General features: G+C 36.0%; 2 long non-coding RNA genes across 3 annotated transcripts; both read left to right on the top strand.

Annotated features, from left to right (window-relative positions):
• The first annotated feature begins 13,212 nt into the window (after positions 1 to 13,212).
• On the top strand, positions 13,213 to 15,382 carry LOC138107239 (uncharacterized). The gene is made up of 3 exons (XR_011149341.1): positions 13,213 to 13,306; positions 13,978 to 14,031; positions 15,316 to 15,382. It is a non-coding gene; the product is annotated as an uncharacterized lncRNA (long non-coding RNA).
• A 14,437-nt stretch (positions 15,383 to 29,819) lies between these two features.
• On the top strand, positions 29,820 to 45,741 carry LOC138107238 (uncharacterized). Of its 2 annotated transcripts, none has more exons than XR_011149340.1 (3): positions 29,820 to 30,282; positions 41,606 to 41,928; positions 44,998 to 45,741. It is a non-coding gene; the product is annotated as an uncharacterized lncRNA (long non-coding RNA). The 2 variants fall into 2 exon arrangements; XR_011149339.1 differs by having other exon boundaries at positions 29,820 to 30,028.
• Positions 45,742 to 72,089: the final 26,348 nt, after the last annotated feature.

Genomic DNA, 72,089 nt, shown 5'->3' on the forward strand with positions numbered 1-72,089 from the left:
GACAAGGCCTAGGGGTATATTCCATTAACATACCGGTTCAGTTGTGAGACATATTATTAGCTAACAATTACAATCTTGTTAATGCATAGTAATCAAAATCTAAATTTTATACTTAATAATTGGAGCACAAAGGTTAAAAATAGGTGAAGCGTCCTTCTTCTGGTGTAATTGTGCTAACCCAAACATGCATATGATTATCCTTGGTAAGTTTATAAAATGTGAACTTCATTAAAAGTAATCTGATTAAATTGTGAAATTAATTATACCCAACTCCAAAATTGGGATTTTCCATGCATGTTAATGAGTGATACATCCTGTACTCTTGCTCATTGTTGTTAAACAAGATGAAAATTCTGTACCTTAGGATTGCAGTACAGTCTTGGTTTGCTGGACATTTAAAGGTTCAGTTGGAACCATTTGACTATCTATACTTATCCTGTAAAATAAAATATGAGCTACAAAGCTCTAGTGAAAATATCTTCGAAACTGAAATAATCAGTCCAATATAGGTAGATCAGATTATATGTTTTCTTTCGTTGTTAGGGATTAACCTTAATTTTTCATTCACCTAAAGGACTAATACACTTGATTTAATACTTAATTAATTTCTAGTGCTGAAAGAAACTCACTGAAATAAGAATGAGCTGGCACAGACAATGAATCTGCTTTGGATCTTCTTGTGGCTGGGGGGTCTGTCCTACATAATTACTTTAGTAGAAGAACTTGAAATAGCAAAGTAGTAACTCTTGAAAACTCTCCTGTGTCGATAGATATGGTTAAAAGCTGTCTTTCCTTATTTAATTGAAAGAATGGAGTATGGAATTTATTGAGGATCTTTTCAGGAAAAAAAGAGTAATGAGTATTCTCTGATGATTTCATATTATTAAAGGAGTCCTTTCTTTTGGGAAGATTTCTGAAGCACTCTTTGGATTACTGTAGAAGAACAAAAAAGGACAAAGTGAGCCAAGAGAATCTCATTTCATGTTGCTTTCTCAGGGATATCCTTCAATTTTGAGACACCTGGCAACTAGGACCTAAGCCAAAGCCCAGGAAAGATGCTATGGCACATACCTGCTGGGAGAAACTTTTCTGTCAGTAAGAATAGAAAGGACACTTGAATTCTTTACTAGGAGACTAAAGTGGAAATTGTGTTCTGTCTCCATTTCTCAAAGAAAAGCGGCCTCATTGACCTCCTGCCTTGTAAATCCTTAGAAGGAAATTCTTTATTTCTTGCATTCACTGACCTCCCTCCTAGCACACGACACATCTGTGCATGTTCCTGCTGTTTCAGCATCATACAACTGCATCATGTTATCTTTTAGTCCTGTTCAACAATTCTCCTTACAGCTTAACAAGACCTTTTTTGAATTTTTTTAGCATTTAGATTTTAAATTTTATTCTGGGAATAAGAGGCCATTGTAATCAAAATTGGGAGATCCTTATCCCACCCACAGATGGAGTCAGGATTCACTGCTGTTGAATTTGGTTTGGCTGTAATAAAATGTATATCGATATGTAGGAAAGTGGGGGTTCTCAAGAACAGTTTAGAGAAATGCCTATTAGTAATCATCCAACAGCACTTTCTCCAGAGGTGTGATGGAGACCAGTGCAAAGGATGATCTGTATGATCTCAGATTTCCTCTCACCCTACACTTCTGTAGGTTATGTGCTCTCTTGAAGCCAATTACTTTATAGACTCAATAATTATTTGTCCAGTACAGCAAATCTCATGTCTTTTTGGCCAATGTTCAATCAGGCAAATTCTGTTATGGATTAAAATCACACATCTGGACTACTTCTACTACATTCTCAGCTTTCACTCAGCATTCCATATCTGCAATGCTAGTTGTTGGGATACGTGCACACACATGTCCACAGAACTGTGTTCTAATGTAAACATACTATCCTTACAAGAAAACTGCTAAGAAAACATTAGCCACTTATTTCTGATATATTTTAAATTACCATGCCCATTTCAAGCACTCTTGCTCTTAGAGGCAGCTAAACCCAACAGAGTAGGAAAAATCTCTCCTTCTGCCTTTCAATTTAAATGAAGTAAAGCAGAAGATAAATCATTTTGTACTATACATGCAGCCATCCCAGACATCAGAAAAGGGGAAAGCAGTTTTCTGGACAATGTGATTTTTTACCAGGGTGCTCGGTTTAGAGGTGTACTTTTCTTTCTTTGTCAGAGATCTGCCAGTTTATTCCAGAGAAAGGCTGAGAAATGATAAGAGAAGAAAGATTGCATGTCAAATACGGAACCCATTGTAAGTGCAGTACATTTCATAAACAGGACACTTTGACGTGGGAGATGTGTGTTTGTACAAGTTCATATATCACCTAGCAAAATTGGCTTTTCACGTTCAGTGAGGACTATGAGCTATTAGGTCATAATTATTTTAAAATCTTTTAGTTGTGTCTTCATCTCTGTATACTTTTTCTTTATACCTCTGGGGAATGCTGCTGTTTATCACACCCAGCATCCACTTAATGTTGATGTCAGAGTGGGCTGCAGGGCAGGAGACTTATTCTGCCTCCCCTCATGGATAATCTACTGCTGTGTTTTCTCATTCAGCCCTTCTCTTACCAGAAAAGGGGGCACAAGGGGAATTTCTTCATCTGTAAAGAATGAATTTGTTTTGTCTGCATGATAGCACTGTCTCAGAAGGCTAAGAAGTCCTGTTTAAATAGCAGAGGAGTATTCACACCCTCAAATCAGGTGTCTGGATGTTGAGCACAGGTTTCTGCTATAATGAGCATAGTTCAGTAGGGTTTAAAAAATATGAGTGCTTTGGATTTATGGTGTACTGAGGATTTCCACTCTAAAAATTACATGTGCATGCTGTCTCTCTCTCTCATTGTCCTTTTTCTTGCTACCACTTTCCTCTTGCTGATGGTTTTGGATGATTCTCAATCATGTTTGTAACAGCTACACAAAAAGATGCCCAGTGAGCCTGCTGCACCAGGCAGACTTTGGGCTTTTGGCACACAAGCATAGCCGTGGTAGAGTTAAAACATTACAGAAGGGCTGAGGTGGGAAGGCACCTGTGGAGATTGTTTGTGTCAGACCCTTTGCTTACCCAGAGAAGGATATCCCATCAGGTTTTGAGTATCTCCAAGAAGAGACTCCACAACCTCTCTGGGCAACCTGTGCCAGTGCTCATTTACAAGTGAAATTATTGAATCTATATATCATGCAACTATTAAATCTACCCAAAATAGATAGAACATGTAACATATGCCTATATTGCACGTCTTACAAGCTGTATTAAAAAAAAAAAAAGGAAAATAAGAAAAAGCACATTAGTTCTTGCAGAAAACCAGCAATATTAAGAGTACTGCTTTATACAATGCAACAAAGCAGTACCCACAAGTAGTCAAATGAAATGCTAGGTTTGAAGAAATCAAAAGAGGAAATCCAAGTCCTTTGCTGGAGATTAATTTGAAATGTACTTTAAATGATAAGCTGATGCGGCAGTACTGGCATAAAAATAATTTCATATAAAACTCATACAAGCTTCTTTTGTCACAAAATTAACTGCCTTCAAAATAATGTTTGCTATATTTCCCACAGGTAGAGTAATGCTTGAAGCTATTACTTGGACATAATTTCAGTGATCAAATAAGGCTTTTTTTTTAATTTAAAAAAAAATTGAATTCTCATTTCCATTATTTGTTACCCCTTGGTAGTTTTTTGTAGACTTTGAAAGGAAACATTCTATATTTAAAATAAATTTTTAATCAGTGCATATTACTTAAGGGTCATAGTGAAGGGTCTTTCAGAAAAAGAATGAAAGTTTAAGTGTGTGTGGCAAAGTTTTTTCTCTGGAAAAATTTTTTAGCAGTGCACAGGAAATAGAGGAACACAATTGACACAGCATATCCATGCACTGGAGACCTGGACTTGGCAAATGATCCAGGGTTTTGTTGGTTGTATGACTAACAGTCAGCACAACCTTTACATCTGGATGTAAGATGGAGAAAAATGTAAAATGGAGAGAAAGAAAGCAAAATTCACTTATAAGGCCTTGGACTCTGAGGGAGAATATAGAGATTATATATAGAGATTATATAATAGAGATTATGTATTGTCATTGAATGTTTTTTACTTTTATGTATCATTTATTGTATGTGTGCCTGCTACAAAGGCTGTACATGCAGTACGTATTGCAAATTCCCTACAGGCTTCATTAAATGGCTCCGTTGTTTTGAGCTATGATCCTGTTAATCTGAGATGTTTAAATCAAGCCTAATTGTAACATTCTGAATTTTTCTCCTTTCTTCCAATCCATTTGCTGTGGGATCTGCTTTATACCAAAATTATGAGCATAGCACTGATTGGATATGTTCTATCAAAGCAAGGAGGATGAGATATCTGGGAAATGATGATCATGCATATTATGTGTTTAAGATTTCCAGGGTTATTCATACATTGTGTACTTGTCCATGTATCTATACACATGTATATATAATGTTGTTGTAAAATGGTAGAAGATTTCTGTCTGGTCTTTGTAGTCCAGGGGCAGATTATTCAGTCACACTTCAGCAGTGCATTTACAGTGTTAGCTACAGCCACTGTTAATTCCCATGAGCCATTTGAAAACAGAAAATTGTGTCTGCAAAGCCCTCCAATTACACATCTATAGGTATTATGGATACTGTATATGCATATATGTGCCAAATATATCTCCATATACACATATTCTATATATATGTGTTCACATATATGTGTAGGAGTACAGTGTGATGAGAACAGTGTTGCCTCAGCTGCTATATTCTCTATTAAAATAAACTTTTGCAACCACTCTTTTAGTTGATTACAGAATTTGCAGTTTTAATAGATGATAAAATTGATAGACTATATGTAAATTAGAGAATTTCTAGACATTTTTCAGTTTAATTTACATGTGCTTCTTGTTACCTATGTTGAAGTGGCCTTGAATACTAGAATGGAACTAGACCAAATGAAATAAAACCACATTTAATTTTATAAGAATAAAAATATGTACACTCTTTGTACCACAAATAATTAGTCAGTGAAACTGCTTGTCAGAAAATACTGTGCATAATTGCCTAATAGTATGAAAACAATTGGATATGTGACTAATATTGTGCATAATTGCATTAGCTAAGCTGGAAATGTAGAATGGATACCAATAGTCATGATGTGCGATAAAATATAAGCTTACCCATTTAACAGAGTAGGAAGAAATATTCCCCAAAGATACGTGATTGCATGATTATCAGTTATATATTTGGACAGGCGTAGATTTTAAGGCCAGGAGGACTCATTCTAATTATGTCATTGGATTAGATGATGATTACATGTTACGAATGAAATACTGATCAATGGACTAATCTTGGGATCTATTTGTTTACATTTATACATTCCTTTAATTTTTTCCCAAAGCATTTCACAGGTATACATTTCAATTCCTTTTTGATATGAGGCATCAGTGTTTGAAAATAAAGCACTTGCATTTTATTTCTGCAGCCCAAATGGGTATTTTTTTTAAAAGATAAATGTTTCCATTTTAATTTACACCAAAGCAAATCAGACTTACAAGATTTAATGATTAGGAAAGAAATAATTCATACAGTAGGTCTATGTTTCTACTCCAGTAGTCTAGATTTTGCTGTTGTTTTAAAGACAAAATACAAAGATACTTTGATGTAAAATTAAAATAAATTGTATGCAAAATGTTTCACAATGGACAGTAGATGATACAGAGAAATAGTTACCATAAAGGCATAAAACCTGAATTTATGCAAGTCATATACATATTTTTGTGATTTATCATCTTCAGGGGATTATATCGTTTGATAGCCTCATGCTGTATAAAACTTAATTAAAGATGTTCTTTAGCACTTGGGGTTTATCTGTGTCTGTTGGTTGATTTGAGCCCCATTTTTCTTTTAATTTCCTTCTTTTACCAGCTTAGCTTTTAATTTTCATTTTGCTTATTTATCCTTTTCTGTATGCTTTATATCCTATTCTGTTATTTTCTTTCTGCATAATTGCTTTTACCTATTCATCTATTCCTTATTCTATGACTCAAGAAATATTTTACTGCCAAAATTTTTCTTTCCTATAGTTTTTAAGAGCACTCTTTGATCCTCTTGTCCTTGAGCTTCACCCTGTGCCTCTTTGATGAGCCTTTTCCCACATTTACCTTTCTCCAGTGATGGGGTCATTAGCTTTCTCTCTGCTTTCATTTCATGAGCTCAGCACTTTGTATTTTTTGAGTTCTGTATGTGTAGTCAATGAATCTATAACTGCTGGATTCTCACATGCAGAAAATTGAGTAATTTTCTAAAATTCAGAACAAGTAAAGCTTTCCTTCTCCCTTCCCTCTGCCTCTCCTCTCCAAAGACTGCAGAGCTTCTAGTGCTGGTCTCCATCTAATTTTTGAGACTCTCTTCTCCTCAGTCACTCCTCTTTCTAATCATGCCAGTAGAGTGCTCTGATTTTTTCCTAGTAGACCATTACCCCAGGTAATTCTGTTATAGGGAAGATTTTAGTATTATTTTTATCTAGGACAGGGACATTCCTGGTATTAGAAAGATGTGAGAAGTTGGATGTTTGAGGATGACATCCTTTGGTGCAAAGACAAGAAGCAGTATGACATGATATGGAGATGAAAGGCTCTGTCATGCTCTTGGAACTAGAAAACTATTTGATCAGAGACCAGTTGTAGCAGGGAGACTCAGCATCAGATGCCCTTGATGATAGATTTTCAGACTCTCTGGGTGGATAATGAACATCTGCTTTGATGCTTAGATCTGACCTCGGGCCAATTTGATATTCATTTTATATCACATCCACCTACAAGGGGATATTCATCCCTCTCTTTCAATATTTTCTTTCATATGTCTCTACTGAGACTTCTTTTCCCTTACAATCCATCTTTCCTGTTGCTTTATCAATTCTTATTTTCTTTCCTGCTACTGGCTTCAGGATATATTTTCATGTCTTCTGTGACATTCTATTTTAACTGGTCTCTAATTTCCCTCTCTCTTTCTTACAGTACTGAGATGTGTTAATTGCTGGATTTGTTCCAGTATCGCGTAGTGCAAAAAAGGTTTCTCTTCTAATAACAATGGCATGATTCTGATCTCATGTTGCTTAAAACCAATTCAGCTGATAATCTGAAAGGCATTCCTCTTGATTTATTGTAAGTGCAATGAGGTCAAGCCCTTTGAACACAGTATATCTGGAGCATTTCATTTTCTGTTTCATATGCTCTTAAAACATATTAAATGATGCGTTACAGACTCTGCTAACTCTTATGATATTTTATATTTGACAACTTATTCTTTTGGGGACAGTTTATTGGGAGGATCAAGATTAATTTTAATTCCTAGACATCAGTGATCAAGATACCAATATTTATTTATCACTTCAGACTGTGTCCAATACACAGATTTTGCTGTCACTGCAAATATCAGTAGTTAATATTCTGTTCTACTGTTTTTACCTCAAGGACAGCAATTATAACACTGTTTGAACACCTTGTACTTCAGTTTCCTCATCCACTTGAAACTCAGCAGTTTTGATCATCTTTATATTTGAGCTGACATACATATTTCACTTACAAACTTTAATCTTCTCCTGTGGCAAAGGTTCTTCATTCACAAAGAGTTAACCATGAGGTTCAGACTTTGCACATATCCTCTTTTATTTCCTAGGAAAGCTTGTTGGGCTTTATTGCCAGATTTGTCTTGAAAGTCTTCCAGTGTCTAGATCTATTTAATATTTTGTCTTCTAACCTCTGTCCATTCTCTCTGTATGTGGAATCAGTGTTCTCCCTCTGCCAGAGATAAATAGATGTGTCTTTGTTCTGTTAGCAGTCTCCTCAACTTAACTGCCTAATGAAAAGTTCTTTAATACATCAAGCTCTTTTCTCTGTCTTTGGCAGCCACCTGGATTTCTTCAGCAAGCCTTAGACTTTTTATCAAAGTGTAGATTAAAACCAAACTATAGAAATATCTTTATAATTAATGCCTTTTAGCTGATATATTTCCCAAAAATAATCAGTTACTTGAAGCTGACTACAGGTTTGAGGTGGCTGATCCCTAGATTCTTAGTAGTATAAAAACGGATTTTGCAAAAAGTTCTGCAAGAAAAGTTAATGAGTTTCAGATAGCCTTTAATTCAATCAAGAGTACTCTATATGCACAATATTTGAATGGTTATGGAAATACATTCAAAGATCTCTAGTGACTGTGAAAAAACATCTGAATTTATATGCTGTAGCTGTAGATTTTATAGATTATATTATTGAGTCCTTAGCAAAATTAGTTTCCTTTTAATAGTTATGAAGATTTTGATATTATTGCATATTTAATGTGGCGTTAGTGACAGTGTACTTCAAAGACGAAGTTGGAATTATAATTAATGCTTGTTTTCAAAAAGATATTGTTCTATCCCATCAGTGGGGATAAAAAAAGACAAGACATTGAGCAGTCTTAGGAAAAGGAAGTTCAGTATAGTAGTTTCTTACAGATCTATCTTTTCTAAGACTACTGAGTTAAACAGAAGTATGAGAATAAAAGGAAAACAATGCAAAGCACACAGGAGTTAGAGTTTTGTTTGCTTGTTTGCTTATTTTATTTTTCACAATGCAGATTTCTTAGGGAGTTTGTGACTGATAGGTCCTTATCTAGTCTCCCAAAGGGCACACTCAATGGATGACTGGGTTACACAGAGATGCAAAAGTTAAAAGTAGAACATTTAAAAAATATCAACTCTTATGCCTAAAGGTTTAGATCCAAGTTTATTAGAGTTAGAAGGAAATGTAATGTGGGGGCATATGTTCATGCATCATTGGTTATGTCTTCCTATAAAGCTTTTAGTACTAACCTCTAGAAATGGGATATTAGATGGATAAGCTATGAGCTGGAAACTCTGTGGCAGTTTTCTCAATATACAGCCATACTGTAGTTGCTGGCTGAGTTTGAATTTGCTGTACTATCTGATACAGCAACAAAATTATCAGTGACTGTGTATGTGCATGTGTGAGAGAAATTACCTGCCTCTACTGATCAGTAATAATTATGGGTTTCATTTACAAGTGACTTGTTTTTTGGGATGTATTTTAGCTGAACAGTGAGAGATGCTTGCCATTCTGCTCTCAGCATTGGCTGCCCTGGAAGAAGAAGAGCTTGTTTCTACTTACTAGGATGATTACAGTTTCTAGAAGACCTGTTTCTACATTAGTCATTGATTATTCATGTTTCAGTAACAATGGATGAATAAAGTGGAGGTTTACAATATCAGGATGGGAAGTCAGAGTGGAAACAAATCCAAGCACTCTTCACCTACGTGTTAGGAAAAATATGTGACAATTCTGTGACCTCTGCCTCAGACTGTGATTCTTCTGAAGATGACATCTTGGAAAGCAGATGCTCCTCCACCCAGTCAATGGGCTGGAATGTCATGTACTCAGACATAATATTTTTTTTCACCTATATTTGCAAAGAGACACATTTGAGACTTTTTAACTTTTTATTTAGAGAACTTTGGAAAGACACTGAAAAATAAAGTATACTGGGAAATAGACTAATAGCTTATCCTCCAAAATAGCCCATATGTATTGAATGTATATAATGGGCATGTAATTAAACTGAGATTAATGTATATTTACTACATTGTAATGGAAGTCCTGTGTTGTTTCAATCTATTAAAAAAAAAGAAAAGTAAGAGAAAGTAAGCTTCAAGAGTATTCAAGTTTCTCCAGCAGCCTCAGAGCAGCAGAATTCTCTCCCTGCAGGAATCGGCAGTGCAGCTGCTAACTGTGCCAGCACTGAGGTGTTATGGTTTGATTTAGAACCAGGCACTGTGCCTTTTAGATAGCTGGAAACCACACAATTTACTTACCAGTCTGTCAGTCTTGTCATTGGCAGGGCAAATGGTGACTGAATGATGTTTGAAGGCTTTCTTCCAGATGCAAAGACTAGAAACCTTAGAAATGCCAATCCTTAGCACAAAAGAAAGCTTCAGGGGACAGTAGAGCTGGCTGGCTGGACCACTGGATGGAGTGTCACCTTTTTGAAATAAAAACAATAAAATAATGAAGTTACCTCATACCAGATGGCCTAATGTGAGATCTGCATAACTTCCTGCTTACCAAGAAGCTGTACTTCAGAAAAAATTCCTACCTCTGTTCTAAAAGTGATCCTGAGAAAAAAAGGCAAACGAAGAAATACATATCTTTTAAATACCAGCAAGAAAAAAAAAAAAAGGGCTCACCAGCCTCTAATAAAAACTGATTTGTTAAACATACAGAAAAAACAATAAAAATTACTTTTCTCATGATACTATAAATGTTTAGACAAGGGAAAGTTTTATGGAAAGAGGAATAAAATTGACAGAGCATGACAATGCTTCTTAGAATAATCTGCTTTAAAATAAATTCTCACTACTGATAACAACATACTATGTTTTCTTTCTGATCCTATAATATTTTTTCAAGATTGCACCGAAACAAAAATGAGTGTATAAATATTTCAAAATATTTTACTGATAAATAGACAGCCTTGACTGACAATGTACTTATATTATTCATGAAAGTGGGGTATTTTTCTACATTTAGACTACAATTCAGATTTCTTATATAAGCAGTTGCTAAATTACTGTTACAGATCTTTTGTGATATTAAAGCACCTCTATTTATACCCCAATGCTTATTTTAACGTCCAACAAGTGAAAAATTAAATAAGATGTTGCAGTTAACACAGTAGGAGATTTCACCTTTTGGGAAATAATACAGTTTTGAATTTCCTAATCAAAACTGCTTCTGTTGCCATCATGTAAAAAACAGGGATTAAGGCATGACAATAAAAATCAAAACTTAATGAGTCATCAAGAATGGGCACATTAAAAATGATAAATTCCAAAGACAACTACAAATGTGTTGGTGAAACACAAGACCCAGGATAAGACTCAGGTAATTTGAGTTAAAGGAGTCCTTCTAAATGGCTTACAAATAGGTCAAGTCTTAAAAGAAGGATGTATGCAAGCCATAATCTTTTGTTTCTCTAATTTCTTATCTTTTCTACATTGCATTAGGAGGCACGTGTTAGTTGTAGAAGTAATGCTGTGGTAACAGTAAGGATCAAAGCATGTGAGGAGGGCAACATTTCTGAAGAAAATTGTACCTCCTGTAGCAAAGATGAAAGAGAGGGGAAGAAAACAAGAAACCAAAATGAAAAAAATGCTGCGGCATGTAGTTTCTTCATTAAATTCTCCTATGTCTTTCAAACATCTGAATTCTTCTATTTGTTTCAGCCAACTGAGCAAAGACATATGTCCTTTCCTTACAAATCTTTCTCCTTCATTTCTACTTAATTCATAGAGATTTTTTTCTTTTTTTTCTTACCCACATTGTGTTGAACAGAAGAATTCTGAAAAGCAATTGCAAAGTCAATTTTAGTGCTAATTATATGCTTCATTGTGCAAAACAGTTGAACAGTCACAGGAATTTGAAGAGTGACAGTTGAACAAGACTTTTTCAAAAAAACCCAAAACATAACTAATCGTATCGCCCTGAAATTCTAAGATCATTTTTCAGTTTAAATACAGAATATAATTTCAAGGGTAATATTCAAATGTTTTATTTTATTCAGGTGTTTTGATTGTAATATGATTGTATTTTATTAGATCCCTGGAAACTCATCAAGCTCTTGATTATATGGTATGTCTGTGCCATAAATGTATGGGAAAAGAAAGGAAGAGAGCTCCCTGTTTCACTGAAAAATCATCTTTTCTCCGTAATTCTTTCCTCATATTTTGCCATCTGAGAAGATCAGGTGATCACCCCATTTTAATGCCTGATCCTAACATTTAGGCTGGGAAAAATTTATGTGAAAAACTGACATTATGAACATTTAACTTTTTGTGAATCTTCTCTCAAAGACCATAAAAAGCATGAAGTCCATGGTGGCTTCATAAAATATGAAGATAAATAAATTCTACTGTATGTGGATTTAGCATTTGACTGAAAGTTTAGTCAGACATCAATCTAAAATATCCTAATGTATCAGTGCCCTAATATATTCTTCATATCCTTATTAAATAAAATTTAAATAAAATTATGGATTGGGGCTTACATTATACATTTTCCTTTCCCTAACTTATGTCAGCATGCAAAACAATTTTTCTATACTATATGTTTCATTAATTTTGCCCTTGGCAAATAGGTGAGTATAGGGAAATCAAGCAGGAAATATAATGATCAGTTTATAATTATTATCCTTTTAAAATATATTCCTAGGCATGCAAAGTTAGCAAATCAGAGAAATTAATAAATTGAGGGGGAAAAGTTATAAAAGCAATATTTACTTAATCAGAATAAATCTTTGTTTTGTCATTGTAACTGAAATCTTTCCTCATTACTTGTCATCATTTCTCCTTTATCTTCTTTTCTGCTTCATTTTCAGTTTTAGAATATCCTTACTGAGAATCAAGGAGCAGAACTGAATCCAGTGCTCTACATGTGGGCACATATATGGACATTTTCCTAATTTTTTTAATGGCTTTCCTAAAAACTCCTAACATTTTAGCTTTTGACAACTACTGGAAATACAGAGGCCTTACATGAAGGTTTTAAATCAGGTTGTGTTATAAGACTATGACATCTCCTTATATGCATAGAAAAGGGGAAGGGTGTAAGGTGATGTGGGGAGGTGCACATTTTACTTTAAAATTTTCTTTTTGGCTGTAGAATGAAAAAAACATAAAGAAAATTAATCAAAAAAATGAAGTCTGCTTCTTCTCCACTCTAAATCGAGAAAAAAAATATTACTGCTTTTAGTTTAACCAATTTAATAATTTTTCTTGGAAATATATTAGTTTTCTAATAAAACATAAAAAAATTTAAAAATTTTAAAAGGCTAAGAAAAAGAGAATAAACCAAATAACCCTTTAGAACCTGACATCTCTTTTTCACTTGGTTATTGGAAAGTTAAGAACAAAGGAATATTCTGCTATCTGGCTTCAGATTAATTCTTTAACTGAAGTATTCAGCAAAAAAAAAAGTGAGAGCATATAACTGTTTAAAATACAGCAAACTCCAAACAAGAAGACACTTTCTGTGAAACATATGCACACCTCAGAAGAATCAGAAATTAAGGATTTATACTGAATGTATTTGAAAGAACCTAATTCACATGAGATTTATGAGCTCATGACAGGTCTTTTCCAGGTGGGTCAGTTCTCAGGATATGGTGTTGGGAGAAGTTTGGACTACCATTTTCTACAACAGCTAGCTCCAGGAAGAAGAACTGGCAGAATAACCAGAAGGTATATGACTTTTCTACTTCAAAACTAGCACTAAATCAAGAGCAATCCCAGGCTGTTGGGTCCACGCCTCCATTGCCTGAAGCAACCGTATAATGCAAAGCTTCTGCTATTAGCTTCAAGTTGGTGTTAAATGTCTGTCCCACTTCAGGCATCCAACGAAAGGGACTTTGGAATTCTGCAGTAGCCTAGCTTTTGAGTTTGTACTGCCAACATTTCTCTTATAACTGTCCTACAGTACTCAGTGATCCTCCAAATACATGGATTTCTGTATCAGCACAAGTGAGAAACACTGTTGAAGAGTATTCCCTCTTTTTCTAGCACAGTTTCGCTTGTGGAAGGTAAAAATCAAGATCTAACTGCAAACAATTAAACAGATTTTAGCAATGCATAATGAATATCGGGTTAACTGTGTTTTCCTCTATCTCACTTGTGTCTTCAATGGGAACACTCTAGATAGAAGTGAAGTAAATCAGGAAAAAATACAAGAAATTGGTATAAAAAATCTGTACATAGACCGTGTATTTATTATCTCAGTAAAATGTGCAAATAAATAATTCCTAAGAAAAAATGCTCTAAGTTAAGAATATCCCATTAAAGCAAATCCTCTTTTAAATTTTTGATTGGAGAAGGGAAAATGTTTGAGAAAAAACATTTTCTTTCTATCTCTGCAGTGTTTATAAGGCTGCACAAAACCAGTGACATCTCAATTCCGTTGTGTTTTCCTGGTGAGTATATAATAACTTCACATAAACAGTTCATTTTCCTTAGATCTGTCTATAAAATTCTGAAATTCCCTTTACTTTAACTATCAGCTAAGAGTATTTATCCAGCCCTTGGTTTTAACAGTAGCATAGTCCCTTAAAAATAACTGTATTATAGACACCTGTGTCACACTAATTTTTAAGCCAGAAGTTCTTATTGGCAAACATGCTTTCATTGCTTCTTGATCTCCTGGAAAGTCAGCTAAGCTTCCATGTGGATTGTTCCTCAGGGCAAGATTAAAAAGAGCAGAAAATATGCTTTACTTTAAAGCTGTTGGTTCTGCTGGGACTCTACAGTAAAGAGCAAATTGTGCATTAAGGGGAAAAAGCAAACAGTTGCATGGGGGAAAGAAGAGGTGAATACCTACTGAATAAGCCAGTAATGACAATTATCTGTTCAGAAATCATGTGTATATTCAGTGCATACTTTTTTGTTATTACATCTCAGAAGACTTTCAGAAAGGCAGTAAGGTGCTCTGCCTTATTGTTAGCCCAAACTCTTACACTGTCAATACTTAAAAAAGTGTACAAAAGAGTTTTATTTCTGGTGAAGAGCTCAGGAACTTGGGTCAAAACATTTCTTCTATCCTGCTGTGAAGCCAACTAAACTAATTTGATTGTAGTGGCACTGTACCCACAACAAACCGTGTTCTTTACAGGTGGTTTAATTAAGTTTTGGCGTAATGTGCCTCAACAATGAATAATTCATTGCTTCTCATGTCTCAAGACGTAAAAAAGAAGAAAATCAGTAACACTATAAAACTTTTTTGTTACTATTTTCTGATAAGATGGCTGTCATTGACAGGGAAAAAACAGTATGCCTTCACGAAGAGACACAAGACTACTTTCAGCATGAGTTATAACAATTTTGTAATTATATGCTTAACAAGCAAATATGATTGAAAACTTAATCTTCCATACATTATTTATTGGAATATGTGAATATTGTACACTAAGGCTAATTAGACAAATTAAATATCCTCTTTATGTATTTCCAATCTGAGGATATCTGCTAAACGTATTTGACATTTCAGATGAGGATAACAGAAATTGCGAGTTCTCCCTAACAGATTTCTATCTTTATAACAGTAAAGAAATGTAAACAATTTTTTTCGCATATTACTCTATGCAAATGTGTCACCTGGGACACTAATCTGATTTTTTTATGCTATTTCTGGGATGAGAGGGATGCATGGAAAAATATGATTGACAGGAAGAAGAGCTGTGTTCTGTGTTTTTCTCCACCAGAGATCTCCTGGAAGCTCCTCCAAAGGCCATCTGAACCCATTTGTGTAAAAAATTTCCAGGTAAAGAGTGATTTTTGGCCCTTACACAGGCATGTGGCAGTCTGTTACAAGTGCAGACATTAAGAATGGATGTAATGGAAGACCTGTCCAGGAGGACATGCTGTCTAACAGATTTCAAGCAGCTCTGGGTAGGACAGATGCACAAGGAGAAGCAACAGATGGACAGTGCTTGCACCAGGGATTGGCATTTTTGGTGAGAGTCTGAGCGTAAGGAAAGGACTAACTGCTTGATATCCTCGGTACCAGGGCTCGGTGCCTGGGGAAAGGAGAGCCTTCAGTGGTGGCTTTTGGGAGTACTCTGAGCCAAGTGGGCTCAGATCACCATCACTGCTGAGGAGGGCATGGTTAGGGTTCATACCATACACAGCCAGGGGACTTCAGGATAGAAAGCACATCAAAAGAAGCCTAATTAAAACATCTTTCTACTTTCATTTATTCGTTCTGTTTCCCTTTAGGCAACACTACTTTTACTAGATACCAAGACTCATTCCATCCTTGATATACTCTACCAAACAAATGGTAGAGTGATTTCCTCTGTTTTGGTCAATAACTTAAACAAACCCACAGGTGTTAGCTACTTCTCCATGACAGCTAAAGAACATAAGAACTAAAACACAAGGCAAGCTTTGTTTAAAGTACTTGTGCAGCAGATTCTCATGTGTGACAAATGAGCAGGAAGAAAATCAGTCAAGTACTTCCTAATTCCTAGATCTGACTGTGCACCCTAGTCGTGCCTCAGGTGCATATGGAGTGAGATCCTCAGGCATGTACTAATTTTTATGTTCCCTTCTCAATCCCCTGTCCACCTCCATCAGTTATCACACACTCTGTCCCAGTATTCACTGAAAAAAATCTTGGGGAATGAACGCACAGGGAGGCACAGTATAAATCAGCATGTGAAACAGGCACAGCCTTCAACAGGTGTACATTTAGAGGTATAATGAATTAGTAATCCAGTAATGGAAATTCTAAAGAAATTGGTCCTAGCATGCTAGAGCATGCATTCCAGACTCTAAGTGTAGTATGAGCAGACATACCTGTTCTTAATGATGCTCAGGCCTTTTAAAATGTTTTGTTTCTTTGCTTGTTTTGTTAGTTTCTTTCAGAATCTTTAAAAATGTGGGAAGTCACAAGAAAAGAAATGTTAGATTCTGTCTAGAGTTAGATAAAAACTTCATGTATGCTTCATTTCACTAGTGTATTCCTAAAGGGATAAAAGAACAGTGATTCTTTTATCACAGCACTCAAGATCAGGCAAGAAAAATTCCTTGGACAATAAGTGCTCCTATCTGACTGCCAAAATCAAAAGCTTGTAAACCAGCCTGTGACAAACTCTAAAGGAGGATCTTTAAAATCTCTGCTGCCTCCTCCAGTTTCTTCCCTGCTCTCATATTCCAGAGTCACACCAATGTTTTCCATGACAAATCTAGCTACAGTCCAATCTCAGCTGTTTCTCAGTCACTGCAGTACAAGTGCACCATGGCCCCTTGGTGTTACATGACTTCCAGACAACCTGTATTATCAGCATATCATAAGTCATTCTAAGCTGTCTCTCACTGGCTATTCCTTTTGCTGCTGACTTCCCTGTATATTACTGCTTATACATACACTGGATAGGAAATGCTGATACATCTTAAAACCTTAAGCTAAGAACACTGTTTATGACACTTTCATGAAGATCTCTGAATCATATCCTTTAGATACACACAGGTTTTACTACTGCTTCTCAATAACATGCTATATCCTTTCTATTTCTAAAGATTTGAAGTGAACTTGGTGACCTTAAAGGATCTGCATTTTCAGGAAAAACTAAGCATTCATCACAAGGGTATCAGACATTTTTATAAAAACATGCTCATAATTAATATCCTTATGAGTAACAGCCTGAAAATATCTTCCCTTGTGCAGAATATCCTACAATGACATGAACTCTAAATGTAAATACAAATTAGGAGAGGACAATAAAAACATAAATTGTGTATATTGCTCGCTGCGGAAATATTCATTATTGAAAATTGAGTAACACAAAAACAAGTCTCTCCTGTTTTTCATTATGTACTAAAGGGTCAACAAGAACCAAAGGTTAATTAATATGGAGATTTCAATAGCGATTTCAATAGCAAGTTCAATAACAGGGTTTCAGATTCAAGCTCTGTGTTATCTTAATAGCAAAATTTAAAAGGTTTTTCTTTCTCTGTTGATTTATGTAGCTTCATCTGTTATATTTCCCAATAGATTTCAAATTTTCTAGTTCATTGGCTGAGCCAAAATGGCACATTACTTACTATGTATTACACCAAGCAAAAAATATTACTTGTCTATGCATCTAAATACCCAGATTTTTAAAGTTTTCTCTGTTTGGGTATTTTTTTTCTTAAAAAAACAAACAAAAAAACCCCATAAAACTTGCCCATGTATTAAACCATTTTTTGAATTATTTCTGTCTCTAAATGATTAGCCTCAGTGATAATTTTAGAGAGAAGTTTTTATGATACAAAAATATCAAAAGGATTGGCAAAATTTCAACCAATTCTTTGTCTTTGATTTTCAGAAATGAGAGATTTTGAAAAAAAGATGTTTGCTTATGTGTGAATATACAGTTGATGAGATTGAAGATGAACATAGATATAACCCAGACATAAATGACCCAATCTGCAGATAGACTCACTAGCTTGGCTTTCTATTCTTTATAATGGAAGAGATGGAGGTCTTGAAAATATTTTTGATTTGAAGTTATTAAAGATAGAGCAAGATAAATCTAAGAAGCATAGACTGGCTATGAATAAATTAAAACTAACATATAGAATGTGACTGATGATCAAAGGAAATAGGCTTAAGGTAGAAAAAATATAATTGTTTTTATATGAAGTTTGATATGTTTTGTCAGTGCTATATAAAATGGATCTGTGTGAAGGATTAAGGGACATACTGTCTAGTACAGGGCCTTGGCCCTGAAGCCTAGAACCAAGACAGAGGACCATGTTCAGCAAGAGGGATTGGCACATTTTCCTCAAAAATCAGTGCTACACTGGGTGTCCTATATAGAGACACTGTTCCAAATATGTGAACATGCAGGATGGCAGTTCATGTAATTTCTTTAACTCAGTGAGAAGGAGAAGTTATTATAGGAAAGACATTAAGTCTCAACTAGATTGGAGTGATCTTGATAAATCCTGATGAGCCAAAAATTCCTTCTAGCCCTTTGGTACTTTGTATGCTTGATATTGAGGAACATCACCTGATGAAACATCTATTATGAATGCAAGACTGGTCAGCAACACAGAACAAATTAAGTCTTTCAAGTAGGGTAATCAATAAGTTAGAAAAGATCTTAGTGATTACTTTTTCTACCAGGTAAATTGAAGGGGTTTTTATGACAAACCTTTCTTTCTCTTTCTCTCTTTCTTTCTTTCTTTCTTTCTTTCTTTCTTTCTTTCTTTCTTTGGTCACAAAGGAGAAAACATTGCCTAGGCTTCTACCTATCTGCATTAGCGTGCTGTTTGATTCTGCACCTGTAGCTAGCAAACGAATGGAGAGTATTAATTGATTGAATCACTAGGTACTCAAACACCTTTCTCTGTCAAAGGCCTTCACTGGCATTTCACTTAAGTGATCTGGGCAGGTTGTCTGTGGCTGTTAAACACTGTAATTTCCATAAAGTTAAGGCATCTCGTTCAGTGAAGATTCTGCTGTCAGCCAGGCTTAAGTAGTAGTGATGCAATCCAAGATGTTTTCTATCAGTGACACCAATTTCTTGCCTGATGCTAATCTGGATAACTTGCCTCCTTCTGCTGTTAAAGATCCAAGTGAGAGACTATCAGAGTGTAAGCTCTTCCCTTCATTTACTTTTAAAGTGTCTTCTTGTATAATAGTGTCCAAATCCTGTCAACCTGCAAAAAGCTCTTTTTCTGAATAACAGATTAGAGATGGTCAGAAAGTAGCTGCTCTTCTTGATATTGAAATTCCTTCCTTTATCCAATCTTTTCCTTTCTGTCCCCACCTTAAAAAGAACATATTTTTGCATATTGTCTCTGATTGATAAATAATACTTATGTTTTTGATGAGGGAAATATGAGGCCGGATATTCCCATGCTGCATGGCAAATTCTTCTAGAAAAGCAACATAGAAATGCCCAAGAATAACCATCACTGGTAAAAGAATATCAGTAACAAATGAACGTCAGGTATCTTGGGTTTTCTTAAATTCTTACTGGAGGATAAGGCACACTTTAAAAGCTAAATATTAAGGCTGCAAAGCAGTCAGGGCATGGGAGAGGACACCGGAGCTCCACAGTAACTTGAGTCTCCATGGGACCTTGGACAAGTCATCCTTCACTCATGCACAACAACCCAGCAAGCAGCCTCAGCCACGTGTCTGCTCTGTCTCAGGGGTGCAGCAAATCTGAACTTACGATGATGGAGTGGTTTGGGGTGACTACCGTGGCAAGTGCTATGTAATAGGTAATAGAAAGGAGAATGGATCTCTTTTATGTGAAATTTAGGCACTGAGAATTACAACTAAATGAAACTGAAGTACTCCCTTGACTTTTTACTATTTCACAACTGGCTTAATCAACAACCTCTGACATCTTACCTAAAAATCAGACCTTTCTTTTTACCTTACAATAGGAGAAGACTGAAATGCAATTACAGTCATACTTTGTATATAACTGTATTTCCTCATGACTGCCAAACAATTTTTGCAGTTCTGAACACAAATGGCCTGTACTCACCTTTCCTTTAGCTGAATATAGACTATGGATGTCTCCAACACTGAGCTCTTTTTTTCTTTGAAAGATTATTTCAAGTTGTATCAGTTTTCTGAAACCCAGAAAGGCGAAATCTCCTACATATAGTATTCCTGTGCTCTAAGTTGCTGACTTTGCAGTCACTGTTGTAGATTGAATATGGTGGCTACAGTGTGTGGCTAATTATTCCTCAGCTCAACCTTTGATTTGCAAAGACTTGCAGAGTGACTCCTCTAAGAACAGTAATTTTGGAGGGGTTAGACTCAAGCTTGATTTAACCCAGACTTTCTCTGGCCACTGCAATTATTGTTTCTTTGGATTTGCTTCCAGTTCTCCTCTAGGTAAGCAGCACCTACCTTACAGGGTGTTGTGAATGCCCCATATCTTCCATAGCTTATTTTTGGTTTTATGTCATGTATCTTAGATTTCTCTGGTATAAGTTGGCACAAACCCTGGGTCTTTCAGTCTAACTCACTGGTGGCTGGTTCCCTATCTGTCACCTTTGGCAAACTGAAGCCAGCTATCCCTGCCCTCCTAAAACCAGCTCTGCTTATCAGAAATATCTCAAAGTTGTCCCAATCCTTTGTGAGTTAAACTCTAACTTCAAAGGCAAGCAAATACCACATGACATGGAATTTCTAAGTGTTTCATCCTATTTGTTTAGACTATACAGCTGAAAGTAAGTATCTTCAGCACACCTTCTTCAGCAAATCTGTTGTTCAGCCAAAACTTAGGTTTTGTGACTACTTGCTTGATTAACTTATTCTTTAACTTCTTTACAACAGATGGAAGGAGAGGCAAGTAAGAGTTGTGCCTTATCCAGGCTCACTATATATTAAAGCATGCAGTATTACATTTTAATTTATCAGAATTAATGGCAAATATATTGAGAGCTACTTGAGATGACCACATCCGGTACAGATTATTACCTCTTCTTAAGGACAGTACTAAAAAATATTTTTTGAGACCTTTCTATACCCGGTTTTATCAGGCATCTTGTTTTAGTTGAAGTTATTCAGATTCTGGTCATGCAGCCTTTAAATGCCAATATGCAATATGCTAAGAGAACAGCAGCAATATTTATCTGAGCATCCAACAGTATTTATGCCTTATTTCTGGTAATGCATTTAGCATGTCATTAAAATGTTTCCTTAAGAGCTCCTAGAGTCACAACATCAAAATAAAAAGCTAATGTTTCATTCGCTCTAGCGATATCCAGAACATTTCCTGCAAATAAGTTACCAATTCTTAATTCTTGTCACCCATAATATAGATGAATTATTTAAAATTTAATTAATTTATCCTCAGAATCCCACAGACAGAAGGTTGCCACGAAGGTATCTGAATATATTCAAGAAAAGACCCCAATTCCATATGCACTAAAACCATGTTATATGTCTTATAACTGACTCAGGGTGCCTTCCTAAGTGGCTCCTGATCCAGACTAGAGGTGACACTGTAATGATATTCGTTGTTGTACAGTATGATTCTCTGAACAAGAATTGTATTTAATGTTTATGGGACAGTACCAATATATATTCCATTCCAAGAAGATGCTATAAATTTTGTCAAGGAAACAGAACTTTTAAAAAGGTATTTTAAAGTCACATTTATGGCGCTTAAATTTTTTTCAGTATATAAATATTTATACATACTGCTTATATCAGTGATTTGGGCTATATACTATTAAAATTTTATCATCGAGCTGTAGAATTTTATGACTAATCCAGTAAGAACAAGAACTGAAAATGATGCTTTTATGACATGATTTTCCTTGACTGTCACTAATATATATTCATTCAACAGGTACAAGAGCATATTATGGATGTCTTCACAAAGCATTTTTTACATCCATAAGGTGTGACATTTCCAAGAAGGCAGGATTCTTTTATCTCAAATTTTCAGCATTTAGGATACTATAGGGAGCAAGTTTAAGACAAAAGATACAACAAAGAAGCAGAAGCAGAAACACCAATTATCACAAAGGAAGTATAGGAGTGTAATAGGACATCAACCTGGCTAAACAATGGGTTCTTCTTGGACCTCTTCTTGGACCGTGGGAAGTTTACAGAAAGCAGGAACTAGGTCAGATGCAAGAGGAAGATGACAGAGTAATAACACAAAGGGACAAAATCAGGAGGTATGAGGCACAAAAAAGACGAAGCTAGTAAAGGGCATAAAAAGTAATGAGAAAGGCAATGTAAGTGATAAGGGAAAATGATGTGGGAAGTGTAAGTTGTAATATATGCTGTAGGAAAATGTCATGCTACAGTTAAACAGGGAGGGAAATTTATTTGCAAATGGCATAAAGAATGTGAACAGATGGATGGCATTCCTTGCCTCAATGTTTTCAAAGAATGAATGTCATCTGCAATCAGGTGACTGACATGAATTCTGTTAATGATGAAAAGAACCTACTTTAACCTAGAGTAAGGAAAAGGTTTAGTGAACACCTATGAAAGTCAGAGACATTAAAATTATTTGATACAACAAACCGTATCCTATATAATTTGAAGAGGTGACCTAAGCAATATATTGTAATGATTACTCTAAAGAGTTATTGGAATATGGTGAGATACTGGGTGGCCAATGAGAAACAAAATAAGGCTTCTCTGGAGCAAAGTATGGTCTGTGAAAACTGAATTAGAAATATACCACTTAAGTTTAATTTTTCAGGAAAATTGTAGGAACAAACAAGTGCCAAGCAGAAACAAAGATGATCAACAGTCAATAAAGATTTATTGAGAACAAATCATATCAAAGAAATCTGATTTCTTGCAATAAAAGAGAAATAGAAGGGAAGAAGATATCCATTACTTATCTGTCAATACAATGGTGTTTCAGAGAAAGTTCTCGTAAACAACCTGGGAACAAGTGTTCTAGATAAAACTTTCAGACGCTGGCTAGGAAACTTGTAACTGAGCTCACTATCAAATGGAAAAGCATATGTATTGAACTTCTACAAGTGCCTACTGACTCTAGTACTGGCTGCTGCAGTTAAGCAAAATGAAATTTGAAGAGAATGGGTTAATGGACTAGAATTGAATTGGATCTTGATAAACTAGAGGAAAGGCCTGAAAAAATAATATTAAATTCCGTAGAGACGAATGTAAATTTTTCTATTTTGGTATGGGCACTCCATAGAATAACTACAAGCTCTGAAATGTCTCATTTGGTAGCAGTGTTACAGAAAAAGTCCTTCTGGTATAATGGATTACAACATGACTGTGACTCAAACACTGACATTTTTTGGAAAGGGCATATGAATGGATAAAAACTATGTATAAACAGCAATGTAGCTGCATCTTAAGTTCATTGTTCAATTTTAAGCACCTTGATTCATGAAAGATATTGATCAGTTGGGCACAATCCAGTGAATGATCAAAGGTTTAGAAAACATTTAAACAAAGAAAAAAACATTGAAATGGTTATTTAAAATCTAGGGGAGATAAGGTTGTAGAGGAGACTGACAGTAGCCTTTAAAAACATAAAAGACCACTGCAGAGAGGAAAAGAACAGTTTGCTCTTTATCATACACAGAGCAAGAAATAGTGCCCTTAAACGACAGCAAGAAAGATTCAGTTTAGATGTCAGGAAAACCCTTTTTAACAATAAAGGTAGTGATGCACTAGAACAAATTGCTTCAGATGCTGTAGAAATCATTTGAAGTGTTTGAGAATAAGTTAAAAAAGCATTAGTAATGATCACTTAAAGATGGTCTGGCCATAAAGGGATGGGAAAGGATGACACCCTGTTTTTTCCAGGTCTATTTTTTAACATTTCTGTGGACCTGCTAGAAAATTTTGGTCATGGATTGAAATGATACAAGGTTGTGTCAAGTACAAGTGAATCCTGTAATGGATGTGTAATGCAAACAGCAGGGACACGAAGTGTAAATGCTTGTCAAGCTCAACAGAGCTCAAGTTCAAGGTTGGGCTGCTGATGAGGTTATCAAGAAATGTGTTACAGGGAATGCTCCTGATTCTGTGATGGAAGTTTTCACTTCTTGGGAAACTGTGAGAGCTACCTACAGATCTCAGCATTCTCCTTTTTTCCTTCTGTAGCATTTCAAGGCTTTAATTACAGTATTTGTATTAAAATCCCTCCCTGTTATTGAGGTATGTCTATATAAAGACCCTCGGTAATCTAAGCCACTTTATAATGTGTATTTATAGAGGTTCATCTGAAAAATACTAAATTCCTGTGACTTAACTTCTTCCAGAGAAATTGTTTGATAAACTATAGCTAAAGAACATGATTCCTGAGTCCCTGCTGATGACTTGCTGTTAAGAATATATTCCTGTTGTTCACAATATGCAGCTGATTCTATATTACTTGTTTCTACTATGAAGTACAATGAGATCTCATTAAAGACCATCTCCATAGCCATTTCCAAGTAACTGTTTTACAATATTTTCAAGGTTATAATTTTAGACTTTATAGGAAACATAATGGGAATGTCTAAGATCAAGAACCAGAAGAAAATTTCAATCACCCTTTTCTCCTTCTAATAGGACACAAAGAATAGGCTAATGCTTGTTTCCTTTTTTCCTCATGCCAGGAGTTGAAGAAAATCCACTGCTGACAGAACCTCAATGTATGTACAGTTTTGGCACTCCATCCCCACCACCTAATATATTATTAATTCTTTAATAATACATCAAATCCTTTCATCAACCCCACCATAATACCGACAGTATCTCCATTTGCCTTCCTCACAATCCAAGCTCTATCTTCATAGCTCAGCATAGCAATCACCACCATATATCTTCATCTTGCTCAAAACTTATTAGTGACTTGGATGTTTCTACTTTCAATATAGTTTGAACAGTGATGTAACATATATAATTTCAGTTCTCTGTAAAAAAATTTATAGTCATACTCCTGGCCTTTGTCTTTCTGATACCTCCTACTGATAGAATTATGCCAACTGCTCTGTGTAGTTTTTCAAGGGGGATCACAGGGAAGTTTTACATGCTGGTTTATATAACTTTCACATACTTTTTCACAGCACAGTGTACTATCACTGCAATTCCTGATTTATGAGAAGAAAATAATGTGCTTTTGCCTGAAAAAAGAAATAAGTTCTGGAAAGTCTCTTCTTAGGATGGCATATTATTCATTTAGCAGTTCAAGAAAATTATGTGTGAACTCTGAAAATATCAGCTTTGGCATAAATATTGGTTACTGCTTTTTGCTTTTGTGAACTCTTCAGCAAATATTACAGATGCTGCACAAGATCAATACATGAGCAATACTTGAAAATCTGATTATGTAATATAGCTACACTCTTGAATAGCAACCAAAATACATGCCATTCAAAATACAGCTTAGAGGTAACCTGCAAACATCTAGTAAGTGAAAGAGAGATCCAGAGCCCAATTATACTAGAAGTAGAGCAAATATAAAAAGAAATTTTGAGTTTACCAACAATTGTCTATAGCCTGAGGCTAAATGATGCAGCAGAAAGCTTACACAACCCAGTGCCCAGGTGTCCATTCATTTATGACAGGCTGCCTGGAAGCTGTTGAAATGAATGCTGTCAGAAATAGGAGACTGATCTGTAGAATCCAGTTTCATCTCTCAGAGAGTTCAGAGGTGATTGCATTCAGTGGCTTCACTGGCGCTAATTAGTAAGGGAAAGCAAATAAATAAGTCTTTTTTATCTTTTTTTTTTTCCTGACTCTGTGTAAAATCCAAACATACTGTTGAACAGTGGGGGAAAACAAACAGAAGTGCCTATTTATGTCTTTGTCTTGGTATGCCCACAGAAGTCTAAGGAGACCGATTAGTACTGAGAATATAACCCTGTACTTAAAAGTAAATGCTCCCTTAAATAAAATATTGATAATAAAATTAATTTAAATGCATAGTCAAGTGTTAATATCTCTGAACTGTCTAAGAATTTTTATGTTGGAAAAGACCCCTAAAATCATCAAGTTCAACCATCAACCTGTCATTGCCATGATTACCACTAAACCATGTCCCTAATATATTAGCAGATGGATAGTTAATTGCTATAAAAACTCCTGGACTAAGCAGCCCCATGTAAAGATTCATTTTATCTGCAAGAAGGAAATATACCATTATATTTTTATTGCAAAAATATGTCCTAAATTCACACTGTGCTTCCTTCATTTGGAAACCTCATTAATTAAGCAAAATAGGTAAGTTAGTTTGCTTTTTATTTCCATATGCATTTTCATTTCAATTAGATAAACTCTGCTTTGTTAACTTTCCTAAATAACTATCCTATTCTTATTTTTATTACCATTTAATTGTAACTACAATTAAATCGAGATGGGAGGTGTTTAAAAGCAAACACAAAACCAGTGAAGACGTCAAGAAACAAAAGATTGTAAATGCAATGAACAACATCAAACGACCTGACATGGGAACAAAAGGTCTTATATATCAGTTCGGGTCCTGACTTTCTACATCAACATAATATGCCATAGGATGATCATTAATGTCAGAAATGGCTAACTTCTAGAGATTAATGTCTCCCTCAAAAGGCAGTAGTTAATCATATGACATTATAGGAAAACAGTGCTTTAAGGAGAGCCAAGGATTGTTTGTTTTCTACAGTCACAGTGACCACCACTTTGAGTATTTTTGCAATACCTTGTACTTAACTATAAAATAAGTGTCTGTTGCCACTGAGAAATGCAGTCAAATATGACTAAAGAAAGAAAGAAAGAAGCCAAGGTGGGACCCTCCCATCCTGTATTTTTACACTTCTATTCTAAGTTTATATTCTTGGCAGGCCGTTGGTATTGAAATCAGGTCTTAAATATTATGCCTGAAATTCAGGCTTACAGTGCTTCATGCAGGTGTGTGGGAGAACTAACTCATGAATTGTTTTGACTGGAAAAAGGATAACAAGACTTACCACTGATAGAGTTTAGACTAAACACAAGCTAGACATTTACCCAAGGAAGAGATTTGAAAATTTCAAAGAGTGCTTGGATTCTGTGTGTGAGATAATTTAATACAGAATTTCATGCCTACATTATTCATATCCGGCATATATTGATTCTTTTGTGCTTAGAAGTCATTAACTATATTTTGTTACTTATGTTTTAAGAGCCACTAGCTGCAAAAAGGAAAAATTCTACATGTGAAACTCAGAGGATACAACCTTAATTCCACCTAAATGATTTTAACCTGTGGCATCAACACAGGTGTAGGTCATTGAATGTTTTTAACAATCAGGCCAAAAGCTTATCTACTGGGATGGAATTCTCGACTAACAGGAGCTGATATGAAAACTCAAGAGTCTGGAAACAAAAGAAATACAAGCAACTGGGAAGAAAGTAACAGCTTGTGAGCTGAGGGGCTAGAGATTCTCTTCAGCTTCTGCTGAAATAGGCATCTTAAGCACCACTCTGGATATGACCTAAACCAAAACCAATTTCCCTAGCTGATCACAGTGACTTGCAGCCCCACTAGTAGCTATGGGTTAGTGTATAAGAGCTTTTTGATTAATCTGTTGTTGACAATATTGGGGGAGGTTATATTTTAAGGACTCTGCGTTTGAAAAATACCTCACTCTTAACAGTAAAAAGGATGCAGACTGGCTTTGGATTATACTTAAAGAAGAGCAAAATCAGAGATAGAAGCAAAGTCAAGCCCACCAATCTGGAAAGCATTGCTTTTTAATGTAGGCCAGTTAGGACACTTAAGAAATTAAGACTGAAATTAGGTGAGATACCGTGTAAATTCTTATGTGACAGGACTTTACAGCATCCTGTATAGTTATTTCTCTTCCAGTAGGCTAACAAGCCTAAGCTATAGAAAACTTGTGTTTCCTGATGGTATTGCTTATATGCCTAAAATTAATCATATTTTTAAGTGTTTATATGACTTAATGTATTTTCCTAGGCATATTTCAAGTTAGAAGCTTCTAATTTTATTTTTAATGGAGAATGAATCCATTTTTCTGTATAAGTTTGAGATTTATCTTCAGCATCATAAAGGACATCTCCTTCCAATAACATCTGGCTGAAAAAAAGCCACTTTGAAGACTGTGAAATAGTCAACTGCACATTCTGAGTAGATGTATATGGACTATATGGATCGTTCATGTCTCTTGTCAAATGTTAAGGCATACCACTATTGATTGACCCTTGATTTTTATTTCAGAACAATTCAAAGTAAAACGTAAAATCTTACTGTCTTGCTCATTAGAAAACCTTCTAAAGCAAGACAACAAACCCAGGCTGTTGGTTCTTTCAATCATTTACCTCTGATTTGTGAACATAAGGGAAAATAGCTATGTTAAGTAATAACCTGGCACACACTTCCACTGAGACAGAGTTCTACAGCTGGCAAACAAACTATTCCCTTGCAACAGAGCTTTAGCAAAAAGCTCCTGTTGTATTTTGGATGAGAGCTGGCATATTGGATGTGTCAGGCTTGGACCCTGCACCTTCCTGAAATCTCATCAAAACCTAGTGCCTGAGCAGCTTTGAATCAGATGTCAGGAGTGACAAAAGGGCCAGCTAACTGCTTGCAGCTGCCCAACCGGCAAGCTGTCTCTCTGCTGTCACAGTAATCAACTTGATAGGTTTTGTCACACAGGGAAAGAAGTAATTTTGGAAAGAAAACCAACAAATAGAGCTAGGCTTAGAGCAAAATAGTAGTGCCTCTATGATTTTAAATTAGTGTCACATTTAGGCATCTTGCCTTATTATTTGGATGGGATTGTGAGCAGAGTGCACTTCCTCATTCAGGCCTACACTCACTATATTTGTAATGTGGTTTTAGGGTAAGAAATTCTAATATCAGCTCAGATAAACCACTTGGTTCATTTCTTTGAGAGGTGCAGTGACACCACAGGCATCTGATTCTCATTGCCTCAGAGTCATTCTCACACACCCAAATGAAGGAAACAGCAAAAGCGTAGATGGCAGCCCAACCAAAATGCTTGCTCTTTGCCTCCACAGTGCACAGACAAGGACAGGAGGAGGTTTGGTCCTGCTGGTGGAAAACTGATGATAGCAAAAGAGAGAAATTAGGAGCACAGTGTGTTTATTCCCCCCTTTCTGCCAGGCAAACACACTGAGAAGCCATTGAAAGATCTGTGTCGCTGTACGTGTCTTTGGACAACCAAATAATTATGCTTCCTTTCTCACTGAGCTACTTGAGGAAGGGGAACAGAAAACCTGGGAAATTCTCACACCTGGAGAAAAAACATTGATCCAAACAACAAAATCCAAAATAAGCATTGTTTGCCAGGATCCATTAAGCAAGGGGAATGTGTTACTGAACAAATTTCTAGGAATTTGTGGCTCTTTCAGTACCACTTGCAGCTGAATTCAATGTTAGTAAAACAACTTGCAAGAAAGTTAAATATCAGTAAGCTATTTCAGTATGGAAATAGTTAGATCCAGATGATTTAGATGCACTTGGCATATAGCCACCAATGATCAGTGGTGATTTTTATGGTCATGCCTAACTCTAAATGCTGGAGATTTCATGAATAGAGTTTTCCAACGTTTTGTTGAGCAGCCACCATCCTGGAATGAGAAAACATAAAGATCTCCATTTCCCAGCATATAGGGGTCAAACCTGTAGGTGTGCTTATCACTGTAGAAATTGCCATTCTCATTAATTAGTTAACTACTACCCCATATAAAACCAGAGAAAAAAAGAGGTTCAAGGGCCTCCTCAGCTTCTCCTTTGTTTCTCAGCTGTACCCTGTCATGTGATGAGGCTAGTTCAGCACTTTTTGAAGGACAGTTATTTTGGGAGATGGCTGCCTAATGGCAATCCTTGGAGCTGGGACCTGATGTTGCTCTTCCTGCCTTGTTCTGACACCTCTTTATAGAAATCAGAGTGTCTCCCTTTTTCCCCTCCATTTCCTTCCCAGCCCAGTTTCTACATTTTTCCACAAAAATGAAAGGTAAAGATTTAAATCTTTTCAGACTGAGGTAAAAGAACTAAGATCTTGGGATACTTGGTTGGACCTCAGCTGAGTAAAATCACAACGAATTAGATCACTTGCTCATAAATGCTCATTTCGCATAAATAGATAGGATTTACCATGTCCAAAGCTATGTTTCAATTTTCAGCTTTACTACAAATTTTATTAAGCTATTAAAAGGCATTATGCTCTATGAGGTTTTCTGAAGGAAAATACCACATCAAAATCTAAATGTAAGTAACATGAATGATGAAAGTAGGTGGTTTTCTGCTTAGTAATTCAGTGCTGAAACAAATAAGAGTGATATAAAATCAAATATTGTATTAAAATTTTATTCTCTACCAGCTAGGAGGAAAAATATTTTCAAATGTATATATTGTCTGCATAATAAATTCTGGTGGACTTCATTAAAGCAGGTATCTTCTAGAAAAAAAGTACTAAATTTTTCTGTTATTCCAACCACAGAATTTCAATATTTGTTAGGTTCTGAAGTAGAATTAAAAGTAGCCAAAAATATAAATAATATATTCTGAAGAAAACCTATTTCTCAAGTGTTAATCACATGCACCATTGGTTACATTAAAGCTAATGAAAAATCTCATTTACTATATAACACTTAGGAAATTGGATCTCATGCTCTTTCCATATGTCTTTGTATAGACAAGGAAATGCAAGTGTCATTTTTAGTAATATTATATACTGATGCTAGATGGGGTTATTTATTTAATTTAATGATTTTAATTAGCTTTTTTTTCCCACATACAGGATCATGTGTTTATTAGCATATCTGCTGAAAATGTTTTAATAATCCAAAGATCTCCATCTTTTAAACCAGTCAGGTTTTCAGGCTTCTTTTCAAATGCAGTTATATAGTATTGCATTAATGAAAGTATCAAGCATGAGAAAAAAAATTTGCATTTTCATTGATCTCAGGTGAAAATAAATTGTTTAGTCTGTTGAAATTTTGTGAGCTACAGGGATTACTCAGGCTGTGAGATAACATACAGAAGCTTGTTTGACTCACGATTTTAATCTCAAGTTTTTCTGTGTAGTCAGTTGCTCGTGTAACTTTTGGTGAAGGAAGAAAATGGTTTTACTTGGTCTCTGAATTGATGAATTGTCTCTGATTTGATGGATGTCTCAGACAAATTTCAAGGAAGTTAGAGACAGGAAGGGAGGTTGAACATTTTGTGATTGCATATCAGTTTTAACACAAGCCACTTTTTATAAAAGTCCCTAATTGCAGGGAAATTATTGCTATTTGGAGCAACCTTAGTAGATAGTGGAATACAGTCTCCTGTTTTACTGTCTGAACTTTAAATGAAGTGTTACAGGGCATGTAGTAAAGGACCAATAAGGACATTTCAGGGAAGAAATACCATCTACTTCATTACCAAAGAGCACGCAGGAAAGGGACCTGTAAGCAGTGAAAGCAGCATAAAAGTATGCTTATAAAGTAAGGCATAAATATTCATAAAATAAGCCAAAGGCTTTTTTAGCAATAAAACCAAGTAACAACAAAATGTTGATTGCTGGTTCTCAATCCAGCACCCTGTCTCATTAAGGGACAAAGACACCTGTTTCCTTGCTCTTTGATGGCTGGTTGTTCTATCCTGGTTGTTCTGGGTTTTGTTAGACAGGAATCTCTTGGTACCATTTAACAGCAAAGACTATTTTGAATGCATGGCCTAGAAGGGTGGTGATCTCTAGTTCATTTTTATACACATATGGCATGGCAGAGAGAGTAAAATATGCCTAAAAAATCAATAATGTGACAAGGTTTGAGTATTGATTCATTTTTGCTTCTACGTAACATTTTAAAATATTTCGAAATCAATTCAGCCGTCCCAGTTTTGAATACCTTATGATGGTCATAGATGTTTTACTATAAGGTAAATACTGAATTTTACTTTCTCCTGAGTCTTTGAGATTTGATATTATCTTTGTTGACTCCATCTTGGGTACCCCTTTCCTCTGCTTCATAACACGATATATGAAGTTTGAACTTAAATTTTTGCTTTCATTAGAAGTCAGTGGCATTTAGAGACCTAATTATTCTCTTTTTCTTTGCTAAGCTTTGACTGAAATAATAGTAGATGAAATACATTGAGTGTTATTCTTTAGGTCTTCTTCTTTTGCCTCTAAGTCTTATTAAAGTGGAGTTACACTTCTGATGGCCTCTTTTTTTTTTTTTTCAAATAATTTTTATTTGTATATTTATCTCTCTTTCTATTTGATTTTAATAATAATGTTTTCTCCATGTTAATGGATCTGTAGAGGAAGCATCTGTTCCCAGTAATATGAATTTCTAGTTATATGGAGGGTTTTTCCTCCTAGACCCTGGATTTTACTATACTTATCTCTGGCTTTTTAATGACATAATTCACTTTAATATATAACTTTATGTACTTTTGAAAAGATTTATATTCTAGCATAAATCTACATCCCTATGCACCCTGATTTTATTACTTGAGTTTCTGTTGTCTTTTCTGTCTTACCTTCTTGTCTCCAGCTCTCTAATTAAAACTGTCTGTAGTTTGTTTCAGGGAAGAGTTATAATGGCAATCCCGGGAAAGCCTCTTCATTTAGCCATTAGTTTTAGTAGGCAATCCTAGCAGGGATTAAGGAAGAAGAGTTTACTATGATTTTTTGTACATTGTTTAAAACCAAAAAAAGCCAAAAATTCATCACCGCATTTGTTCCTGGTTTAGAAGACACCTAACGTTGAAACAAGTGGAAATATATTGCAGTCCGAGAACCTTCAAATCCCACTTTTGCCACAAGGGGATTCTTGATTCCTTAGATACCATCTGTGCTCAGCACCTTCCTGAAGATGCCTTTTGAAGGCAGGGTTTCAGGCAGGTGCACCTTTCAGCCCATGCATCCTAATTTGTGTTCAGATGTGTTCATGTGTTTTGAAGAAACGTGCAACAAGAGACAGCTCTGAGTCTTCTGGGAAGCCAAATGAAATTAAAAGGTCTAACCCATATGAGGGCTTAAACACTGGACTTAATATGAATGATGCTTAGAATAAACTTAGAATACACAAATCAGCAGAGAATGTAAGCAATGTGTGCTCTTCGTCATCCCTCACAGTGCTGGGTGCTTTCCCCAAAACAGGAAAGACACTAAAGACCTTTTGTGCAATCTCCATACTCCTTCTGAATACAGAACCTTGCAAGGCTGCAGCATGGCATGGATTGGGTTGTTGAAGGACTGTTCTCAGCTGCTCTTCCATTACCCTCCAGGGAAATGTAGTGTCCCCACATATCCAACCCACCCAAAAAACAGGGCTGGTTACAGGTAGACTGTTACACTTGCAGCAAGCAGGTAATATTTTGGACTAGTATTAGATGCACCAGTGAAATACTCAAGCTGGGTACCACAGCAACATTTACAGACATTTTATGATAACTATTGTGACTCTTTATTATGAGAGCTGTGTTTGGGTTTTTTTTTCAAATTATCATAAGGAAATTTGGTGGAAATCAATTTCTTTAATGAACAAAGTTCATTTTCACCATAAAGTTGTTATCTCTTGAGATGTTTCACAAGTATTGCCACAAATTATAAATTCCTCATGAACTTTCCAATATTAAATTGTACTGTGATACATATTAACTTTTTAGAGGATATAAATAAGTAGCCAGCTCTCATATTTTACAACGAAAATGGAACTTCAAATAAATCCTTAACATTTTTTTTCTTTCCTGGTGAATAGTAAGTTCAAACTGCACTGTCTTATTGTCGTCTTTTGTGGGGACAAGAAAAAAAGGAGTCATGAAGAAATAGGCTAAAATAATAAGGAAAAAACTCACTATTTATTCAAAGAGATTAAATTAGAATCTAATTCAAATCTTATTAGTCTCATTTGGGGAACTCCCACTGACTTAAGTCATATTCAGGTCCAGCTCTTAAGTAATTAATATTCTGAATCACACTTACTCTAAGGACCAGATAATTTATATTTTGGTATTCTTCTGACTTCCAGAGCATCAGGGAAAACTGCCATGGGCAAAAGTGTACAGTTTATCTGTGACAGCATGTGGTTTTACTGCACAAATCTTGTTTTATTTGGCTGTCTCTGAACAAGCTGCCTCCAGATAATTAAATGGAACTGTAGTTGAAGGCAAAGTTGTCCAATGTTTCATTCTCTTAAAAGAACATTTTAACCAAGTGGGCTGTATTTTCTGTCTTCCAGTATTATACACAGTAAAGCCAGTTTATCCTGATACTGAGAATAGTTTGCTCAGATTCTCAGTAACAAATGTAACAGAGAAAATATGAGTCTAAGGCTCTGCCTCTGACAAAGCGCAGAGGTTTCAATTCATGAAATTTCATACCCCATATCAGGGACATGGACAATCTTGTGTTCCCTTCCACCTTTCCCTCTCTGTGGCAATTTGCTTTCTAGTATAATTTCCCAATGCTCCATGTATCTGGGAAGGACATTATTCTACAAATATTTGGAATTTTAAATTGTTTAGTGTTCCAGAAGAAAACTAATGGAAGACTTATGAGATGCTTTTCTATGGCCATTTGGATTGAAGTTTTATAATGACATGAACGCTACAGACAGAAAAAGAAGAGAGACTGCATGTTATGCTTTGTGATCCGGGGGTTAGCAGAATTAATTTCAAGTGCCTGTGTCAAAATATATTTAGGCTAGTACTACAGAAGATAATTAGTCCACAAAGAGAAGCTGAAAGAGGACATGTTCAGAGAAGCTGATAGACCAGACAGTGACACGACATGAGCTGCAGTACTCTGGTGTTTGTTTGAGATAATTGGCTGTACCAGAGATTTGTCTTTACTGCTTTTTACTGACTGAAAATATTTCCATTTAAAATTGTTTTAGGTTCCAGTGGTATTTGTCTTCCTATCATTTATCTCTCCCATAGGATAAGTGAAAAAATTAATCCTAGTCCGTTCATGTTTGACACACAAATACTTCTCTGCAGATTCAAGTCTTGAGCACGGCTTTTCTTGTACCTGTTTTCCTTGAATTTGCTTATCATTCATAAATAATAATTTGTGACTACTCAATCCACTGATAAAACACATTCTCAGGGATTTCAATAATTCTTAATGATCTTTTGAGGAAAAACTAAGAAAGGAGGTGCTCAGTGCCTCCCTGAAGCTGTATTTCTCAGGCTACTCACTGGCCTTTGTGTAATGAGTTGAGTGGTGAAATGTCCTTTGACTGCATCATGAACCCTTACACAGCTAAGGTGGAATGGCACTGGCCACATGAGGAACTCCTACAGTGAAGAACAAGAGCAGGGACGATCAGTCATCCCATGACAAACTTGTAATTTTCTCTACTTGAGCTGTAGCCTGAGGAGAGCAGTATTGTTATTGCTGGAGTTTTGAAAAATAATTCCATGGTATTGGAAACAATTCCATTGGAAACTCCATAGTTACTGACCTGAGAAACACTTTATAAATTAGTCAGTATAAACTGCTGCCACAATCCTTTAGATATAAACTGCTTACCAAGTCTGGGGATAAGATTGGAACCAGACAACGCTAGAATTCTCTCTGACAGGAGTTCAGGAGGCCAGGTGGTCCTTTCTGAACCTCACAACCCAAAAGAGGGTCTCCCCTACCCCTTGCTTTTCCCTATTAATTTCTTAGACATAAACCATTGAGCAAATCTGGGACAAGAATTGGACTCAGTCACACATTGACTCCGTGAGGAATTAGAAAGCATTAGAAATCTTTGAACCTTGTGACTCAGTGGAGGGTCTCCCTCTTAAAACTTTGCTCCTTTTTTAGCCCCAGTCTATGCATAAATAATTCTAAAAAGATTCCTAATTCCTTGCTCTTGCGTACATTATATCCATGCAGTAATTAGTAGAGTGACCCTTTCAGCCAAACTTTTTCATGTTTTTGTAAATGTATGTAAAACCTGCTTTTGCTGATACCTTTTTCAATGATGCTTTAAAGCAACCCAAACCACTATTTTTACTATACTGTTGTCTCTTAGTATTTATTTCAAAGCTTTTCTCATATTTCATAATGTTTTGTTAATGGCGTCTACTTTTCATATTCTTTTGAACTAAGAGTCTGAATTTTTGGTACTGTTGGATACATAACTGGAAAGTGTTTTCCCTTATCCATCTACGAATAGAAAGTTTATTCCATGAAATCTGGAGAAAGAAATCAGGGATTCACTCGTGGCTGCAGAGCTCTCAATACTCATCCTGCACCAACGTTCCCCGCCGCTGCCATGGTTTGGACCACAGACATGAGAGTCCAGTTTCAGGTGTTTTTTGTCTTTTTCCCAAGTCCTCCATGGACTTGGACAGTGTTTTCTGACTGCTGAGAGACCCTATGCTGCAATAACTTTGTTCTTTGCAAACAGTGGAAATGCCAGAGAATATACTGAGGCTCATCAGCATAAAAGGCATCTCTTGTCAACCAGAAAGCCTCCAGCATTCTGACGGCTGAATAAATGAGCCCTTTCTTGAGCTTAAATAGAAGGTAAAATAGAAGAGGGCCAAATTGTAGTTCTAGCATCTTACAGATGAGAAATTAGAGGAAAAAAATTATCTTTTAAACTTCAGACACAGTAACGTGCCCATCTCTCATGCTCTTACATGTTTTTATCAATGACTTCTGACCTCTGGAGACACCAGAAGATCAGGACACCTGTACATTAGTAACCATAGCTCTGTTATTACCTATTTTGTACCACAAAGCAAATCTGATATTATCTGAATCTATTTTATTCCCTGGTCTCCAATACCCTGTCATCTTTTAATGGCTTTTGTTTCTTCACTGGTCATCTTTGTTTATACTCATAGCCGCATCCTGTTTATTACCAATTCATGGCCAAGTTTCTGTCTTTAGAGAACCAAGACTCTTAAGTGTAATTAGTATTCAAATAGGTCAATTATTTTATACTTGTGTACGCAGTAAGGTTTTTTCCAGCATTCAAAATTAATAACTAAATGCTTCAGGTCTAAGCTATAAGTCAAGAAGATTAGTGGCAGTGGTATTGTGAATGTAAAAATTAAATAGTCATTAATAGAGTTGAATCAATTATGTGTGCCATCGTGACAACGTTAGTGTGCATATGTTATGCAAATGTATAAATCATAACCTTCCCTCACTACTTAGAACTTACTAAAATAAAAATATTCTGCCCTGGTGAGATTAAAATAACAAATGTGAACAAATTCAGAGCACTGTGAATTGCTACTTAACCAATACTTTCTCCAGTAATCTTTTGTTCTTTAATTTTTAGATGAATAGATTGCATATTTAAGAAGGGGTAATTGACTAAGAGGATCTACTTATATAAATTATGAAGAAGTCCTTTTTTGTCAGAGAATTTTTGGTTTTATTCCTGAGAGATTTTTGGTGTGTGATTGGCATGCAATATTCTTGAACCACAGCTAGCTCTGCAAAAAAATCCAGGAAACAGTTCTGTTATTCAAAGTTAAGCAGCACTACCACATTCATGTTTTTGTTGTTCTGACAGCAAGTACCACGCTGTCATTACACCCTATGCTCACAAATCAGAGAATTTATTGTCATTCTCAGTGTACCCTTGGGTATTATTTTTTCAACTCATCCATTTTAAGACTCTACCTTTTCAGAAAAAAATCTGCATTTGTAAAAGCAGTTTAAAATATTTTATTAATATCTAAGGAATAATATTGAAGCCTGATAAAATTCTCTATCTTTACTGCTCATGCTTTTATACATTCCCTCTTTCCAGAATAATGTCTTTTGTTTAGAACTTTTTTAAACTGATCATAATTTCTATGAACAAGAAATCAGCTTATCTAAAACTACCATGAGTAATATTTATAAATTTTAAGACAAGTACAAATATTAACTGTGCCATGGAAAAACAAACTAATGTGAATGACTACTTTCAAGGTTATCATAGACAAGACACCTTATAATAAATGTTAATACATTTTGCAAATGCTAATTCTTCAAAATTATCTTAAAAGCACAAAACCTTTGCAAAGAATAACCTGAGGGTTTGTTTTTTGTTGGGTTGATGTTTGGGTTTTGGTGTTTCTTATTTTAACTGGGAAGTGTGTGTGTGTTTGTGTGTGTCTATTGGTTGTTTTTCTGTGTGTTGATTTTCTCCCCAGGGAAATGCAATCCAGGAAAGTGAAAGCAAGCTATAAGACAGAAATTCTAATGCAAATTTTAGTTAAGAAACCAGTGACACGTGTCTATAGTTACCTGCATAATCATTAAAATAACTGCATGAAATAAAATCCATTAAGTTAGATTTAAGGAAGGCTACTACTCTGTATTTTTACCCAGTTAAACATACATATGTGTGCAGACATTATATTAGACCTTGTAAAAACATTTTACTTATGCTTGCATACATTTGGGATAATATTACTTAGAGAAGTGCTTCCTTATTAGAGATTGATGTGTTTGTTTTTTGAAAACCATCACCCGTTTAAAGCTTCAGTGATTTCCTGTACTATTAGTTATTCTATTTGATTATCAAAATACTATGTAATGTTCATGGTTCATAAATCTTTTCTCAAATGTTAACAAAGGAATTTTTCAGTACTTTGTTTTCTTTTCCCATGTAATCCTGACTCAGTCAAGTTGTTTTGATGCAGTATAACATTAATCTTTACCATCTTGACATTAATTTGGGCTTCTGCTTTGCATGAATGTCTCACTTTACTGTCTTGCATAAGCTTGACTATTTACAAGTAAGAGTGTATTCTTCATAGAGAAGAAGAGCATATTTACAAGAAAGCTCTCAGCTGATTGTATCCACATCTATAGTACATTTTCCCCAGTGTATGTCAGGAATAAAATATTTTTCATTTTGTGGGTAGATAAAACCTTTGAAATTGAACCAGTGTAAATAAAAGCAGAATTCAACACATTATATTTTCCAAATTAGAAATGTAATGCTTAACTCAAAGCTTCCTTTTTATTTTCCCCTGTGTCTGGACTAATGGACTTCTGTTGCTGCTGTTCCTCAAAGGAATCAAAAGGACAGCAGTTAGCACCTACCTCTGGATGTGCAATTTGAGATGAATCAAAATAATTGGTACACCAGCATTATGTTTTTAAATATGTACAGTGAATTATAATAGTGTAATTCAGCTATGAAAATAATGTAGTAAGGAATTAATTTTTGTAACACCTATGATAATTGGTTTATTTTTTATCTAAACTGTTCTAATTCCTGAAAACCAGATAGGAAATGAGTACATCAATCCCTGAAAATAATAGTTTGCAGCACTAATAATATATTTGCATGTACCCTCTCTAATTAAAGTATGAAATAATTATTTGTCATAGAAGGAGAAATCTAGATTTTTTTTTTGAAATATAAATAGTATGGTAAATGAAGAGTGAAGGGCCTCTCTTACAGGTGATCTCAACTGTTTTTGCAAATAACAGTGTATTTTTAAGCCAGTGGATGTAATGCTCTCTAACATACCTGAAAAGAAACACAAAAATAATAAAATCCAACAGGTATTTAGAAATGACAAAATTTAAAATATTTCCTCATTGAACCCAGGTTCATTTTTTTTCCTTGAAGTTTTATACCAAGGAATATGAAATCTCTAAGGAAATCGTTTGGCTCTTACAAACTACCAGTCCCATGTAACTCCATGACTAAGTGTAATAAATCCTTTATCACAAAAGTCAGGTAAAAATAAATAGTTACCTTGGCACAAAATGGCACTTTGTAGGCTGTATTGCAGAGTTATTGAAGAACTTAATGCTTGCATCTTCAGCTGGTTTGCAGAAACAATTATGTAGCTATTAACATTTGTGCAGTTCTTCTCAATTTTACTCTAGGAGATTTGATCTTCTTTGCTGTACTGCTTTGTGCACATTTAAAAGTTAACTCCATAGCTTTTGGTTGCCATGGACCTCTAAAACTGCTTCAGAAATGACAAAAGTTGACATCATAGATGAGTTGTGATTATTGCAATCTAATGAAGAATGTATTAAAGAGTGGTATCCTAAGAAGGAAAGAGTTCCCCCTATTTTTAAGGTAGCCCAGTGCAGCTGATAGTCTCAACAAAAAGCCTGAGAATGAATCAATTTTTATTTGGAGATAAAGTAGCTACAAATGATTCAACTGTCAATATTTTAATGCTGACACTGATAAAGATATTTTATTTAAACAAATACAGGCATTCAAATTATACAAAAATGCCTAAGGTCTCACTGCTGAAGTTAGATTTCTGGGTTATTCCTGGGCTGAGATGTTGTTCTGCAAAATTAAATACAGCCCAAAGATATACTTTCAAGAAAAAAAATCTTTCAGCTTTAGAATAAGAAATTAAAAACAACAACAAAAAAAAAAAAAAAAAAAAAAAAAAAAAAAAAACCACCAAAAAAAGAACTGACTCCATTTATTACTGTCTTAACTCTGGATCTGAAAGTCAAACTGTGCTTTTGCCTGTTCATTTGCTATGTCCTGAAATGAGAGAGTTTGAGTAGGGACAGTTGGAGTTCATGTGCAGTGCCATTCTCACCCAGGCATGACTTCATTAGCTAAAGCTCTCTTTAAATCCACACAGCCTGAGCAAAATTCAAACCTCTGCAACTCATTGTATTCCAAACTTCCCTGGAAGGAAACAAAAAGAGAATGCAAAGGAAATTTTTATCAATGTAATAAAACCACCCAGCTTAGCTATCCCTTGCTTTAAACTTCTCCAAGCAAAATTCTTCTTTCAAACTTGATGAGGCTCATAGTCCTTTTAGTAATCAAATCAAGACTGTACAATGCAAATGGTACATTTCCATTTAACAGATGGTTATACAGACCATGAAATAAATATTAGTTTTCTAAATAATTTGCATTTTTGATCTCAGTAAGGACAAAACTATACAACCTGGAATAACCTGATTTTGAATCAGTTTCTGATTTTCTTGTATGTAAGAAAAGCAAAAGTATTAGTCTTTTCAGATAGAAATTTTTTTTTAAACCTGAAATATGGAATGGAAAAATTTCATCCAAAAAGGAATTACTTTTTGAAACCAATGAGCTATTTTAGAAGTAGAAATAGGATAGAGTTTTTTCTCAATTATAACACTATCATTTCCTACTGTCATGCCATATACTCTTTTTTTGCTGCTACTGAAATTCTTATTACTTAAAATTCTGGAAAGTAATGCCTGTACTGATGGATGATGTGCCATTAAGATATATGCTGTCTTTCTTGATTGCTTTGGATATTATTCTTATGTGTTATGCTAATATGAGGGAAAATAATCACTTTTAAGAACCACTTTCATGTATTTCATTGTCCTGCTTGCTTCGATGAGTTCTTCTAGTTTATGTATCACCTATTAAAAATTAGCCTTGCATCTGAACTTGATATAATAGGCTTTCTTGAAATTATAATTGGAATAACCAATAAAAATGTTAATCTTTTTTAAAAGCTTTGAATGTACAGTATAAATATTCACAAGTTTGAACTTGACAGTCAATAAGAAAATGCATTCTACTAATCATTTTCTCTGGAAAGCTTTTTCATAAAAAACTTTTTATGACCAGGCTTAATCTTTTATGTGGGTTTTCATTTACAGAAAGAACGTCTTGGGTTCCCCAAGCATAGAAAATATCTCCATGAGTTGTGTCCTGTAATTCAGTTTCATGGCTCAAGGAAACTGGGTGAATTTTAGAGACAAGTGAAAGGATGTAAGATCTTAAAGGCTGGAGTCCCCAGCAGCACAAGAGAACCCAGAGCTGAGCAGAAGCAGCAGCACTGTGCTGAGACCTGCAGTCAGAGAGCTGTTGCAGAAGCACAGCTGCCCAGAAGCAGCTGAAAGGAAGGCTAACCATAAGGCAGCAAGGACAGCTTCAGCTAAACACCTAACCCTGCTTCGTTGTTGGTGTGAACATGCAGCTGGTAAGTCGAGCCAGCCCTGTGTTGTCCAGGTGTTTCAGACACCTCAGGTTCAGTCAAGGTGTGTAGTCTCTTGCAGTTATGCATATTTTAGGCAGTGAAGTAGTAATTTATCACTTCTGTATTGAGATTCAGTCTTACAGTGCTAGAAGATTTTGTTAGCCTGTGAATTCTTTCCCAAAAAGCCTGAAAGCAACTGAACCTTTCTCTTGCAGTGTAAAGGGGAGGAGCACTGCAAGGCTGCTCTGCTTTCTGGGCTATGACACAAACCAGATATGCCACTCCTTCCACCAGTTTTTCTTTGAAAGAACATTGATCTGACCAAGCTATGCTGCTCTGTGACCTCAGTCCTGTCAGTGTCTGTGGATGCTAAAAAGCAGGAGCAGAGGAATTTTCCAGCTGCTGAAGCATTTTGTGAAGTTTTCGTTTCTCATGCTTTAGCTGAGAAACAGTGAAAGACGGTTTTGTAAATTAACTCTCTATCTTGCACCTGCATGGCCTTGTTTTGGTTTACTGAAGAAAATATTTTGAAATAGGCATCGTAGCATTCAGCCAATCACTCTGGGAGATGTATGGTCCCAATAATGTCATTTCTCTATTGCGAACCAAGTTATATAAATGAGGTGATAATTAATTAAATAATCCCATTTATCCTGGAATTACGTGTCATGATTCTCGCCGTCCCTGGGGACAACAGCAACAAGTGTCAGCTCCACAATATTAGTAGAATGATCTTTTCCAGGATTTTAAGATATGGGGACCTAAATTTTCAACCCCAAGTGGACTTCATTGTAAGGTGAATATCCAACCAGTGCCTAATAGTGCAATAAAAACAACAGTACCTCTGGTCATTCGCAAAAGCAACAACATAGGCACCTAACCCATATCTGGAAAGCCTAACTGTTCATAAGTCTACAGAAATCCAACTAGTTAAGAACAGATTTTGTGAACTTTCCTCCTAGACTTGTTGCCACAAATTTTATTTGTGCTACACTTAAAACCTGTATTATATCCATATTTATGCTGTATTCTGTTTAATTTTTACCTCTTCCATATTACAAGAATTTAAATTTTTCTTCTATCTCTTCTGTGTTTCATTAAAACAAATTCACCTAATTTTGAAAACCATATTTCATGTTATTCTTAAAGCTATTATTTTCACACAGAACTACACATTCTTACTTTTGAGCCGATGCCAGTTATTCTTCAATTTACTGCTGTTCTTCTTGGAGCTGTTGATCCCTTAAGCCCTTTGTCAGTACTTACAGGTCTGATGAAATTAGCACTATTTGTTACTTTCCTGGTAATAGGGTCTCAAATATCCACCTCTGATTTTAGTTCTCTCTAGTCACCCATTTAGCTATCATCAACCTATTCCCTGTACTACACTACTATCTCAGCTCCTTGACCCCTCCTAAAGCCTTCAGGCAGAAGGTAGCAACCACGCAGGCGAGGAAAGGGAGAAAATTTTCTAAAACTCATACAAATTAAAGACAGGTTTTCAGGCTTTCTCCGCCAGGTGTTGGTGTTGTGCCCAGAAGCTTGGCTTCCTGTGAGAATACAGACTGCTGAAGTGACCCTTTGTGTACTGATGTGAGCTGGAGGTGTTGCTGCACTTGCTCAGCGTGGGTAGAAAACAGTTACAGCTGTGACTTTCCCTTGCTGTCTACCCTGCTATGGTTGGATCAGAGAAAGACCTCTGCAAAACAAAATCTTCAGTCAATTAAGGCATAAATTATAAAGTATATCTTTTCTTAGCAGAGAAGGAAGTGATTTTTCTTGCATTTGTGCTTTGCAGAACCCTCTGCAGGCAGACATCTCCTCAGTGTGAATCCTCTGGGTTGATATTAGCTTTTGTTCTACACACCTTTTTCCTTAAAGACCTTCTGACTGCAGAATTAAGATTAAAATCTAGAAGTCTCTCACTTTATTTTAGCTCTCAGTTAAAAGGTAGCCTGGAAAAAAATCTGTTTTGATTGCAAACAAGAATATGAGAAAACAAAGATCAATTATCTGCTAGGAAATTTCTTCATTTTCACCAATGATAGGTTCATTTATCTGTTGACTCTACAGAGACAGTTAGGTATCCTCTGTGTTAAATTACTACTCTGAGATAAAGAAATATGTTCTGGGTACAATGTCTGTTCTGTTTTCTTTGTGGGTGGATGGCAAGATTCATATGAAATAAGCATCAGCCAGCAAAAATGTAACCATCAAAAAGAGAACAGATTAGGCTATCAAATATTGCCATTAAAAAATGATCTTCCATAAACCTGAATCTAAATATTATAAATCGTTGGGTTGTCAAATGGGAATTGAAGAAAAAGATACAAAGATGATAAAGAATGACTTTCAACATTTCTAATTTGTTTATTACTGTGGTAAAATATTGCATTCAGCAAAAGCACTGGAGAAGGATGGCCTCCATTACAATAAGAAATAAATGTTCATTTGGGAGGATGGACGATTCTTTCTAAATGATTCTTATTTGTTATAGATTAAGATTAATGTGCTGTTCATTGAAGCATTATTTATCCAAATGAAGAAGATAGGCACAGGAAGACAAAAAGAAGACAGAAAACTCAGCTTTCTCTGTCTATACATACATACACATATGCACACAGGCATACACATGTGTATGTATATCTATGAATATGCTCTATAATTTCAGAAGGCAGAAGCTAAGAGTCCTTACACCTTGACTTGGGGGGCATTGTTTTACATTGTTTTAACCACACCAAATTGTAGTCCTTTGGGTGCTCCCACCCTGTCCTGTACATTTTGGTCTGAATCAAGTTGGTCTGATCTCTCCATCATCTGATAAACTTTTTATAATTTTTCCTCATGTATTTTGTCCAGCCACAGACTTTTTCAAAACTATTTTCAATTTCAAAATTTAATTTTCCAGGCAAAAAATTTTAAAAAAAACATTGTAGTGAAGGAGAGGAAGACTGTGTTAGCCAAACAGTACACAGTTTCCAACCACGCTTGAACTTACAGGGGTGGTGTGATGAGAAAAATATGCTCTTTCTTTCTTTTTTTCATCTTCAGATCCTTTCTTTCCTCTGACAGGATTAAACTCGTTGCAACGTGGAGGGCGCAGCATGTCTCCTGATCCATCTTGGAGGCCAGGGCCAGGCAGGGGCCAGGCACAGCCGGGCATCTCCTCGGGGCTCGGAGAGCCCAGCCATGGCTACTGACGGAGGTCTGGCAGTATCCAGGGATGCCGAGCCTCTGGGCCTCTGCTCAGCAGGAGCCCGTCCTGCCTGTCCCTCCCGTGGCCAAATCCCCAGTGTGTGAGGGTCACTGTCTGGACAGTCCCAGTGGAGAAGCACAAGGAACGTGGGTGCCAGATGCTCTGCAAAGACAACATTGGGAGCAGCAGCACTTTTTAATTAACTTAAACAACTTGAATTGGCTTTTTTTCTGGTGTTTGGCAACATTTACGTTAATTAAGAATGTGTTACAAGGAAACTGGTCTCGCAGCAGAAGTTTTATCAAACCTTAATACCCCATTACATCCTCCAGGATTAATTCTTTTTTCCCAATCCTGTGGGCCAGAAATTATGTTAATGAAACCAACACTTACTTCTCTTGTTTACAAGAAGTAGTATAACACAGAGTAAATTAGAAATTAAATGAAGGTTTTGCTTTTTTATCAAATGAATTTTTCTCTTTTTTCAGTAACATTGTGTGTGATTTGTTATAACAGAAATCAATTATAAAGGTTGAACTACTAAGTTTCTGTAGAAGGAGCTAAGGGACTAGGCTCTTGTTTCCTCATGGAAATGCAAGTGTCAGAAATGAAGAAACACACTCAGTCTTTTTCTTCTGTAAGAATATTTTCTTAGACCACTATTCTTGGATTAATCAACTCTAAGATGTGGAGAATCATAACAAATGATGTGGTCCAACAGTAATGTTTTGTTGGTCAAAACGAAACACATTTTTAATTTCTTTTTTTAGTTTTTAAAATTTTTGTAAGGGTAATGTCAGGACAGGTCCTCTCTGCCCCTAAAGGAATTATTTGCTGGTTTGTATTTGCTGGGCTTTTTTAATAAATAAGTTGGCAAGAAGCATGAAGGAAGAATTATAGTTATGGTTCATCAGGAAATGTGAGGATATATTCACCATGTTTCGCCTCTTTGTGTGAGATGTGTTAGGGAATGTTTTGAGACTCTAATTGAAAACCATTTATTATTTAGGGGAAAATAAAAAAGGAGAAAAGTCTGTACCTACAGCCATGACACAGTTCAGGGAAATGACAGTGCATAAAAGAGCTGAGATTTTCCAAGAAGTTATTCCATGATCAAAAGTATTGTCAAGTTTCTTTTTACTTCCTTAAAGTTTTTAAAGTTCCTTGAGCACATGTATATGTGCGTGTCTGTGTGTGTCTGTGTGTAAAATGTTCAAACACACACTGAAGCTCATTAATTTTGATCCATACATCTCACGTACATATACACATAATTAAAAAGAAGGCAGAAAATCACATGTAGTCAGCATATGGTAAGATATATAAAATAGGACATAACTGTATTTGCTCTGCTCTGTTATTCATCATCCTAGTTTATTCTCATGGAGGATATGAATTATTCATTTTTAGGGACAATAGGAAAACATTAGTTCTGTTTAGTGGCCAAGTGGGATTTTCTAATGAAAGACTTGTGAGTGATTCATTGTAATGAGGAGAGTTTTTACAAGAACAAGTGTTGAGAAACAGTCATAAATTCTTTTTCAGACTATGATACCCTGGGTCATGAAAATAATTGCATTTTAGTTATTGGTAGAGAAAATGAGAAGTGGGTGACAGTGTTTTCTTTTTCTAAAATACCAAATCACTGTATGTATTAGCTCTCAACTAGTAAACCACACTGGCTATATTCTTAATAGAGGAAAAAAGGTGGACTGGTGAGCAATTCCACCAGTACCCCCAAGAGTACTGAGGGAGCTGGCAGAAGAGCTTGCCAAGTCCCTTTTAATGATTTCCCAGCAGTCCTAGCCAGCCAGGGATGTCGCAGTTGACTGAAAGTTAGCCAGTGTGACACCCATCTACACAGAGAGCCAGAAGGAGAACTGGGAGATCTCTAGGCCTATCAGTCTGACCTCGGTGCCTGGGAAGGTCATGGAGCACATAATCTTGAGTGCCATGATGTGGCATGTGCAGAACAACCAGGGATCAGGCCCAAACAGCAAGGGTTTACGAAAGGCAGGTCCTGCTTGGCCAACCTGATCTACTCCTATGGCAGGTGACCTGCTTAGTGGATGAGGGAAAGTCTGTGAATATTGGCTATCTAGACATTGGTGAAACCTTTAACACCATTTTCCACAGCACTCTCCTGGAGAAACTGGCTGGGCACTGTTCAATATCTTTATCAGTGATCTGGATGAGGGCATCCAGTGCACCCTCCATCAGTCTGCAGACAACACCAAGCTGGATGGGACTGTTGATCTGCTGAAGGGTAGAAAGGTTCTGCAGAGGGATCTGGACCAGCAGTATCCAAGGACCAAGGCCAATGATATGAGGTTCCTCAAGAGCAAGTGCCAGGTCCTGCCCTTGGGTCACAACAACCCCCTGATAGCGCTACAGGCTGGGGACAGCATGGCTGGAAAGCGCCCAGCAGAAAAGGACCTGGTGGTGCTGGTTGACAGTGGCTGAGCATGAGGCAGCCTGTGCCCAGGTAGCCAAGAAGGCCAATGTCATCCTGGCCTGTATCAGCAGTAGTGTGGCCAGTAGGGCCAGGGCAGTGATTTTCCCGCAGTACTCAGCACTGGTGAGGCAGTACCCGGAATCTTCAGTTTTGGGCTGCTCATTACAAGAACTACCTTGAGATGCTGGAGTGTGTCCAGAGAGGGTCAATGGTGCTGGTGAAGCATCTAGAGCACAAATCTCACTCTAATTATATCTTCATAATATTAAAAGTTAAGAAAACTAAAATTCTATTATAAATAATAAAAATAATAACTATTAATAATGGAAACTTTAAAATAAAATCTAATCCTGTTCTTTTTACCTACCAGAAAAAAAGAAATGGCCTTAGTTAAATTCTCATTGTTCTTCTTCATAATCTGGAAAAATAATTTTCTCTTCCACTCAAGGCAGTATTATTTCAAATCAGAGCCAATCTTGTATCATTTTCTTGACTTATTGTTTTACATGATCTCTAATTTGAATGATCAGGTATCATAATAATTAAGTACAATACTAATCAATGTATTGAGCTGATCTGATTAATGAAGGGAAGTCATCTGCTATATGGTTTTAAATTTCTAGTCTACCCTTATTTAAAACTATCTAAGCCTAAGAGAATTGACTTACAGGTATGTTCCATTCAAAGGCAGAAAGAAGAAATGCTGCTCCATTTTCACAAGCTATTCTGTAAACAGATTTTCTTGCTCTGTTCTATTTCTTCTTTTGCCATCATTTTATCACACTCTTTCATATAAAGTGTGCATGTCACTATGTTGTAACCTGCAAAAGGATCAGACAAGGTAAGTCTTACTGAAATAAGCTTTGTGTAGAATGTAGAGATGGTTATTCCAGAGACCAGGGGGCTTGCTGTATGTTTCCTACAGAAAACGTCTGGGTTTGTGCTTTCTGATTAAAATCTCTGACTATTGCTGCAAAGTCAAGGACTTAACTGGCTTGGGTGATTACTAGAGTTCCTCCAAATTAAAATATAGACGATATAAAAGAAATATAAGAGAGTAAAAAAGGTTAAGTTGTATTTCTGAACCAGAAACTGCTTGTCTTCTCTGGAAAATAGCCAGTCAGTGAGCTGGGAGAATTTTGTGATACACATAACTGAATAAGTTAAGCCTGGTCTTTAGGAAAAAAAAACCAAACCTGGAATAATTTTTAAATTTTACTTACCCCTAAACTCTCTCATTTTTTCCCCCAAGTGGGATGTGTTCTAAATTAGATGAAAGTCCTTGAAAACTCATACATGCTGAAATTTTATAAAACTTAAGTATCACCATATAGCCTCAGGCATTCAATAAGTTCGAAAGCCACTGAACCATTTGTTTTACCCAAGTCACAAAATGAAATCTGCCACAAAATTCCCTGTAATAATTATACATCTGATTATGAGACATGATTGTTTCTAATTTTGCTTGCTGCAATTCCTATTTTCTTGTCACAGTTCAGAGTATTTCTCAATGGATTTTAAAGACATAAATTTACTTTCCTCATATCATTATATGCTTACTGGAAAGTATCAGTCAAAATGTATCCAGAATTATTTTATTGTCATTGTACTGTCTGTATTTCAGAGTACAGTACATTCAAAGTACATTCAGAGGTATGCTTGTGAGAATGAGATGGATCTACAGGGAACTCTGCCTATCAATTTCCTTTGCTCTGAGAAAGAAGGGACATGTTACTTATGTAGTCATGTAGACATGCAAACATGTCCTGTGTACTTAAGAGCTTTGTGAATTCAAAGTCCAAGACAGAAAAATGTACAAAGAATAATACAAAGTAGCTGCTGAATCATAACATGTGGTATTGCAAACTACAATTCAAGCTCTTCTGAAAGACACTCACCATGTCCCTTCCTGAGCAGTTTCCTTGCCTATTTTCAAGCAGTGAAGTTATACATGTCCATCCAGAACTTCCCTCTATTAATGTGAAACCGTCCTAATGCATTGGACGTTACATAGTTAATGCTACTGTCCACACAGGCTGTCTTTGCCATCTGTGGGGGTGAGAAAACGTTGTTTACCATATAAACATTGTTTATATGTCATTCTGTCAAACTGCATTCATATAAGTGCTTTCTATTTCGAAAAGAAGCATAAAATAAGATAAAATAAAAAGGAAAAGTTTACATGTTACTTAAAAAACTTGTGTTAACTCGACCTCAGTTTGATTTTCTGCTTCAGTCAATTTTAATGTGTGCTCTGTGTTTTGGGCAACAGCTCTATACTCCATATAATAATAAAAAAATTTTACTTTGACCGAGAATTATTTGGATGTACAAGTATGGACTGTAAAGTAGATTTAGAAATAAATCTGAGTTGAAGAATTTCCTTTCAACAGCTCATGAAACTTGAGCTCCTGTACTGTCTCTACTGTGTCTGGTATGCTAAATAAGGATTATTTTTCAATTGTTTAATGATATTTTCCCATTAGGCTGTTATGTGTCTACTTTTCCTTTTAACAGGCAATGTTATTTGACTAAACTTGTAGTTCTCATAATGATTGTACTCATTATATATACCAATAATCACATGCCTTTCACAGAAATCTCTTGGTTACGAGAAATTTAGTATCAACCCCAAAGTGGTTTAATGTTACCTACCCATGGAATGTCCCCACAGTTTGGTGGAAATCTGTGCTCAAGAGAGAAGTTCTAACACAGAAATTAACCAGATCATTTTTCCAATACAAGAACAAGAAGCATTTTCTGTCCCTTTCTTGCTGAAAGCCTTATTTTTCCTTCTAGTTTACTGACAATGACTAGTTCACCTAAACTTCCAAATACAACCAAAAATACACTAAATGAAAAACAATTTTAAAAATACCACTACAGGAAAAAGATTCTCTTCATGTAGCAGTTTCAAAATATTGTCCAATAATTGGTGTAGCTGTGTGAACACAATCCTTGTGCTGCTCATCTGTGCTGTAAAACAGGACAGTTCTACCTAGCCATCTTAACCGTAGTAAAATAGTTGAGTAGAAATATCATGGGTTTTTTTTCCTCTTCTTTCTCCTTTTCTGATTAGAAAAACCGCACACACTGAATAAACAAGCAAACTATAATAGAAGCAAAAGAAAATAACAAAGAGCTGACAGATAGAAAGCCAATTCTGAAAGCCTTTGAATTTAACTTCCCCTGACAACCTATCTCGAAGTTCATTGTAAAAATGTGGGAGACCTGTAAAGAGAGGAAATCAGCTGTCAAAACTAATACCGCAGGAACCCCAGTGTGAAACCAGGCATGGAAGGCTGAATCATTCTTTGAAAAGTAGAGTTTTCCTCAACTATAAGAATTCTTGACTTAGGCAGCAGTTTTATGCACATGAGCAGTGTGTGTATAAGCAAATCACTGTAGAAAGCTACATAGATTTTGACAATTATCCAGGTTACTCATATAACAGAAATTACGTAAGCAAAATTAAGAAGCTAGCACTGGAAATTCCTCTTTCTACCAATTTAAAGGAGTGTATGAATCATTAGTAAAAATGTTTGAAAATATTGCCTTCAGTGTCCTTTTTCAATATTAAGGAGAGGTAAAAAAATGTGTTTTCTGTCTTAACAATTTTACATATCTCTGTCGTACAGAAAAGGGTCCCATGTTACACAAAGCTTTATTTGTGCTATTCCTTATGTAAAGTATTTGGAAACTTTATATTTCTGACCTTTCTAAAGAACTCCTCAAAAAAGAGAAAAGGTGATGCACATTCCCAAGGTCTAGTCAGAATTTACCTAAGAGTTCAGTTGCATCTGGAACTATAGATTTCAATATTTTTTCATTCCTAAGTTTTATCTCCTCATCTCATTTTAGGTTAATTCCATTACCCAAGAGAAACTAAATGAAAGATTAATCCATGATGCATGATTACATAAATTTCCAATAAAAATGTACTCATATTTTAGTTCTCGGATAATTAGCAACCATAATGTATCACCTATTAAAGAGAGAGGTTGTACTTTAAAAGAGGTTAATTGTTAAATGTATTAACTGGTCCCAGTAGATGCAAAAAGGGAGTTTGAAGAAGGTTTCAAATAATGATAGTGATGAGTTTTGTAAAAACATTTCAAAGGGAGTGAGAAGAGAGGGAAACATGTCTTAAAACAAAGTTTGATCACTACTGAGGAGGAAAAAAAATTAAGTAATTGCTTAAAATAACAGGGAAATTCCTCTGTGGCCCAAAAGGCCCCTTGTACTTGAGAGTATTGGCAAGAAGAACTGCTTCATATATATACTTTTTTAAATTTATTGTTTGCTTCTGATGGGATCTTACCACAATATTAGAGAAGTGTGAATGCTTGACCACAAGCTCTATGTGGCAGGAAAAAGAAGAAAGAGCAAAGATAAGACCTCAGAAATAATTGTCTGCAGTTGTCTTAAATGCTCTCCTAGCTGGGATCTGAGACTATAAAAAGTGAAGAATGAAAGGAGTCAAATAATATCAAATAATATGCATATTTTTTTGTCTCATTAATAATTTATGTATCTGTAGAGGACAGATGCTGGATAATACACAAAGAGAGTGTCTAACTCCTCTCCTTCAGGACATTGCAGTATATCTCAGTAGAAGTTACTGTGCCTTACCAGTTGATTTGTTCTGCTGGACTGGCCCAAGGAGAGGTGAGGATCTGGTCATAGTCCTCTGGTTTCCAAAGAAAAATTTCAGGATCTTTAAGAGAGTGAAAATTAGAATTAATTAGAAAACTAATGAGACAGTGTAAGGTATTAAACATTTACCTGCAAGGATATGATGCCCGTTTCAGAAAAGACTAGGGAGATCTAGTCTTGAATTATTATAGTCCAATAGGTTTTAAAAGTTTGTGGTAAGCACCGCTCCCCTATGCATTCCTGTCTGGCCGTAGGACATAAGCTTTCCAACTGTGTGGGTGCTAGTGATGCATTTTCCTGGTCTTAAAATCAAGAATCAAACACAGTTAGAAGGGAAAAAGGGATTTTACCTCTGTATTTATTTTAAGGATACTTAGGTGCACCACATCCAGGTGGAATGCGCCGAAGTGCCCACCGCAGTGCCCACACACAATCAATGGGGTAAAACTGTATAGGTCTTACTAATTAGCATATCTATCAAAGATTCCCCAATGAGAGGCTCGAGTGAGCCCCCCCTCCCCGAGGAGCCTTCCCTGGATGGTTCTATCTTAGTTTACAAAATGTGTTCTGGAGAGGACCTTGGGGTCTGGGGCACACTGATCCCTAGCTACAAAGCTTCTAAAATGTTTAGTCTTCTAGCTTAACAAAGTAAGTCTAAAAATGTAGGCAAAAAAACCACTAAGAATACAAAAAGCTATAAAAAGGTATATAAAAGGGGTATAAAAGAAAAGGCAAAAAAATCATCGTGACATCACTAGGGATTGGGAACACCAGCCTGTTCTACCTGCTCTACCAAATGTACTGCCAAAGACTTGGGGAACCACATCTGCTTGTCACCCAGCCTAACCCAGACCCTGGTATGGGATATGGACATAGGTTTTGTTTCGGAAAGGAGGGAAATAATTGAAATTGGTGTAGACCTATTGTTTTGCAAAAATGTGGGGGCAAACAGCCCACCTCCACACCACTCAAGTGGAATGCTGTGCCTCACATCTACTGCTTGCCCTGGCCCCCTCTCATGTCAAGGATTTTGTGATTAAATGTCAGGTGAAGTTGCTCAAACCCCAAGCATTTTTTAAGAAACCATGAAGTATAGGCAGATGAATCAAAAAGTTATTTAATTCTTACGATCTTCAGGCTCTTTTCCTCAAAATCACTGCACTGAATAATTTTTGGCAATAAATAATTAAATTTTTATACCTTAAAATATGAGTAAAAAACTGTAGACACATATTGTATCGTGATGCATAAAAATGTAGTAGTTAAAGAATAGTTTGATGATGATTTTTATATCACTTACAAAAAATCTCTTGAAGACTTTTCTTTTCCGTAAACTGTATACTTTAAACCCAGTGGTACACTATCAACATTAGCCATGTTCCTTGAAACTAATAAAGGAAAGAGTGTCTCTGAATCATAACTCCAAGCTGCAGTTGTTTAATTTAAAAAATGGAAATCAATTCTTTTAGAAATATCAGATGTCACATAGCATTTGTTTCAATATATTAATTTCCATTAAACTTCGTTGACTTCAGATCATTTTAATGATTCTTCCCCTCCGGGCAGACTGTCACTTCAATCACTTGGAGACAGAGGTTTTTTCAATTAATGTTAAGACAGTTTAAAAAATTTGCTCTCAAAAGAAATGGTAAAAAGGCTGAGTGATGGAAAAGTATTCGGATTAAAGCCTTGATTTTGTGTAACAGGTATTATATCTACTACAGAATTCCAATCAATTTGCCTTTTGGCCAGTAAACATTTGCTTATGTGCACTTTCTGGAGAAAAAAAAAAAAAAAGCTAAAATTATGGCAAACCCCTCACTTCTTGTATGTTTTTATTTCACTGTATTGTATAGACACTGGTCACACAGGAATGACAGCCAGACATGCTTTATATGGTATACTTCCTTGAGAATTCACATGTATTTACATGTATATTTTTAAGGGCTGTAAATTACCAAGATGTAGTTGATGTTCTAAAGACTTTTTCTTCTGCTGCAGCCCTAGGACTTCCTTTCATCTTTCCAGGCTCTGTTTTTCATTTATCACTTGCTTCTCTGGGGGCCTCATAAAGAATTCATTGCAATCAGTAACAGTGCTGGCCTTCTAGGCCATGTAGCCAGTCTTCCATCTCAGTGAATAACAGAATAATGTAAAGACAGGAGTACATTACTTTTAAAGAATACCATTCACTGCTATTCTTATTTCCCACAAAACAAAATATAATCAAATGTTTTTCCCCCCATTAACAGGAGAACAGAATTTCATGCTTCCCCTTTCCTGTATAAAAGCCTGCTTCTATTTCACTCAAACTTGGGCAGTCTGCAGCTGGAGTTTTAGGTCATGAGTACCACGCAGCACTTCCCACTCTGCTCTACAAAATCTGCCTCTGAGATACTTGTTACCCACACCTCCTCTGCTTCCAGCTTTCTGACTGAACCACTACACTTCTCTTGAAGTTGGAAGAAATACTGTAACTCTAACTGAACAAGTAGCTTGCCACCTCTCATTTTCAGCTGCTGCACATTTTCACCCTTCATCTCTCATAAACTGTATAACCATAGTTGAGGTTAGAATGTATCTAATATTTGTTCCCACAGGACCCATTGAATGAAGCTTTCCTCATTTCTCTCAGGGACATCCCATGGGATGATCTACTGTTTGATCTCCAGTCTTCTTTGGGGAAAAAAAAAAGGGCCTTGAGAAATGTCATATAACTTTGAATTATACTGTCTTTTGCTATTCCCAGCTATACTAGTTTGGCCTCAGAAGCATCACTTTCCAAAACTCTTCAGACCTTGACACCAGAAATGAATCAGAAGCTTTGCCAAGCATGTTTCCCAAGCAGAATTTCAAAATAAAGCAACAAAACCTTCCCAGAGTGGACCATAAGGACACTCAGTCACTCACAACTCTTTCCAGTGAGTTCAGTATTCCCAGCAGATCTTTTAACTCCACTTTTCCTGTTCACTCTCCTGTCAAAAGAGGAACTATTCTAAACCTCCACAATAGTCTGGAAAAAGGAAGCAGCAGGCTGCCTGCAGGAAAGGGCAAAATTAGAGAATTCTCCAAGGGACAGAAATCATATCCCTCCTGTAGTGTGAGCATGTTTGGTGCCAGGGTGAGTAATCGCTGAAGATCTGTATAGCAGGTATCAAAGTTCATATGGTCCATAGGCTTTAGTTCTCCCCTACTATACATACCTTGTGCCTGTATACTTTCAAAGGGAAAACCACTGGAGTTGTGTACTTCCATGATTTATCACTTTCCAGTGCTGCTGTTCCATGTTAGACCTGTTGCCACCTAAGAAACCAAGAAGAAATCAATTTATTTATTTAATTTCTAAGCTGAAGGAGAAAGAACATGTCTGTTTACATGATCAGAGAATGGTATGGTGTCTTCCAAGTAGCAGGTGTTTAAGCCTGTCCAGAAACGTAGGTTCCCCCTATTTTCACCAGCAAATTTTTTGTGCAGACAAAATGGACACAGAAATGAAAATGGACATGTACCACTTCAATACTGCTTCTTTCACTTCTTCCCTGAAGCCACAAAAGTAATTGAGACAGAATTTGTTGGGTTTTGGTAGTCCACATATTCTTGCTAAAAGGAATGGCAATTAAATTAAGTACTGGTATAAAGACAGGAAGAATAACTAATACTAAGACAGGGAAAAATGTTGCTTAATGTAATGAGGTATTTAACACTGGTCTCAGTAATACAATACTATTATTTCTGTCTAAAACTGACACTAAGTAATTTAATGCCCATTATATTGCCTGAAAATTATCTTAATCTAATAATGGCAAATGAAAATTCCACCATGGTGTCTGCACTTAGTAGTCCAGAGTATTCACACATGTTTTATGCTTGATAGGTTTTAATTATGACTCAGAAATGGACCTTAGAGTAATAAAGTATTATTCTTCTGAATGGGAAATTTTTCTTTTCCCTCTGCCTTTTTAATTCTTTCCTCTTCCTTTTTTTTTTTTAATTGATTTTTTATTCTCATTATCCAAATGATAAGTGACAGAAACTTTCCCTATCTCTGAAAAAAAAAATTACTTGTAGTAAGATTTAAATGGTTTAAGAAGTCCTGGGCTACACCTTTCTCCCATTCAGGCTTATCACTGTGTAAGCTTATTAAAAGCTGAATAAAAGACTTACCAGCTTGAATTAATATCCCTTCAATGTTCGACTTTATTTTCTCTCCCTTTTCTACAATATACACTGTTTCTTCTACTGGGACAACGATTTTAGTGAATCCATTAAATATCACAATAGCAGGACGCTTCCTGCCTTTAATGAATGCAATTGACTTCCTAATGAAGTAGTGTGTACTGCAATATATTCATTTACAGCAGTGTGTGGGAAAGAAGAAGGGGGGAAAAAAAGACTGATTTTTCTACAGGCTTTTTGTATTAAAACCCTACATTAAGAGAAACCTAGGTCATTAATAGCCAAATCCTGTAAAGGTCATCAGTGCTAAAATAGCTTCCAGAGTGCAACTCAGACCATGGTGTTTGACATCTGAGCTTCTAATGTTGGACAGAATCCACAGCAGCGTGAGGAAAGCATCCCAACTGCTTTTCAATATAGCCTCTTTGGGACTGTTCCTGGCCCGACAGTTTTTACAACTTCTACAAAAGACCAGCTGTTTTTTCCTCTGAGTCTAGTCTGTAGCCTGGCTCAGAAATTTGTTCACAAGTAAAAAGTTTTAGGTCCCAATGTAGGTCCTGTTGCTTTTTATAACAAGTCATAACAGTCAGCAATTCTAAGCAAAAATGTACAGAACTGTCACACAAGTGAGAAGATGAAACATGGTCCTCCTGTATTCGTGGAGATGAAAATTTTGACATTGTCCTCTAAACTCTATCTGAACTGATAAACATATTTTTATAAGTATAAAATCTGGTCTATCCTTACTTTTAAATACTCAGTAAGCCTCAGAAGGAGTCACTGCAACATGTTCTGCATTGTAAATTAGAGACACTAGTGGTAAGTGCCCTCAGTAAAAAATAGAAAGTTACATCTTTCAGCAAAAATCCAATATGAAATATACAAATTTAATTATAAAACAAATTATCTGATGAGATAAAAAGGAAAATATTTATATATATTTTCTGTAACATGATTTTCTTTCCCCTAATACTTAATGTGACCTTCATGAATCACAATTTCCCACATATCAATGTCTACAGCTTAATAGGAAATTTTTGGACTACAAGGGCTCATTCAAACAATGTTTTCAGATCAAATAAACTCACACATCTAGTACTTCATTGGTCTATGACATTCATTTATCACCTACTCATCTGAATTTCTCAGATGTTTCTGTCTAGGTTAAGCCATAGTAGGTAATTAACTTAAGCCCTGTCAAAGGACCATTTTCTCTGGTTTTCCATATTTGCACATAGGGACACTTCGTCAGCACATGAAAAATGATCAACCTCTTTAAAAAGTTCTTTTGACTTTTTTTCTCCTTTTTCATGTAACAACTCCCAATTGCTTACTAATATCTTCCTTTATCACTGAGTTAGGCTTTTAGAAGGTGAACCAGTCCTTCTATGGTCTGACTCTCCTTGTACTTCTGCCTGGGGACTTAACTCAAATTCCACCTGGAAGGGATGGTTGCAAGCTGTGCTCCCACTGCAGCTATACTCTACCTCAATAGCCATTGCCATAGCTGAAATCTTCTGTAATTGAAAAGCTGTTGGTGAACTTCCCAAATAACACGAGTGGGTATTGTTCATTTACCTTTGTCTGTTATCCAGAAATTCTAATTAATTCTAATTCTAAAGTCTAAATTCTAGCTGGACACTAGCCTGATGCTGACTTCATCTTATGACAAGTGTTATTATTGATTAAATATAAAAATTCTTTTTCTGTTGATTCCACATTATGCATAAACTTAGCTGCCTTCAGTCCTAAATTTCCATTCATTACTACTTTTTAGTTTTTGTTGCCTCTCTACGTTGTTGTTCTCAATAGGCCCAGGATTTTGTTTCTGTTCCCTGTTCGGATGACTGATCAAGTACTCCTGACATTTGTTTGCTTTCAAATTCAGGGTGTATCATCAATGTGTGTTCAATCAAGTGACTTCAAACCTGTCTTTACATAAACATTCATTCTTATAAAATTCAGCCATGGGACCGTAGGAAAACAAACACAAAAAATTCGCAAGAAGGATTGGAATAAATTTATTATTAAAGGAATATTCATAGCTACTTATTTTTCACCGTTTAACTGGTAACTCTAGGAAAGAAAAAAAAAAGATGAGTAGGAACCAGACTGAAAAAATTAAAATATTACAATTCCAAAGTGAAACTTTAACAGCATTAAATGCCATATAGTGCAAAATTGACCTTTTACTGGAAAAACAATACTTTGAGGCACTCACTTGAACAGAAAACAAAAACAGAACAAGATTGACAATATTGTTTTGCATTGCATCTCCAGCATATTCTGGTTTTCACTGAATTTGATTCTACAGTTATATGCATGCATTTCATATGATTGTACCCAGGTAAATATAATCTTAACAACAACATCAACAAATCCTTAACACAGCCTCAAAAATATTTTAAAGGGAGTGTTAGTGTTTGCATTGAAATAACACCAGCTACTCAGTCATTAAAAACAAGTGTGAGCTGCATAAAGGATATTCCTCACAAGGCCTCCTTGTTCAGGCAAGAGCAGAAGCATCCAGACCTGCTAAACTTTAGTAAAATGTTAAGTTTTATTAGACCTTGTTCAGTAAGGGGCTGGCAAATACTTGTTAGATTCAGATGGCTACTAAAGATCTCTGCTCTGAAGAGATTCAAATGTTTAAACTCAAAAATAAGCCTCTCCCCGTGAAGCAATGCTCATAGGGAGAAGTATTATATTTTGTTAGAGCAACTAATATAGCTAGAGAGTTCCAAGCTTTCAGGCATACACCACTTTGTCAACTTCTGCATCCTTCTTTCTCTGAGAAGCTGTAGAAACTTCTTTGTACCAGAGGAAAATTATGTTTAAGCATCTCATACATTTTAAAAGCATGGCAAAAATAAAATGAAAATGACAAGACAACTGCATGGCAGTAAAATACTAAAAAAAAAGAAAATTAAGGCAAAATTTTGAAAGTTATGAATGTCTTTATATTCATTGATTCAACTTAAAAATTTGACAACAAACCAGCACTTTATGCCTTAATGACAGACATCCTCCAAAGAACAAGAGATGAGGAACATCAGTTCTGTTCTAAGGAGGGCAGCAGAAAACATTGAGTCATTTTTCTCTGTCACACACATTTAACAAGCTGATGTCTGTTCCCTCTATGTGAAAAAAACCTAAATGCCCTGTAGAAATTCTCTTTCTTAGAAGATAGTTGTGTTAGATTTGAAAAGTACACTTGTAACTTTAATATATGTCTATCTGTTGAACAAGTTTTTCTTAGCAGTAGAAAGGCTGCTAAAATCACAAGAGTGAACATCTTTGTAGAACTCGGAAAGGATTGTGGAAATCCCAAACTGTTCCTCTATCTCAATATGTCATATTGTTTCAAAGGCTGGAGAATACAATAATAAAGGAACAGCTAAAAAATCATTAACATGGTAAGCATTAGCATAGTAAGCAATTGGATTTTTTAGCCACTTTTTCTTGATCAAGTCAGATTACAGAAGTCCCGTTTAGTAGTCTGCCACAAGAGTGCACAACAGGCTGCCTGGATGGCAAGATGGTTTCTCCTGCTGAATGCAATGGTCTTGGTGCCTCTGTGGGTTATTCTACCTTTGTATCCCTGCAGCACAAGCCAATGACTTTCCCAACAGTTTAAATGAGGCTGTTTTCCTTTACGGGTACACAAAGGGTTTAAATCTACTCCCTGGTTGGCACATTTGGAAACTCAGTTAATATGTTATTCATAACTCTCCCATGTCCCCTGATATTAACACTAATCTTAACATTAGCCCTTGTAGTATTTTTCTGCTCCATTCACACAAGTTCTATGGCTATGGGCTTTAATTACCCTTTTGTTTCCATACCATGAAAACTATAGCACGCCTGTTGAAGCTGCTTGAGACTCACAGAGAGGTAAAGTTTTTGTGAGGCTACTGACTTTAAGATTCAAGTGGATGGAGTAAATGCCCTCTTACCAATCCAGCTGGTATTTAAATGCCTTCCTAATGCTATCACAGAAGCCAAGTCATCCTATTCTTTCTATGCAAGGCTCCAAACCGGAGTGGAAAGCAAAGCCAAGCAGCAGCTAAGTGGAAAGGGATCTGTGCTGTGGGAGCAGAACATGTCCCTCAGGCAGCAATGGTTGCCCAATGGAGAGACACCAGGGACTCCTGGTCCCCACAGTTCCACCACTTTGCATTGGGAAAGGAAGTTTGACTCTGCTAGATGGTCATTCCCTAAATGTTAGTATTAGCAGCATTCATGCTCAGCAACAAGTCGTCTGATTTCCTCATTTCCCTCTCTGCAAACAAGCTGGGTTACTTTGGCTCTTATCATTGAAACCTCTGACACTGACTACTCTTACTGAATCTGAAAAAAAAAAAAGAGATGCAATCTTTTTATAGGGAGTGAAAGTTTCTTGAGGCTTTCCAGAGGTCCCCACATTTCTGCAAAGAGACTGATGCTCCAAGCAGACCCCTCTATGCTGCTTCTCACAAATTCTGGGATTCCAAATTGTTCTTATCACTGTCCAAAGTAGCATTTAACACCTGCTTTTGCTTTTGGCATTTTCATATGAACTCTTAACGCAGGTGTAGCGCTATGCTAATGAGGTGTCAGATAGCTAGGGTCTCTAGGAGTTTTTGATGGTGAATCTGCAGAAACTATAAAGACTAGTTACATAAAAAATATTAGTGTTTTTTTAGTTTTGTAATGAAAAAAGAGGCTATAAATTCATTGAAGTAACACATAACACTATTATATATCTGTATCTGTTAAGACTTGCTGTTATATTGACAACAAATAGAGCAATTCAGGTCATGAAATCATTTCATGCTGGTGTTGCTAAGCATCTGAAGGTTTTATACTGATCACCATAATTTCAAACAAAATAGTTTCACAGTCATTGAAAGCAAGGAAATAATTTTTAGGTGAGAAAGAGTAACAGATGCGCTACTACATTAACTGCTACACCCAAATGACATATAAGCCTGCTTAGTTTAAGAAGGTGCTTTGGACACATTTCAGAGATCAAAGTTTCTGTGACACAGAAGATAATTGTTATTTTTATTCTGCAGTCTGTTAAAAACACATTAACACATTATTTTCTATTCCAATGGGCAAATTAAAAAATATTTGGGTGGCCAAAACCTACAGATCAATTTTCCAGCATTTTTATGTTGTACCATGACCCATTATCTCAAAATACTCTTAAATATGTAGCCAGATATAAAATATCCTAATTCTTGGCTCACTAGCTTAAACTTTGTGGAAATGAATGCTAGCCAGGCTCAATTATTTCTGTTAGACACTACCCCTGTTTCATTGGTAAACTTCAAAATGCTTTCAAGGAGAAATAACTAAACTGTAAGCACAGATTTGGCCAAATATACAGAGTAAAAGCTATTAATACCTCTCACAAGCAAAATAGCATGGGTGCTTTCACATTTGATATCGTAAACAATATTACTGCTTTGTTCTAATATAGTTGTTATTATGGTCACCATATTAAACCAGCATATGAGTCCAGGCTGAAAGAAGGAAGCTTTTCAATTTGAGACATGTCCATTTTTATTTTTAATGGAAGGAACTATTTATCCAAACTAAGCATTTCATTAATTCTTGTTTTGGAAACACAGGAGTATATTTGTGAAAGCATAACTGATTTGATAGTTTGAGAAATTGTGGGTGCAAAATACTGGGTGCAATTCTGAGAAGTAAGAAATGATGAGAATTTTATTATTGATGTCATAAATTAAATTCTGTGTTTATGGAAATCCACAGTTAAAACAGTCACATTTACACTACTGCATGTAGAAAAGAAACATGTTTGAGAAATGTTTGAGAAATCTGTTCTACTCTTTGGGAACACTATCTTTTACTTTTGGAACATAATATTCTGGTTATTGATTTTGGTTATCACTGCACACTGAATATTCATAGCTGAAACAAATTTTCAGGAATTTTCTGTCCTTGATCAGTCTCAAGTAATAATTTAGGTGGGATTAGAAGGACACTTTTCTACATCTGCTCTCTTTTACATTCAGCTACACATCACTACACAAGGCATATGGACATTAGCACTGATTATATAAACCTGACAATTTTGGACTTTTATGCCCTCTTCTAAGCAAGTAAGTGTCTTTCAAGTCTTGTAAATAGTGATGTTCATGCTGACTTACTAGGGGCCTCATCGGTCTTTGCCACTTTGAAGCACAATTCAAACGTTCATCACACTCCATTATTTTACATAAAATTTTGTGAAAAAGATGGAAATAGCATTGCTCAGATTATTCCCAAAGCAGTTAATTTTTAAAAAAAACCCTCAATTTACCTAGCTCACGGTCAGGCTGCTTATGTAAAGAGGGATTAATGACTTTCAGTTTGTGCTAGCTCCGAACGACTCTGGATGGTTCTGGAGCCAGGGGATGTTCCATGGAAACCCATTCCGTGCCAGACATTGTCAGGCCAGGAAGCAAGTTTTCTTTTGACAAAACAGTGGTCAAAATAGCCCTTGGGAGACCACCAGAGAATGCAAAAGATGATCCGGTAGACTCATGGGGTCATTTGGAATATAATTTCCATTTCTTTCCTCAGTACTACAATAATTATGGAATATTGCAAGCCAGATGGACTTTGATGGACATTATTTAGTCATTACCCTGACAGCTATCAAAAATCAAAATAAGTTTAAGTAGTTAAACTGGACAAATGCAAAAAGCCTCCATTTAGGAAATCAACTAAAACATTGCACAGACAAAGAAAACAAAAACCTGAACCCTGTAACACTTGGAATAAGTCCCTGAACCATGGAATAAGTCCCTGAACCATGATATTTGTTCTAAGACCATCAGTATTCAGAAATTAGAGGTAGCAAAGGGGCAAGAACAGTCTGCTCAAGCAGAGAGGAATACATGTAGCACTGGGTTTATTCTCATGTTTTCTCTTAAAATAAGACAATTTTGGGGGTGCTTACAAATCCCAGCCTTGGCAAAGGTGCCTGGATAAAGATTGCCTGAGGTAACATGAGTTTTCACAGAGCTTGCAAATGGCATGCACAGAAATGACTGTAGAGGAAATACAAAAGAGGAAGGGAAGTCTAAAAGAAGCCTGAACATCTGTAACTGTGGGGAGAAAGAAGAGGTACCAGAGCAGCAGTCAAAACCTGATTTGACGCTGTTACCCCACCTGCAGCGCACCTCTGCCTGCACCAGACAGCTGTAGGATCACAGACTGTATATTTAAAAACCCCTCCTTCCATGCACAATGAATTTAAGGAAAAGACATCTGAAAATTAGAAATCTTCTAGGAACATTTATAAGGAAAACAGACTTCATCTTCCCTGGCAAACACCTGAAAAACATGAATTCAATTCAAATATCTTTGGAAGAACATTCTTCTCTTGAGTGTTCCTTTATTTCTTGTTAGCAATCAAATTATTGGCAGAGGCTCAACAAACTGTCCATCGTGATTATTTATCTATTCCTTCTGGAGCCTGTCTGATCACATTAAAATAAAGAGCAAACATTACTTAAAATATGATGAGATCAGCAGCCTCAAAAAAATGTAATAGACAAGAAGTTAAAACATTTCAGGATGCATTTTTCATGTATTTAGGATTTAAAAAGATGAGAAAACACTAAGAATGTAGAAACAAGATCACAGTAATACCTAAATGGTCGACAACTCCAAAGATTCCAAGACCCTGAGAGTTCTTGGATTTGGGGAATTTAAAGAAAAAAATTAAAGTAGGTGCATTTATTTTAACCATATACAGAGATGCACTTGAACCTACTCGTGTATCAAGATTTTTTTCTCTTCAACCTTGAAGCTGAAAACACAATTAACAGAGAATAAAACAGTGATTCCCACAAGATCAAGAGAAACTAGGTGTGAAAATCAGAAGCTATTGAGAAACATGTAATACTACCAAGGGACCTCTCAACTGTTTTCTACACCATTCAAAACCCAAGACATTTTCTTCTAATTCTCTTCTGTCTCCATTAGAATAAAGTGCATTCAAAAGTGAGATGCAAAAGGTGTCATTAATTTTAAATGTTAGCTCTTCTATTTTTTCCTTTGAATATGAACAAATTTCTAGAGAGATCTACTTTAGTCATCCTTATTTTGCTGACTCTCTTGAGGGGCTCAGAGACAGTTAATTGAAGCATTTCATCAAGCTTTCATAGTGAAGCAATATTATTTTAACATTTTGACATAAACTATCTAGTTAATGCAAAGTGAAGTTGATGAAATTAATCCAGTGACTCAGGAAATCTATCTTTTGAAAGCTGGCTTCAATTTGACAGTAAGAATTAATCATGCTTGAATTGAAATCAAAACAAAACAGGAAGCATGTTTTTCCCCTTCCCCTTCCCCTTCCCCTTCCCCTTCCCCTTCCCCTTCCCCTTCCCCTTCCCCTTCCCCCTCCCGTTCCCCCTCCCCTTCCCCTTCCCCTTCCCCTTCCCCTTCCCCTTCCCCTTCCCCTTCCCCTTCCCCTTCCCCTTCCCCTTCCCCTTCCCCTTCCCCTTCCCCTTCCCCTTCCCCTTCCCCTTCCCCTTCCCTACCTCTCCTTGAAATCTTCAGGCATTAAGAAAAGTGGATTAAAAATATTTCTGTACTTTGTAGTTTCTCAAGTGTAACAGCTAAAGATATTGAGACTCATGAGGAGGGAAATCGGAAAAATGAGCAGAAGGCAGGAAGTTTCCAAATCGTTTTAGCCACTGGGAGCAGAAACTGCTTCCTCTGGTAGAGGCTCTGTAATCAAGAACATCTAGCTCTATCTCTCATTGTCAAGTTAACATCCAACTTGAGGGTGTAGAAACCTCTGTGGAGGCAGCAAATAGGATACTTTCTGCCCTTTTCTGAAAAAGAATCAATTACTCTTTTGATTAGAGGCAAACCTAAAACTCTGTCTTTCATTCTTGTTTTTGTATATTCAGGCAACTTGTGGGGGGAGGTTTGGGGGTTAAGAAAGGGCAGTTGCTTCATTTTTCACCACTGAGTGATCTAAAATCATCAGTATCTGAAGATTTTATGAGTGCATGCAACCATCTTTGCTGAACAGCTGAGGAATTATTCAACTGATCAGTATTTTACAGTGTTGTGGTAATAAAGCTTGAATCTTCAACATAGATGGTTTTTTTAATGTATTGCAGCTACTAGGCCATCAGATGAGCTCTAAATATCAATTTTATGATGGTATGTTCAATTTGATTTACTTGATGTAATTTCTTCCAGAACTTCTGCCAAAATATCTGAGAAAAAGTCAGATAAAATGAAAGTGTCCTGATGTTTCTTGAGAAACCAGTGTCAACATAAGTTACTGTGCAACATGTGATAGAATGCAGATCTAATCCTTCTCCTTCTCCTTCCTGCTATTTTAAACCATCCACCAGTTTTGTCAGCCAGTATATTTATATTTTTGATCCATATGGGCTTATAAAATGCAGCCATTTAATTCATTTAGAGAATTGACTGTCAATTATTTCTACCTCTGGTACATGATTCTGAAATATGATATAGAGCTTCAGTTATTTGTCAGGTGGACAGGAGATGGCACTATATGGGTATAGTGCCATCTAATGCCATGGAGAGTTCAGAGATGTTATGCTGTCATCACCTTCAACCTCTGCAAAGGTTAAGGATACCAAAATTTTCAATGGTCAACAGAAAATTTAACTGAAAATTGTTCCTGAAATAACTAGAAAAAATCCTAAAATTGATAGTACTGAATATACTTTTCTTGCTTTTACAAAACTCTATCTATTTTGAAATGTTTTAAGTACAGTTAAATGGTACATAGATCTATAGTTCTAAAGGTTCTATATTCAAACCTAAAGATTTTGCTGAGCCAAATAACAGTTAGAGGGGCCTACAGACAGAATTCTCAACAGAATATCAAGAGAGAATGCAGAAATGGTCACAGGTTGTTTCCATAGGAAGATACACAGTGCTTTTTTCCTTAAATAAGTCCTGATATAGGATAACTTTTAGGCTAAAATTCCCTAGTTATATTTAACAATATTAACCATTATTCATTTTGATAAAATTCAACTTGAAGATATTTTACCTATTCGATGCATTCAGAAAATTTCAGTTTTCCCCTCTTTGAATCATTATTCCTTTAATTTCCCCACAGTTTTGTTTTCTTGTTTAACTTTCTCCTCATGTCTCATGATGCATGAGTCATCTTTATGAATCAATTTCTGCTTGCTTTTTTTCACTATTTGGCTTTGCATCAAATTCTCACAGCATCAGCTATCTGACTATGACCTTTAAGGCGATGAAGAATTCTATCAAAGTGTTTTAATCAACTAAAATACTATGTATTTATATGGTATGGAACTGTATAATTTTCTACTGCCTAAACCTTATCCTAAAGTAAGTGTTCCTATATCCTTTTTTTTCTAAAACTGGCATTCTCTTAACATAACTGCTAAGGGATGCATTCGATTTCTTGCTAATCAGTTGACAGAAGGTTCTTACAAGTATCAGAGTTCGTAGGGTTTATTTCCAACAGACTTCAGAACTGGACAATATACGACATTTCATTGCAGCATTATGCCAAACCATGGTATGTACCAATATGATTGCAGACTAGAGGAAGCATCAATTGGTCATATTGCTGTCACCAGAATACATTAGGTGCTATGAAAACAATTATAGCAAAGCTTTAACTGTCCCATACCACTTGACTGCCCTACTTGGCTCCCATTATGCTGAGAGCTGTGCAAGAGGTCAAGCAGTAATTGGAAAGCCTTTTTCCATACCTTACTTTTTTCTGCTTTTGTATTAACTACATGGCTAAAGAATGAATAACTTAAACCCAGGAGAAGACAGAAATTACATTCTATTTTCACCATAGCCAAGTTTTTCTACTTTGTATCCAAGCTGTAGGTGAAATCCTGACTCCAAACACTATGGTAGTCAAGTGAGCTTCCTGCAGTTGTCAGGTACAGTGATAAATTCTGAGATCTGATTTTCTATGAATGAAATTATTGAAAGAATTATTGAGAATGAATTATTCAGATTCAAATAGGTATAAATATCTATCTGTATTCTGTGTAATAAGAATCAACACATGGAGGACAGCAGAAATATGCATGCCAGCTTATGATCAAACAGCCATCACAGCCCTGAGAAAAGCTGAAAACTGGTGCTAAAAATCTCCTGATAAAGAAGTACTAGACCTCCTCTGGGAAATCCTCTTTCAGCAGTTACCGATGCTTCATGTTTGCTGGTGCATCTTAGAAGTTTAAAAGTCTGTTCTTGCTTTCCTCTAGATATTATTCAAATCCCAGTTCCTTTGGTCTTTCTTCATGGCATCAGACTTTCTAGACTCATGATATTTGCTTTCCATCTTTTGATGGCCATTATCCATCCAAATGATGCCTTCCCATCTGGTTTGTATCTGTCTCGAAGTGATGAATATAGACAAGGTATGCCAGTTGAAACCTTCCCAAAGCCATACAATGAGAGGATTATTTACTATCCTATAGATGTACTGCTGTCTATAGTTCCCTCTGTGGGATTTGGTTATTGCTACAGCATAATATTGCAGCATAATATTGCCAGTTCCTGTTTAAATATGATTTGCTGTTACACCCAGGATGTTTTCTGCTGTTTAGCTAGGTATTCCCAATCCTGCAGGAGCAACTATTTCTGCAGAAGCACAGGATCTTCTACTGGTTGAATTTTGTTTTCTGTCTCTGGTTTGACACATTCATTTTGAATTTGAGATCATCTCTCAGCAGCTACTCCCAGCTTGGATACATCTACAAACACAATTAGTACAATCTCTATTCTTTCATCCTGCTTATTAATGAAATATTACGCTCTGCAGAACCTCACTTGCACATCCTTCCATTCTGGTACACTAATACTTACTCTGTCTGGAAGGTTTGTCCAGTCATTGGATCCATACTGCAGTGCTTCCACTAAACATTTCCACAGAGTGCTTCTGAGATTTACCAGATGTGATTTGCTTGTTTTCTGTTCCAGATTGAACATTACTCATTTAATTGCTTTTCTTCTACATTTTCAGAGTTTGTTTGTTTCAATATTTTTATAGAAGTCAAAATTAGTCTGATTATATCTTCAAGTCACAAACTCCTACTCTTTTGTCCTTTCTTAAGACAGCTCCACTCTTCAATTTTCTTTTTTTCTTTATTGTTCCTGAATATTCAAAGACAATGCTATGACGATTGACATTTCAGTAGCCAATTCTTTTAGTAATCTGGAATGTGTTTTGGCATACCCATCATGACAGATAGAACACAAATACCTCAGTCTCTTAATTTGAGTTTGCTGTCTGAAGAACAACACTAGTTCAAATTGCATGCTTTTACGCTCATATTTCACTTTTAATTTAGTCTATCGTGTGTCTGGTATAATAGTTAAATCATTTTAATCTTAAATCTAGACTGCCTAGTCCTACAATTTTCCCCGTACTTCCTTTGATATCTTTGCCCATCAGGAAATCATCACTTATTTCTGCATGATACATCTCTGAAACACCACACTTATAACATTCTCATTCAGGGACAGTGTTTTTCTATCATTCCTTTTGTACTATGCTTTCTTATGAATAGTACAACAGCTTAAAATGCTTTAAAAATATCTAATTTCCATGCAAATTGCCTGCAATATTGTTTGCTCACAGGATGCAATTCTCATCATCTGATTGATAGAAGGCCAGTAGCAAATCTCATTTCAATTTGTCAACTATTTTGGTACTTGGCATACTCAGACTGCTGGCTAAGAACATCTTCTGCATCCATACTTTGGAGACAGGTAATGATGACAGACTTACTCACATAACAGCCTTTCACCCAGGAGGATTCAGAAAATATTGCAGAGAACATGGTTAGAATAGCATTTGCATTTTTGGATTGTTTTATCCACCACAATGAAAGGAGCTATGGCAACTGTTTAGGAATCTCACTCCAGGAATAAATATCATAATATATAAAGAAACACAATAATTCTGTGTTTCGTTGAGAAAAAACATGGAAAATTTGAAAAATATGGTATCATGTATTAACAAGGATATTCTAAAGAATATTAATTTAATTTTATTATCTTTTGTTTACTTGCATGAGTCAAGGGCAGTATGGCAGGCATTGAGAGGTAATGAAAATCAAGTACTGAAACAATAGTCATGATTTATTCTGAATATAATATATAAATTATTTAAAAATAATCATGTGGACTTGTGTGTGAGTACTGCTCTTATCTTAAAGAGAGACACCAACAGAGAATCCACAGGTATAAAATAGTAATGAAAATAAATCTGTTCCCTGGGACTTAGCACTTTTTGGGACAACCTTGCAGAGGATGTGTGAGTGATACATAAAAGAGTATGTATACAAAAGCAGCTTTCATTTCCATGTAAGTTTTATTTCCATTAAATAAAACTTGTTCCTGAAAGATCAAGATAACATCACTTCCTCCTACCCCCCCCCCCAAAAAAAAAAAAAAAAAAAAAAAAAAAAAAAAAAAAAACCAACCAGTGAGTTACCAGAATGATTTTAGAAACCTATAGGAGTCAGTGGTCTACATAAGGAAAAAAAAATTGGTGATTATGACCTGAGAGAAATGCCAGCAAGAACACAATGTCCTGAGTTCTCAGGAACAGAAGGGCCAAGGACAGCTAAATTTGAGTTGAGAGGCGTAGTTGGGTTGGTCCAAGCACCCTAGGTAATCCACAAAATGTCACAAGAACATTGACATTGATACTAGAAGTCAGCTGATACCATCAGAAAGCTCATGGAAAGGGAAGCCCATTCAATAACACAGTTTCCTACCACATAAAAAAAAAATAAAGATCCAATATGTCAGTGATGTCATGGGAAGACAGAATGTTTAGACTTCATACCAATATTTCCTGAACCATCCAATTAACCAGGTACAGAGATTTTGATATCAGATACTTATTTATAGATGAGAACTGTAAGAATATTCTTTTTCAGTGTTTTTGCACAGAACCATAGAGGATAGATTCTCTTAAAAACTAATTTTCTCACAAAGTTTGAAATTTTTGGAGGGCTTCCAGAAGCTCTGCACTGCCTAAACACCATAAAGAAGCAACAACATATATTAAGGATGAAGAAATATTTAATTTCCTTTGGATGTTGATATGTTCTCCATGTGGGATGGAGGGCACTGTGGGACATTCATCACACCCTTGGTGCTGTGGTGATGACTAGTCCTAATTATTTCAGAAAAATTACCACATTTTTTATCCAGAAGAAGAAAAGGGAGAGTAATGACATACTAGACCCAAAGTCAATTGCATATTAAACATGTATTAGGCAAAAAGTATGTGTTTTAATTCATGGCTAACCCATGCTGTTTATAGGTCCTTTCTTTCTATTACAAAATTGTAGTACCTCCTATTGTGATTACTGTTACCCCAGTGGGTTTTCTCAATGTATCTCCAGGCACCAAACTCAGTATGATAAACTTTTTAGGCTGTGCTCTTTCATTGGGTCTGCTGATGCAGGAATTCCAGCAGCCTCCTTCTGAGGGCTTTTTGTAAAAGAGTAATGGTTGCCATGTTGAGGGGAAAAAAAGACCTATTTAGAAAAGCATGTTCTTGTAAGCCAGTCCAGCAGAGCCTAAGGCAGGGGGGAAGCAGATGACCAAACCACTTTTCAGAAGCCTTTATGGATCATACACTCTGTTACAATGGGCATTAGTGAAAATTATAATTTCTAATTATTCTACATCGCCCTCAATAGGGAAGATAAAGTAAGATTTTGTTTTATTCAGGTTTATATTCTTCCATTCAAAATTTGTGCTTCATTACTATAATGCAGCTTAATATTTCTGCAAAAGCATGCAGCTACTGGTGGAATAGAAAGTACAGAAGAGAGAGGGGAAAGAATGAAGTTCTTGTAAGACCAAAGAATGTGGGAATATAAATTTGTGCATATAACTAGCGATCTTGTGTAATTTCAGTCCTCTGGTAAAGTAAGAATTAACAAGTAAGTGCCATGTCATTTCAGGGTGGCGGATGTTGTGTGAATGGCTACCACATCCCTGGTAAGGAGATGGAGTAGCTCTGCCCGACACCTTCTGACTTACTCTGGACAAACTAGGTGGAGGTAGGGCTGCCCTGACTAAGGTGACCTCTAACATGACATACTGTCCCTGAGTTTGGGAAACACAGCCAGTGAGAAGTAGAGCAAAGCACAGAACTTTGGTGATGGGGTGCTGCAGTTCCTGAGGGGCTGCTGACAAAACTGTGTGTATTCTCATGCTTAGAGCTAGACCTTGTCTTCACACTTTTGCAAGACCAATGCACCTGAGAGAAACAGATTTTTTTTCCCCAGGATGTTACCAGGACTTCCTTTCCAATATCAGTGGTTGGAAGGTTCTCTCCTGCTTTTATGTCATACACAGATTATCAATTTTCAGAATTAAACTTCAAAATATTAAAAAGGAACCTGTCATAGGGTTTCTTAACAGATACCTCTCTTATATGTAGAGTTATGACTTATGTATTAGCCTGAAGGAAAAGTTCTTTCCTCGGTCCATGGTTAGACTAAGAATTATCTTGCATTCCTTATGCATGTGAAAATTATTTTAATAAGAATCTTTGACATATCTGAGCAATAGGATCGCACTCTGCAAAAAAAGCACATTATTAGAAAGTATTCGCACTAGGAACTGTTATGCTGTATTCAAGGATCTTGG

This window comes from Aphelocoma coerulescens, chromosome 3, assembly GCF_041296385.1.
Source record: "Aphelocoma coerulescens isolate FSJ_1873_10779 chromosome 3, UR_Acoe_1.0, whole genome shotgun sequence".
NCBI classification, from domain to species: domain Eukaryota; kingdom Metazoa; phylum Chordata; class Aves; order Passeriformes; family Corvidae; genus Aphelocoma; species Aphelocoma coerulescens.